At 46.9% G+C, this 68,907-nt stretch overlaps 7 protein-coding genes and 1 long non-coding RNA gene across 11 annotated transcripts; 2 read left to right on the plus strand and 6 right to left on the minus strand.

Annotated features, from left to right (window-relative positions):
• Positions 1-931: 931 nt before the first annotated feature.
• On the minus strand, positions 932-4,701 carry LOC120705951. The gene is made up of 4 exons (XR_005688134.1): positions 2,922-4,701; positions 1,812-2,836; positions 1,651-1,731; positions 932-1,569 (listed from the first exon to the last, which is right to left on the minus strand). It is a non-coding gene; the product is annotated as an uncharacterized LOC120705951 (long non-coding RNA).
• Positions 4,702-5,441: 740 nt separating this feature from the next.
• On the minus strand, positions 5,442-6,843 carry LOC120705863. Its single transcript, XM_039990434.1, has 2 exons — positions 6,131-6,843; positions 5,442-6,041 (listed from the first exon to the last, which is right to left on the minus strand). The coding sequence occupies exons 1-2, from the start codon at positions 6,638-6,640 to the stop codon at positions 5,703-5,705; spliced, it is 849 nt and encodes a 282-aa protein (XP_039846368.1). The 5' UTR covers positions 6,641-6,843; the 3' UTR covers positions 5,442-5,702.
• Positions 6,844-8,846: 2,003 nt separating this feature from the next.
• LOC120706004 (calcium-binding protein KIC-like) lies at positions 8,847-9,724 on the minus strand. Its single transcript, XM_039990598.1, has one exon. It carries the CDS (start codon positions 9,466-9,468, stop codon positions 9,013-9,015), a length of 456 nt encoding a protein of 151 aa, XP_039846532.1. The 5' UTR covers positions 9,469-9,724; the 3' UTR covers positions 8,847-9,012.
• A 1,030-nt stretch (positions 9,725-10,754) lies between these two features.
• Positions 10,755-12,537, plus strand: LOC120706092 (histone-lysine N-methyltransferase ATXR6-like). The gene is made up of 3 exons (XM_039990688.1): positions 10,755-11,137; positions 11,240-11,559; positions 11,669-12,537. Exons 1-3 carry the CDS (start codon positions 10,852-10,854, stop codon positions 12,140-12,142), a joined length of 1,080 nt encoding a protein of 359 aa, XP_039846622.1. The 5' UTR covers positions 10,755-10,851; the 3' UTR covers positions 12,143-12,537.
• An 839-nt stretch (positions 12,538-13,376) lies between these two features.
• Positions 13,377-17,470, minus strand: LOC120706261 (serine/arginine-rich splicing factor RS41-like). Of its 4 annotated transcripts, XM_039991107.1 has the most exons (7): positions 17,319-17,415; positions 15,979-16,112; positions 14,966-15,303; positions 14,680-14,792; positions 14,352-14,587; positions 13,787-14,227; positions 13,377-13,702 (listed from the first exon to the last, which is right to left on the minus strand). In XM_039991107.1, the coding sequence occupies exons 4-7, from the start codon at positions 14,773-14,775 to the stop codon at positions 13,672-13,674; spliced, it is 804 nt and encodes a 267-aa protein (XP_039847041.1). In that variant the 5' UTR covers positions 14,776-14,792; positions 14,966-15,303; positions 15,979-16,112; positions 17,319-17,415; the 3' UTR covers positions 13,377-13,671. The 4 variants fall into 4 exon arrangements, with proteins under 4 accessions (XP_039847041.1, XP_039846970.1, XP_039846832.1 ...); XM_039991036.1 differs by lacking the exon at positions 14,966-15,303 and having other exon boundaries at positions 13,377-13,699; positions 17,319-17,470; XM_039990898.1 differs by lacking the exon at positions 14,966-15,303 and having other exon boundaries at positions 17,319-17,470.
• A 1,721-nt stretch (positions 17,471-19,191) lies between these two features.
• Positions 19,192-23,496, minus strand: LOC120706171 (ribosomal RNA small subunit methyltransferase, chloroplastic). Its single transcript, XM_039990787.1, has 10 exons — positions 23,208-23,496; positions 22,974-23,123; positions 22,491-22,547; positions 22,093-22,185; positions 21,740-21,835; positions 21,384-21,468; positions 20,507-20,559; positions 20,314-20,397; positions 20,060-20,170; positions 19,192-19,984 (listed from the first exon to the last, which is right to left on the minus strand). The coding sequence occupies exons 1-10, from the start codon at positions 23,430-23,432 to the stop codon at positions 19,919-19,921; spliced, it is 1,020 nt and encodes a 339-aa protein (XP_039846721.1). The 5' UTR covers positions 23,433-23,496; the 3' UTR covers positions 19,192-19,918.
• Positions 23,497-23,700: 204 nt separating this feature from the next.
• On the plus strand, positions 23,701-26,222 carry LOC120647723 (E3 ubiquitin-protein ligase RNF126-like). Its single transcript, XM_039924582.1, has 3 exons — positions 23,701-23,729; positions 24,320-25,348; positions 25,695-26,222. Exons 1-2 carry the CDS (start codon positions 23,701-23,703, stop codon positions 25,083-25,085), a joined length of 795 nt encoding a protein of 264 aa, XP_039780516.1. The 3' UTR covers positions 25,086-25,348; positions 25,695-26,222.
• A 3,562-nt stretch (positions 26,223-29,784) lies between these two features.
• Positions 29,785-30,817, minus strand: LOC120650913. Its single transcript, XM_039928223.1, has one exon. It carries the CDS (start codon positions 30,774-30,776, stop codon positions 29,838-29,840), a length of 939 nt encoding a protein of 312 aa, XP_039784157.1. The 5' UTR covers positions 30,777-30,817; the 3' UTR covers positions 29,785-29,837.
• Between the last annotated feature and the right edge of the window lie 38,090 nt (positions 30,818-68,907).

A 68,907-nucleotide genomic window follows, 5' to 3' on the forward strand; every position in this document is an offset into this window, starting at 1 on the left:
TCTCGAATGTTCCACTGTCAATTTGAATATTTGGATGTCAACTTAATATAAAAATAATTGCATAAGTTGCAATTAGGACTCTGGACGAATTTATTAAGTAAATTAATGCATAATTAGCGAAAGGTTACTGTAGCAATTAGTGGCCAAATAATAAGCTAATGAGTGAAATGCACAGCCGGTCTCTAAACTTGTCACGGGGTGTCACTTAAGTCCACGAACTCGTAAATTGCACTTCTGGCCCCCTAAACTTGTTAAGTTGTGCGCCGCAGGTCCATACCCCTCTTTGCTGCCTTTTTTGGCCACCGTGGCACGGGCCACGTCGGATCCTTCCCCTGGAAGGGACATCTACATTTGCAAAAAGGCCCCCACCCTTTTGACAATCCACATTTCCCTTCTCTCTCTCTCTCTCTCTCTCTCTCTCTCTCTCTCTCTCTCTCTCTCTCTTCTCCGTTTTGCCCCCAAATCATTCCCGTCGCCCTCTCCCTGTTCTTCCCCATTGTGTACGCCATGGCTGGCGAATCTCATGCTTCGGCCTCAGATGCGAGGAGCTCAGGAGGTGTGCTGCTGATCATCTGCACGGATTGCGGGTGGAGGAGGGTAGTGCGCCGCCCATCGCAGCAGCCATGGAGCAAAGGGAAGGTTTTCTACTGTTGCCCCAATCACAAGGTAAGTTAGGGTTGGGATTGACTTGGGATTTGGTTGGATTCTTGGTGATTTTGTACCTGTCAAAAGCCGGATGTGATGTGGTCTTCTTTTGCAGCGAGATGGGAGTGGTTGCCCATTTTTTTATTGGGAAGCTACATACACCGATCTGCTGGCCAGTAAACACAAGAACTGGCATTGTGATGAATCAAGGATGTATGGAGTGAATCCAGGATGCATGGAGCGAATCAACGATGCTGGAGCAGCATGGGAGGAGGCAGATGGATTCAATGGCAATGTATGGGCGAAGGAACACCCTGGATGTGTAGGAATTGGGAAAGAGTTAGTCAGTTTGGTCAAGGCACTGTGCTTGATTTGTGTTTGTATCCTGTTTGTGTCTATGCTAGTATGCTAGTTCAGATTACCAAGTGAGAGTTCACAGTCTGTATCTATGTATGCAAACCCTTAGTTGTTATGTAATGAGAGATGGAAGTTTGAATGCAGATATAAATTCTGGCACATTGTTATGAATGCGGACATCCACAGTTGCATTGTTTTAGTGCGTAGCATGAAGCTGGCCAAAATACATTCTAATGTTCATCTATCTTCCATGAACTATCTCGTACTATCTAACAGCCATGCACAGAAATTCCATTTCTGTGTCTGCTATACAAAAGAGCAAAAGCATCACTAGTGTTTGTGTTGCTGCTATAGAAAAGCATAAGACCATCAAGTCTTAGTTTTCTTCTTAGGTGGAGCAGTGGCCTTCTTCTTAGGTGGAGAAGTGGCCTTCTCCTTAGTTGCCCTTGATCTTCCTTTCTTGGTTGCAGAGGTAGGTGGCACAGGCCTTGTCGATGGAATGTTTGACATGATGAATGCAGAATCTGGCAAGGGTTCAGACTACAGGTTCCTTGCGCTGGCCTAGGGCTATTGAAAACACCGTTCATTTTATAGCTATCTATTACTTAGCAGAACATAGTGCAAGTCAAAATATTTCATTCTTCTTACCTCTTCTTTCATTTGAGAAAGCATTGTGTTGGACATCTGTGATAGTAGTGGCTGACTTCCTTCCTCAAACTGCATTGACTCCTACAGCCATATACATACAGCTAGAACAATCAGACTTCAATTTCATCATGTTCCATTAAACAAAGCGAAGTGTTAAATACCTGGCTAACATTTGGATCCCCTGATGCATGTGTTTTTTCTATGGTTTCCTCCAGTTGAACATTAGGACCCCTCTGAACAAGCAGTTTGGGCCTAAGTCCTGCCTTCTTGAGGTTACATCCACCCTTGTTGTGACCTTTTCCACCACAATAGGAACAAGTGATTATAGTTCCATGCTTTGACATTTTAGGACCATTCTTCCCTTCAACCTCATGAGGCTGCTTCCTTCTATTCTTGGCAGGTCTGCCAACCTTCTTTTCATAAACAGGAGGGAGAACTTCAGTTTCAATGACTTTTGTCCACTGACTTTGATCATTGCAAGGTCAAATTTTAGGGCCATATATTATCGGATACCTAGCAGATGAATAGCATTCATGGACAACTGACTCTGGACTGATTCTCTCATGCCTCATGCATGAGATGGCGTGGGAGCACGGGATACCAGTCAGGTCCCATCTTCTACAGTCACACTGCTTCTGAACAATGTCAACAATGTACTGTGTGTCCAATGACTGCACCTGGAAAATTCCCTTACCAGCAGGCAGTGCATAACATGTGTTAGCCCACTCTGTATTTTTGGCTATCTTCTTCCTTATCTTGGGACAGATAGGGCCCTGCCACATTTCACCCACTTCCTTTTCCTTAGTATAGTGTCTTGTCATCAGTTGTCTCTTTATCTGCTCTAACATACTCAAAACAAGCATCTTCCTCTAGCTTCCAGTATGTACTTGTTGAAAACCTCATAACTGTTGTTCAATAGTATGTCACACTTACAGTAAGAACTGAAAAGGCTCTAACCCAAGTCTTAGGAGGCATCTTGTAGCCAATCATATGCTGCCTGGTTTAATTCCCTCATTTTCCCCATGTTCATGTTCCATTTAGTTTCTGTAGTAGACCTTGCACACATCCACAGTTGGTTTTTCAAGATCTCACCTTTGAAATGTTGCTGGAAATTGGAGCACAGATGCCTTACACAGAACCTATGCTCAGCCTCAGGAAAAACTTGACCCACAGCTGGAACTAAACCCTGCAAAATTGGATATATACATTAGACTAAACATATAAACAGTCAAGGCAATTGGATATATACAATCATGATGGTCCTTTTGTACCTTTTGTTTGTCTGTCATAAGTGTCCAGGGATAAGTGTTTTGAATGCCAAGATCTTCCTTCAAAGTCTGCAGGAACCACTTCCATGTAGCTAATGCCTCAACTTCCACAACAACAAATGCAATTGGATATATATACAATTATTTGGATCAATTCCAACAGCAGTCAGCATGATACCTCCATACTTAGTCTTCAAGTGGCATCCATCAAGACATATGAGAGGTCTACATCCAGCTAGAAAACCCCTTTTATAGGCATCAAGTGACACATACATGGAGCAAAAAATATTTCCATTCAGATTTAGGTAGAAAGTAATGTCTGGATTGCTCCTCCTCAATTCATGACCATAGTCCCATAGCCTCTTGTACTGATCTACCTCATCCCCAAGAACTTTCTTCATTGCAAGTCTACAAGCTCTAGCTAGTTTAGTTCTGGATGGTGTGAGATTCCACTCCTTTTGAACTGTCCTTGCAAAATTGGCAAGTGTCATCTTCTAGTCTGCCCTAAATGACTCAACATATTTCTCAGCTAGCCATGTTGATGTACATTTTTTGACAAACCATTTCTTCTGGCATGTGTGCTTACCATAATAAGTCTTCACCATCAATCTTCACTTCTGCTGTCACTTGAGGCATAAAGATTCCATGGACAACTTGCTTCACAGTGAGCTCTGAGCCTTTTCTTCTCATTCCTTGGCATCTTGATGTCCACTCTATGCTTAACATTATACTCTGTGATAGCCTTCCTAAGCAACTCAACAGATTCAAAGATCATGCCAACTTTGAAAACTGGATTTTCCATGTCTTCTGGTCTGAATGACTTGAACCTCAATTTGAACTCACCTTCTCCATCAGAATCTGGTAGCTGCAGGTCATCTTCATCAGTAGACAACTCAACGCCATTACTATCCTCAAAAGGCATTGTGTTCCTCTTCAACTTGCTCCCTGCAGCCTTCTTGCCCTTGCCTTTACCATATCCCAGGTCAGCCACATCCTCATCTACATTCTCAACAAATAAGTCGTCGTCATCATCTTCTATTTCATAGTCACTATCCACGAAATCTGAGTCACTGTCACTGTCACTTTCCTCCCCACCATTGCCTCTTCCAAGTTCAGCTATGCCTGCACCCACATCCTCTTCACTGTTATTCAAATTGGAGTAAAAATCAAGTAATTTCTCCCTTGTTTTGTTCTCAACCACAATCACCTTGGATGGGCTAAACACCTTTTGTTTTGTTCTCAACTCACTATATCATCCCAGTTTATTCCTGCAAAGTTATTATCATGATCAAAATACACCACAAGGTTTCTGTGCCGGTTAACCACTGATGCCATCACCATTGTATCTTTGTCTTCAGCAATAATTCTAAGACCATCTGAAAGGTCCTTCCCAGGTAGTAACCAATATATCTTAAAAGCTGCTGATTTTGGATAATGCAATTCCTCAAAAAAAAAATCCTCAAACCAAAGTGGAGACCAAGTATCAATATCACAGTGATCAAACCAGTTCACTCTCTCATCAACGTATGCCCTGTTCGAACCTTGCCCAACAGAAAATCCACCATGGTGCACCTCTACTGTGAACTCATCACTGTCAACACCTACCAAACATCAATTCAAGCTCATCACAACAGGGTATTGCCATAGCCCTAAACCCAAACATGAAAATCCATCTCAATACTAAACCCTAGCCGCAAAAGGAGCAACTTTTCTATCTCAAGCACCAGGGAAATCCACAATACTATAGCCTACAACCAGTACTACTATGCAATTTTGGGCACCAAATCACTCACCATAGTTGGGCGCTACTTGCCCTTCTCGGCGTAGCGTGGGCGGCATCGTGCAGGTTCGCCGCGATTGCCGCGGTAACCCGCAATCCGGGGGTCGGCCTCCCCCTTCTCCTCCGCTTCTTCCTCCTCGCCGCTGATTGCCTCCGCCAGCACGCTCCTCCGACAACCGTCGCCCTCTCCGCCGTCCCGCGGGAAGAAGCCGATGGGGCGTGAAGGGAAATGTGGATGGTCAAAAGGGCGGGGGCCTTTTTGCAAATGTAGATGTCCCTTTCAGGGAAAGATCCGACGTGACCAGTGCCACGGTAGCCAAAAAGGCAGCAAAGGGGGTATGGACCTGCGGCGCACAACTTAACAAGTTTAACGGGCCAGAAGTGCAATTTACGAGTTCGTGGACCTAAGTGACACCCCGTGACAAGTTTAGGGGCCGGCTGACCATTGCATAGCTTCGCCTCTGATTATGCACATACTACAAAATCGAGCATTGGCGCCAAAAAATAACGTGTCAATAGTTTTCGTGCGTTCATGATTTATTTGAAGGAACCTCAATAGAAGCTGGGGGTAGTGTTTGTCCAAATCAAAGATAATGTAAAGTTCTGTTTAAAACTGTCGTTCCGAGAAACAAAACACAACGTTTAATAAGTACTGTCATGATTTAGTTTCCTATATACACCTGCAACCATCTAGTGGACAGCAACATTGTTAGCTGTATTGACTAATGACTATGATCCGGACATCCGTGAAAGTTTAAATTTTGGCGATTCACGCGTCGACTGATTTAGCATAAAAAACGAGCTCTTACTGTGTATTACGAGGGGGGAAAGAAACTGGGATTCCACACATGTCAAGAAAACCACCCTGCACAAACGGAGAAAGAACTGCACTGAACGAGCTGAACACACGGCTACCATCAAGTCAACAACCTAACGGGATGGAAGAAGAGAAGAGACATGCAGATGCAGAGTAGCAGAGGATGCCCCGGGCGCCGCTCATGGAGTCATGGCCAGGTGGTGAACTCGAAGACCTTGCCGACGATCTCGAGGCCGGTGGGGATCTGCCAGATGAAGAGCAGGACGTTGAGCGCGTTGAGCGCGATGTGCAGGCTCCTGGCCGTCTCGTTCCCCTTCTGCATCGCCGGGACCAGCGCCGCCGCGCCCGCCCACAGCACCGTGATGGCCGCTCCGGCGAAGAGGTGGGGCCCCGGGAAGAGCTTGCCGGTGCGGAACCAGGTGTTGAGCGGGCCGCCGACGGACTCGAGCACGCCGAGGCCGAGCAGGATGGACCCCGCGTTGAAGTGCCGATCCCGGAACGACCCCTTGAGCAGCTTCTTCCGCTCCTGATCGAAATGGTGTGGCAGCTGATTGAAATCCCGTTCCTGCCACAGTGGTTTCAGTGCAGAAATTAAATGCGACCGGTGGGAGTTACCTCGGTGAGCTCGTCGATCTTGATCTCGGCCGGCGACTTGGGCGCGGGCGGCGGCGGCGCAGCGGAGTCCCCGGCCCCGACCGCGGCCGGCGTGGCGGCGGCGGCGGCGGGCTTGAGCTGCTTCTTGAGGTCGTTGATCTCGTCCTGGACGGTGCGCACCCGGCGCCACTGCCAGCCGAGGTACCCGGCCCAGAGCGTGTAGCCGAAGAGCCCGCCCATGACGAGCGGGTGCAGCAGCGCGAAGCTCCGGCCCTCGAGGATCCCGAACTCGCCCCCCGCCGCCAGCGCGTCCGGCGGCACCGCCGCCGCCAGCAGCAGCGGCACCGCCGCGGAGCTCAGCGGAGGAGCGGGCAGCTGCTGCTGCTGCCGCCGCCGCGCTAGCTGCTGCTTAGGGGGGCCGCCGTTGCTCTTGGACGAGGGGGCGGTGGACGCGGAGCAGGAGACCCGGAGGTGGCCGCCGGGGCGGACGGCCGCGAGCGGCGGCGCGGCCATGGGTGCGGCGCCCACCATCTCGCGCGCTCTGCTCTGCTCTACTTTCCGACGCGGGCGGGCGCGATCGAGGTGCGGGTGACCTGAGCTCCGACTGGTTGGTAGGGATGGTGGCGGAGCGCGGGAGAGGAGATAAGGCGGGGACGAGAGCCGAGTGGACGACGAGACAAGTGTGCTGGGCTGGGCCTCTCCCGAGGAGCGGAGAAGAGTGTGGCACTGGCAGGGAGAGGGGTACGTGGCGCTCACGCGCGCCCGGCACCTTTTGGCCTCCGCCGTACGCTTTCCTCCGGCGAAAGCCGACGCTGGGACGGGGGACGTGGGTCGTCGGAGGTGCACGGCCACGGCCTCTAGCCGACGTGGCCGATCTGTGGCACTGCCAACTGCCAACAGAGAGAGCGTAAGAACGACCCGACCCGGCCCAACTAGGTCCCGCCGGATCCTCTTTGTGGTGGCCCAACTATAACCTCGTAAAAGCTCTATGATGATTTCCCAATTTCTCTCCATCTTGTTACATGCCAATTTCTTATCCCTTTCGTTTTGATTGCTGTAGAAAAAATTGTCCTGCTCCAGCACTATTCCCTATTAGAGGAGGCCCAATAATATAAACTAACTAGGTGATTTTCCGCACATTACTGCAGAATTTTTGCGAATTTTTTGATAAATTATGACTAAAAGATATAAAAGATTAGATAAAACACAATGAGACCATGTAGTATTATATTGATCAAGATTTCTTGAAATAATAGATTTTTGAATAACAAAAACTTGTCACTAATTGACCTCTGGAATCCTCTCTCCAAAAGTTGGTGAAACGCGTTCTCTATTTTGTGTTGCATAAGCAAAAGAAAATATTTTAACTTACATGTTGTTAGTTGAGAGCATAATCATTTCTAGGATGAACTTAGATATGATGTTGGTATGGTAATCCACCTACAATTAGCATGATTTTTGTTTCTTCCAGAAATTTACGGTAGGGCAGAAAGATAAGAAAAAATCATTTTGTGGGAAAAGATAAGAAAATTTGTGCGACTAAGATTAGCAAAGTCAAAGCAAAGTAAATCTTGCACTGAGGAAAAAAAACAGACCACCAGCAACATGGACCTCATCTTCCAGCTTGCATAGGCCAGTGGCGTGATGGCCAAGATCCTCCGCCAGTTCCTGGCCAATGGCCACGTCGCGTTCGCTGCCTACAACGTGGCGTCCGACAGTGGAAGCTACACACGCACCACGGGATGGAGATGGAATCGACGCTGGAGCTCCGTGGCGCCCCGGCATAGGCAAATGTATATGTATACATGTGCAAGCTTAGGGAGTTGTACAGTCAGCCTCTGTAATCTTGATCGTATCGTGGAGACTCTAAGAGACTTAGTACTCATCGGTAGTTGCCAACAAAGTGCCTCTTAATGCTCAGCGGTAGCGGATAGCAAAGTGCCCCTTAAGGCTCAGAGGTAGTGCCCAACAAAGTGCCCCTAATGTATGACAGTAAATGTTTCATGTTCATCTATTAATTATGCATCTTTGTATGGACGGTACGGATTATGCTAGTTGCTGAGATCCAATGGACAATACTAATTGAGATGATGTAGCTTAATGTGGTTGCAGAAAAATTAAAGTAAATGAATCTTAGTGTGGACTAACTTTATAGATATGTATTATATACTTAAAATAGGATGCCTGCCAAGTCAATATATGATTCTCTAAATGTGTTCCAAAAAGCCCCTTGATCCTAAGATGATGCATTGGACTGGGTTGCCAGAAGTTTAGATATTCTCCCCAAATTTGATTGCTGAACTTGATTGGCTGCTAGCAGGGTTAGCACCATTCGCTCTTCTCCAACCCACGCAAAGGATCGGAAGGTCCGGCTACAGCCTCCCATTCTCACGTTCCTCATAGGATTGCGCCGCCTCCGCTTCATTCCCGTATACCCAAGCTCCACTCTCAAACCATCCGTGACCGCTTGGTCCCGTCCAGGAGGCGCTGCGCGGCTCAACGGCGCAGCAGCCATGACCGTGCGAGGATTTGGTGGCAGTCGGAACGGTCAGCGATGGCAGAGGAGAACGCACGGCGGCGGCCTGAGCAGTGAGCACAGAGTGATTTTTCTCTTTCTTACAGGATTTTTCTGCTGCAGCTCCGTCATCTTTTTACTGGCAAATATACTTCAGTCAAACATGACGAAATTGATACGTCAAATGCAATTGGTTTGGGTTTGCTTGAGCACCGACCAACATGTCAAACCAAAGTTGCACGAAATTATTATTACGTCGAAGAACAGTCACTCACAGAGTAGTAATCATCATCACGGTAGTTACAGCAGACACCTCACGAGTCACGATTAATCTCCGATCACGGCGGCGCAGGCAACGCAGAGTCCAGGTAGTCCGGCCAATTGTTTATCAAACCGAGCGGCGGCTCGCCGGGGCCGGGGCCGCCGTGCCACTGCCGCCGGCGTCGGCGGGGCGGGGCTGTTCTTCTCCTCGGGCGAGCTCCTCGGCGATGGCCTCCTCGAGCCAGGCCTCGGCGTCGGCCATGATGCCGGGGCTGAGGCGCACCATGAGGACGCAGAACTCGGCCTCGCTGAGCGCGCCGTCGCCGTCGGCGTCGCCCTCGCGCACCATGGCGTCGGCCTCCGCGGGCGTCATCCCGGCCACGCCCAGCGCCGCCGCGCCGCCGCGGCGCAGGCTCTCGGCCGTGATGGCGCCCCGCGCCGGGTCGGCCAGCAGGCGGAACCCCGCCCGGAGCTCCGCCAGCAGGCCCGCCGTGCCCAGCCGCTCCCCCATCACCGGCAGCAGGTCCTCGTACGCCTCCGCCGCCTCGGAGCCGCCGGCGCGGGGGCTCGCTGGCGCCGCCATGGTGGGCCGGGCTGGATCGGTGGCGCGCTCGCTGCTCCTGGCGGCCGACGGCTGCGGCGGGCGAGAAAAGGAAGCAGCTTTGTTGTTGTTTGGGTGGAGGGCGAATTCGATGGCGTGTGTTGAGTGTTGACAATGGACAGCAGGCAGACACGCTGCGTGTAAAAAACCCGAGCTTTGGACGACGGCACGAGGTCGATGCCGGCGCGGCTAGCTGGTGCGTGGCTGCGTTAGGCGGGCACACTGCCACGCGATCATCTCATCTCATCTCATCTCATATTTTGACTGCTATAGTCATCAATTTAAATTTTCAATTGCCGTTGAGTTCAAATTTCAAACCCGCCTCGTTCTAGAACGAGAGATTCATCCAACAAAAAACATTTGATGATAGCGGCAGGTTCGAAGTAAACACAGGGACTTGGAACAGCACGGGCGGCGGCGTCAGGACGGGGGCGATCCCAATTCCCGTCGGAGGCGAGCTTCCAGGAAGCTTCGCCGACGCAGATTTTTGTTTGGCACGAGACGAGGTCAGTGTCCTTTCTCCTTGTCAAGAAGTCCCCCATCTAGGCTAGGCATCTACTGACTCCACACTGTACATCCGGCCCGGGTCCAGCCACGTCATCACCATGGCGCACGGGCGCGGAGAAGGGATTTCCCTTTTCGGACCGGACCTTCTCGTGCTGCGACGGCACGGATTGCATGGAGGCGGCATGCATCCGGAGGGGAGGAGGTGGGTGACGACACGGCCGGTGCGCGTCGCCGTCGGAGGAAGCTTCCCAGAAGCAGAAGCGGGGGGGAGTCGCGTGCCGGGACAGGACGATGCGCCTGGGCAGTAGAGGGCAAAGCAGCACCGAGAGATCCCTTTTCTTCTTCCCGTGGAGAGCCAACGATCACCATTGTTGAATGCTGATTCATTTGAGCTCGCAGATTGCTTTGCGTGCTGTGTTGCGTCTCAACACATTCCATTTTTCTGATTTTTTTTCGGAACAATTTTCCCTTTTTTCTTAAAAAAAAAGAAAGATGCCTATCCCGCAGGAGTAACTGGGCTCGAATCGGAAGGAATGAGCTCATGGCCCGGCCCATTTTGCGCCAGCCCACTACACTTCAACAACCAAAGGCCCATCTACAGAAACTTGGCGCGCGCTGACCTCCGGCCTCCCCGCGGTTCCCGCGAACCCGAGCCCCCGTGCGCGCCAAAACCCCACCCCTCTCCCTCTCCCGCCGCCGCCCCGGCCTCCATTTCTAGTATTTACCCACCCACCACCTGTCCCTCCTCCTCCTCCGTACCCCACCTCACCCACCCAGCCCCGCGGCCGGCGCCCGCCTCGCCAGTCCCACACGAGCTAGCACCCCGCGCGCGCTCTCGATCCTCGCGCGCCTCAGCGGATGGGCGCCGCCGGCCAGCTCCGCCGCCGGACGCGCGCGCGGACGGCGCCGAGCCGGGCGGAGACCGGCGGCGGCGGCGACGACGACGTGAGCTGCGAGGCGTGCGGGTCCGGGGACGCCGCCGCGGAGCTGATGCTGTGCGACGGCTGCGACCGCGGGTTCCACATCTTCTGCCTCCGCCCCATCCTCCCGCGCGTGCCAGCCGGCGACTGGTTCTGCCCCTCCTGCCGCTCCCCGGCCCCCGCCAAGTCCAAGTCCGCCGCCGCCACCGCCAGGAAGCCCAAACGTGAGCACCCGCTTCCCTCCCGCTCATCGATTTCGCAATGCTAGCCGTTGGCGCTTGTTTCCTGAATTGGGGATTTCTTCTCTTCCCCACCCTGCCCTGCAGAGTTTCCCCTGGGCCAGACCAAGATCGTGGATTTCTTCAAGATCCAGCGGAGCCCGCTGGCCGCGGCGGCGGCGGGGTCGTCGGAGGCGAGGAAGCGGAAGCGGAAGCCCGCGGGGGCGCTGGTGGTGTCCAAGAAGAAGAAGCGGAAGCTGCTGCCCTTCAACCCCAGCGACGACCCCGCGCAGCGGCTCCACCAGATGGCCTCTCTCGCCACCGCGCTCACGGCCACCGGCGCCGTCTTCAGCAACCACCTCACCTACCAGCCCGGCATGGCGCCGCGCTCCGCCAACCGCGCCGCCCTCGAGGCCGGAGGGATGCAGGTGCCAATTCCCTTTCCTTTCTTTTTTGTCTTGTCGCCGCCGATCCCAGGCACCAACCACCATTGCCTTGTCGCTGAAGCTGAATCGATCTGGATCTCCTTGCCGCCAGGTGCTGCCGAAGGAGGACGTGGAGACGCTGAGCCAGTGCCAGCGGATGATGGAGCGTGGGGAGTGCCCGCCCCTGCTGGTGGTGTACGACCCCGTGGAGGGGTTCACGGTGGAGGCGGACCGGTTCATCAGGGACCTGACCATCATCACCGAGTACGTCGGCGACGTGGACTACCTGCGGAACCGGGAGCACGACGACGGCGACAGCATGATGACGCTGCTCTCGGCGTCGGCGCCGTCCCGGAGCCTCGTCATCTGCCCCGACCGGCGCAGCAACATCGCGCGCTTCATCAACGGCATCAACAACCACACGCCGGAGGGCAGGAAGAAGCAGAACCTCAAGTGCGTGCGCTTCGACGTCGCCGGCGAGTGCCGGGTGCTGCTGGTGGCCAACAGGGACATCTCCAAGGGGGAGAGGCTCTACTACGACTACAACGGCTCGGAGCACGAGTACCCGACACACCATTTCGTGTGACCACCGATCGAGCTCCCTCCTAAGCTAAGAAACTTGAGATGATGTTGTTGCTGGGTTTGGGGGATCAGATCAGAGTAGCAGCTTCTAACCTGCATATTCATGTAGCTGAAAAGGTAGCAATTTGAGCAGAGGTAGCAGTCTGATTGGTGACATTGGAGGTTCAAACCCAGGGAAGGGGATTGTATTGTATTGTATTGTCAGTGATTCCTGTTGTAAAACATGGCTGCTGGATCAACCATCAGTCTGGGAAGCAATGGCAATGGCCAGGAAGGGTATCTGTTCATCTCATACCTGATTGACTCCAACATCTTCAGAGTTCCTACGTATTGTCCAAGTAGAAACAAACAGTTGGCCTGAATCATAGTACTGTCTCACTGGTAGTGTTGTTCCAAGTACATTTTGTCAGAGTGAGCTTTGGTGCTTCAAAAGTTCAGGCTGGGGTGCTTTTGCTGACTTGCAATCTGGCATGTGCTGGCTACGGGAAAAGGAGCTGACAGCAGGTCACCACAAGCTTACCGCGTTTAACCATAGCAGCTTGAAGTTAGTTTTCGTTGCTATCACGAATCAGTCAATCCTAACTTCTTAACCGTTTGGCCCACTTTTAAAGGCTAATTTTTCCCTAACTACATTCAGATGGCTAATCTTTCTGTCACATAAGTGCAGCTAGATCGACATTGGCGCCTTAGTAGACAATAATGTACATCAAAATTGATTGTCAACCAAACCAGCCACTAATTTTGTCTTGCTATGGGCATAGACTTTGCTACTCCCTCTACTCAGGTTTGTCATGGACAAGAGATCTGTAAGGCTCACAAATTTGATCGCTAGTTCAATATAATTATGGGAGTATTTGGATTCAAGGGCTAATCTCCAAAAATGCTAAAGTTCAGCAGTAGTGGGGTGGGCTAAACTTTAGCTAACATTTAAAAAATTTAGCAATTGTATCAGTGCTAATAGATGCTAAAGTTTAGCACTCAACTTTAGCCCATCCAAACAAGTCCTATATAACACAGCAAAAGTATACTATTATGAAACTATTTTTTCAATATAAATCTGCTTGAGTCATTTTCAAATACCCAAAACAAACAAAGGAAGGAAAGATAATCTGCAATCTAGGTTTCAATAAATTGACTTCAAGCCATCGAAAACACCAATTAGAAGATAAATTAAAAGAAAACGCTGGAAATGTACAGCAAATAAAATGGCCACGTTGGGAAAAATAATACAGCAATAGTGGTAAAATAAACAAGATCAAGCAATAGAGACGTTCAGCAGCAACATCACGATAAAAACAGAAATACCGCCAACAAGATGGTTCAACTGAACACTGAAAGCTACCAGTCAATACATGAGTTACATTCTGGAGTTGCTTCATAGAGAAACGGGAAATATTAGCTAACATCGCCCGTTCAATACAAGCTAACACAGATGGTACAAAAGTTTCCTGGTGCTTAACATTACCAACTTCAACATAACATCAGTTCACACATTCAGCCAAAGCGGGTGGCTTGAACACAGGCATGGAGAACTTAATCTCTCTCATCCCTTCCAGGCGAGCTGCTACATAATGCAAACAAGTGATTCAGTGTGATGCCTCACATAATGCTCTAAGACACAGCAATATTATGATGACACCAAAAATACCTGGGGGGCCTGTCATAGCCATGACTGGATTCACGGCGTTCGCGACGAGGGCTGGCTTCACGGCGCTCGCGACGAGGGCTGGCTTCACGGCGCTCGCGACGAGGACTAGCTTCATGGCGCTCGCGACGAGGACTAGCTTCACGGCGCTCGTTGTCATAGTTGGGGCTGCCCCTGTCGCCACCTCTGCCACCACCATTTGAGCCATTATCAGGGCTACGCCTGTCACCTCCCCTGTCATAGTCCGGGCTCCCCCTCTCCCGTCCTCTTCCATAGTCAGGGCTACCCCTCTCCCGTCCTCTGCCGTAAGGACTTGGAGATCGCTTTCTGCCTGGGGATCTTTCACGACCTCTCCTGTCTGGGCTGTATCCGTTCCCTCTTTCACCTCTTTCATCATCATCACGAAGTGCATATTCAACTGAGATGACCCTGTCCATGAAATGGCTGCCACAAGAATGCCAGTCAGTCAAGGTCTACAGTGGCAATTTCCACTAAATGTGTAGTAAACTAGCAATAAAACATAGCTAAAATATTCTCAATAAGCAAACGACAAGCATGAGCATATTACCTTCCATTAGTACCCTCCAATGCTCTAGTAGCATCCTCCTGTACCTCGAACTGGACAAATGCAAAGTTCTTTTTGATTCTCACATTCGCAACCCTGCCATATTTATCAAAGTGCCTCTCCAGATCTCGAATTCTTGTGTTGATTGGGTCAAAGTTGATGACAAACAAGGTTTTGGTCGGCCTTGCACTGGTTGGAGATCTCCTCAAGCTGCCTTTTCGACCAGCACTGCGATCCTCCTGCACAAATAATAGATATGACAATTCAGTAAAACTAGACAATAGGTTATTAAGTTCTAACAGGTCAATACTCTTTTTTCACATCTGCTCACCTTTGTCCACTCAACTCTGATTCTCCTTCCTTTCCTGCCAAAATCAATTCCATCAAGTCTATTGATAGCATCTTCAGCATCACGTTCTTCTTCCATGTAGACAAATGCAAACCCTTCATGTTCAACATAAAAAAAGAAGTGATTGATTGTTCAAAGAAATCACAGTATGGTCCAAACTCTAGAGTAAACAAAAAGGACTACAAGATGAATCGCGATGCAATATCTACAAGGAAACTTTCACCTCGCAAATCTACAGACTGATACACTAGAATGAACAGGAACAGACCTTGTATATGTTGAACTAAACAATGTCAGAGTACAACAATCCAAACATTCGTGGCACATCAAAGAATTGGTGGTGCAACCTCCACTTCTCTCCAGCCGGCCATGAGATTGGCATGGTTGGATTGGCGAGGAAATGGTGATCAGGCGGGGGAGGAGGGTGCAGTGTTGATCGTAAATGTAAGACATCGGTCACGAGGTGGTCGTTGCCAAGTGAACAGATGCCATGGTGGATTGTGAACTCCTGGAGATGGACAAGACATGAGGTGGGGCTCAGGCAGATGCAGGAAAGGTAGAGCCCAGTCCATCAACCAGGAAGAGCACATATGCTCCATGATATTCCTGCGGCAAAGAAATAATTGAGTACTGGACCTAAATTTCAAGAAAAAGCTTCTTTTCTAAACTTATCCTGATTCAAACTTGTCCAATGACTTAACAATAAAACACAAAAACAATCTGATTTTTGCTGAAACTCCTCTGGCTTCACAACGGATGAAGTAACAACTTGGTTTATTTGCAGCTTCCTACACCAGACATGGTTGAAGGAAGATCAATAATATCTGCCACATCATGGTTACAGCAATTTCCACTTGAACTCACCGGATCATATTAGTCAAATGAACACACTCTTAAGAGGTCATATGTGAAGATCATGTATCTGTTCACAGCCATACATGATTTGAACCGAATAGTAAATCAAATTGCAAAACCAAGAAGGCACTGCCCCTTTTTTGGACAGCTAAAATTTATTGAAAATTTAAAACAATGCAAGTCAAGCAGCATTGTCTTATAAATATATTCGGTAATACTTCAGCATATAAAACAAAGAAACAATTGGGGGGTGGGACAAATCAGAGCCTCAATATCAGTAATGTTAGCTGACTCTAGAAGTAATTCACTTAATGAAATAAAACTCTTGTCCCTTGACCAAAAATTACAGATAGCTAAAGCAGAAAAATATTATCTTGCTAAATATCATCATAAATTCGAGAATAACATGGCAAGGAACAGACTAACCTGTCTTTAGATCCACTCGTTCCACTCTTCCATACTTGCCAAAAAGTCGCTCAATCTCGGAAATGCGGACATCATAGTCAAGGTTCCCACAAAAAACTGGCCTCATTTTACTGGTTGAGGTTCTATTCCTGAATCTGTATAATATTTTTTACAAAAAAAATATCATTAGCTCTTGAATACAAAACACAAATCCAAAATCAAGTCTAACAGTGTTTCATCAAAAGGCCCTTAACAAATAACAGCAGCTCTTCACAGTCCATCAAAACAGAAAAAAAAAAGAACACTGAAGAAAGTTGTTAGATCAAAACATCACTTCAAGCTTTCCCAAATATCAGCAGACTTGTGGTTAGTTTTTAGGATACAAGATACACTGTCTGTCTAAACACATATAAGGTGTTCTATAGAACATGTCATATGACCTGCAGACTGGTCAATAAAATTAGATATTATACGTTATTACACTTACAATTTGTTTTGAGTTCAAAAGCCAATTGCACCTCAAAAGTTTCACATTCCACCGGGCTATAGATTATTTCAAATAGGAGCAAACGAAACTGAACTACCATACAGTCAACGTAATTTTTAATGTACACACTAGCAAAAAAAAAGAGAGAGAGAGTAGAAACAAACATGATGAATATTGAAAGGGTCCCTGACCCTTCTAAGAAGATACAGCCAAATATTTCATGACCAATGTAAGCCAGTCTACAACCAAAACAGCAGATGGGAGGCCTGTTTAACAGAGTACCAGCATAGGGACTCACTGAACGATTTCAAAACCTTCAACCTTCTTACTGACTGCCAAAGCAAGCATCAAGCAAACAGAAGGGGCAAGGGGCTACATAAAATCAAATCCAACATGATACACGTATCTCTATCGATACATTTGGATCTCCCCTTTCTACAATCCCTAATTCCCAGCAAATCCAACCACTTCATTCTCAGCTATACATATTGCAAGCAACGATAGAAGCGAGAGGGTATAATTTTCTGGCAATTCCTCTTGCCTAAACCAGCCAGCCAGCTATTAAAAACCACAGGTGAAACCAGAACCCAATCATCAAATCAACCATTGACCTAACAGTAGGCATCACTTGGCAGAAACCCCGACCAACGCACTGAAATTCAAATTTCAGACAGCGTAGATTCCACAAAAGCAGGGGCCGGTGCCTGCATCATAGATCCAGCTATGTTTGCAAGCAAATCCGCAACGAGCTGGGCAGGTTGGGGTCATCGGCCCCAGAGAGGCAGATTCGGATTCGAGGGTTCACAGCAACGAGAAGAAATCATGCGGAACACAAGGGGTCCGACGGCTACGCTAGGGCGCTAGGGTTGCGTACCACGGAGGGGCTGCTTGGTTGGTGGCTCGCCTCCCCTCGCCGCCGCCGCAGACGCCGCCGCGGAAGGGGAACGGGGACGAAGGGGATTAGGGCTGGAGAGGCGACCTAGCAGGTGTATTTCAGATATTTATTTCGTGATTATTACAGGTGTGAACTTTGGACCACTGTTTGATTGTTTTTACCACTTTGCCACTGGGTTGTGTTGGGTTGGGTTGTGGTGGGCCTACGGCGCTAAATTCGATCCACTTCGCATCCCTTCGTTTGAAACTGCGTTAGCTGTTCGACGTTCAAAATTGATAACGGTTCTCTAAATATTTGCTCATTAAGACAATCCCCAACCCTCCTACTAGAATGTTGTTCATACCATTAGTCTCTTACTCTTTTTTTTTCTTAGACACCACCTATAGACACTATAGGTTGGGGATAGCCTAAGTAAACAAAACACATTCATTTCATTATATTTTAAGTACTGCGAACGCACAGATAACCTTAAAATAATCTCAATAGGTGGTTTCATTTTATTGTTCCTAAAAGTGTTATTTTATCAAAACACAAATGAAACTATGGATGAAACTCACCCCACAATGTATTTTTTATACTTACTATTTCATAGGCTCTCGTCCTATTTAATTCTAAAAGCAACTCCAATTCACCCCTCTTCCCACCTCCTATTTTGGTTTTAGGAGAGAGAAACAAAAAAATCCCCTCCAACCTATCTCTCGTCACGTTACTATAGGAGACATCTCATCCGACCTCCTACGTCTAGGAGCCCCGGTCCGGACTCTCATCCGAGTGGAGTAGCAACCGTCGTCCCTTCCCGCGCCGGCTGGGACGCCATTCCCGCCGTGGTGCTGTCGCTGTGCCGCCTGTCGCAGGGCCGGCCGCCGGGGGCCGCCGCGCAGGAGCTGCGTCGGACGCCTGTGTCCACCGCGCGGGTGCTGCGGCAGCCGTTTGTGGTCCCGTGCGGGTGCTGCGCCGGGCGAGCTGTGCGCCGGCCGCCTGTGTAACTCGTCGCATGGGAGGGAGAGCAACAGAGAAGGGACGCAGCGGTACAAGGAGGGAGCTAGCGCTGGAAGGGGAGGATGTCTCGGAGGAGAGGAACATGGCAATTGAACAGGAACAGCCCATTTTCTTGGGTAGCTTTAACGGAGCCATTGATTTCTAAAATGTTCTTGCAATTTTTATGTGATATGGTTGGATCCGATAATGCAGGGAGCAAGATGGAACCCTGAATGATCCGATAAAACAGGTCGTTCAAAATATTGTGGTTCCAAATATATCCGTTGGAAATAAATCATGCAAAAATAAAATGGTAATTCAAAATAATGCTGATGGTAGTTATTTCATATGAATAAAGAATGAGGGAGTTAGAGATATAGGAGCTAGTATGAGAGATCTGTTGGAGTTCATTGTGAAATAGGAGACAAAAACAAGATGATAGACTCATATTGGAATAGGGGGTCAAAAGTAGGAGGTGGGTTGGAGTTGCTCCAAGACTCATAAAATATTGATAACCGTCCATACATGATTTCATCTTGATAAAACTCATTTCATCTCTCTCCTCAGTAAACTAGTGCCACTTCATCTAAAATGGTGACACAACACTTTATTTAATGTGCATGAAACTCTCATGAAACACCCACTGAGAATGGCCTTATGAACACCCATGAGATGCGATTTGTCACAAACGTCTATGCGGTATTTTAGAAGATTTGTCGTGAACTTTTTAATTATTGCAAGCTATGAAATTCTTATGGATTCACTTCTAAAAAAATGATTATGGATTCTAACAGGATATATCTGAATTCAGAAGAATTTTGTTGGAATTCCAACATGAGTTGAGCTGGATCTGGATCTCATGGAAACCTTTCTTTTTTTTTTACCATCTAAACGTGATTACCATGAATCTTTTTTTCAGCTATCGGTCATGAATAGATATACAATGTCTGAAAGTGTATCATGACAAGTACGCAAGTACTGTCTGATTATTTCAGCACGCCCATACTGCAAGAGAGGATAAAGTGTCCTTCCAGGACAGTTTATGATTGACGTCTAAACCTGGCACCTCTATCTATCAACATACCATGCACCGGCGTGAGGCGTCTTTGCCTTACATTGCTCCGGCATGCATCTTTGGCCTTTAGATCCCCTCCTCTATTTCCGAAGAGATGAACCAGGGTAGAAGATCCAGTATGTACATGGTAGTTCGCCAAAAAAAAAAAGGTACATATAGCGCCATTCTTTTCTGCAGGACTGTACAATTTCCACGGCATGGAAAAATATTACTTTCAAGTTTGAACATCACCATCCATGGAGAACTGCTGACTGTGTGCCAGTAGATCAATTGCGGCAGTTGTAACCCATGAAGAAAACCCAGCTGGTTATCGGAGGTTAGCATACTCTCAATTGCTCAAATGTCAGGATTAGAAAAATCTGAACTCAAGGCAAGTTGCAAGATCCTATCCTTCTAGCCAATTTACTTCCCGTCTTAAGGATCAGGTTTTACCTGCAGAGCAACTCTCGGGCAGTTAGGCCCTGCTCACTTCATCATCATGCCAACAAGCAAGTCCCTAGGCATTTCGAAGGCACTGCATATATAATCAAACTTCCACCAGGTGACTGTGCAATCTCACGAAATCGTCCAATGTCAGATCAGAAGGTCTAGCCTGCCAGCAGTTGAGCAGTTAGCACATAATGCAGAGAGGGTGGAGAGGATACACAGGAAAGGAGCGAGAGCTTACTGTAACTGGAAGACCAATTTTGTGAAGAGCAGCCTCGATCTCAGAAGAAGAGCATAGGTGCTGAAGAGATTTCCTAAGCATCTTGCGCTTCCCATTAAAAGCAGAATTCACCTGAAAGTCAAGAATGAGAGCTAATCTTAATGGTAGCTAATCTTAATGGTAGTTCCAAGAATGTGGGAATTAATTTCAACCACAGAAAGCACTTCACATGTTGGGGCTCGTTTTTGCTCATCATGGCCCCATGACTCACTCACCATTGAAAAGAAGCTTTTGGGGGAACCAACTGGTGGATACTCCTCAGCGTTCCTTAGTTTAAAGCTGATAACAGCACCATGAACCTGCGAATGGCATTGGCTAAGAATAGTATAGACTTTTAATAAGGTTTATGAAAACCAAGCCTATTCCCCAAAGGCCCAAAGTAAGTCACACGTGTAAGAAAGAGATTACCTTTGGTCGAGGAAAAAAATTCTCTCTGTCCACTCTGAACTTGTATTCAGGTTCTGAAAAGAAGAAACAGATTACTTGCTTGTCAGTAAATGCAAGCTATGAGCTGTGATCCATGAATGGACTAGGCATTCTAACCAAACAGTCAAAACTTGTCCGATTTCAGGTGATTCCACGATATTGAAGAATATGGACGAATAGCTACACAAAAATTAAGGCACTCTTGCTCACATTTGAAAAGCATTTTGATTGAACTCTTTGAGCAGAATCCAAGATACAGGACACTCACTCCCAATTTAACTATGCAACATGAATGTGTATCTACAAGTGGAATCCCTAACGAACAATAACATGCTTAACTGTAGTAACGAGCCTGATGAAATGTATCAGACAGAATTAGAAAACTGATTAAAGTGCACTAGAACTATTCAAGGTAGAACAAAGTGATACTGTATATTTTTTCATAAGACCCTTGTCAGAGCTGCTGTCCAAATCAGAGTAATTGACAGAACTTTTATGATGAAGCTGTGAAATGCAGCGTGTGAACTAACAGTTGTGGAAGAGGTATCGCCATTGTTTATTTTTGGAAGTGACATCCATTGTTCTATGAGCAACATAGAAGAAAAAATACAACATAATTCAATTAGAAAACTTAAGCTCTAAGTTTGTAATTTCCCAGTTTTTAATTTTTTTTCCTTTTCACCAAGTGCTTTCTTTATTCTCTGTCGGGACTAAAAAGGGATATCCAGAAGCCGAACTATTTATAAAAAAATTGATAAGACAGAAAATATACTGTCAAGTAGATGAAGCCTACAAGCATCATTTACAGACAAATTGGCCAACAAGGAGTCCCTCAAAGTGTTTCATACGAAAAGCTTACCTGAGTAGAAATTGACAAACACATTTATAGGTCGGTACTCCGGAGTTTGTATCGAAGAATCTGCAAGACGCACTACCGTTTCATCCTGAAAACGAGAATATGAAATATGTGTCCCCAAAAATATTAAAAAAGTAAATCATTCAAACTGAGAGAGGAGGCAAAAAAAGATAGATTAAATTATTCCATTTCTAAGTAGATATACACACAAAAACGAGCTGTGTTTCTAAAATCAAGAACACATAGAAATATATGACTACCGGAAGTTCCACATCTTCTGAAGCCTGGACCATCGCTAGTTCATAATTAACTGTTGGCAATATTAGCCATTGAAAGTGAAAATAAGAGTTGGCTCAAACCTGAAGCATAAGCACCACGACAGAGAAAATATCCCCCATTGGGAGAAGTAGTTTGACAACTTCGGTGCTGACATTGAATGGTAAGTTTGACACAACCTGCAAAGTAGAAAGTGGAACATGTTAAAAAAACAAGCCTCATTGCATCCAATCACTCTGTTCGCTGTTTGGCTCCTCCAGCCAGCCAACAGTATTTTTCTCTCACATCACTCCAGCACCAGCCTCCAGCCACCAGTCAAAAAACAGTATTTTTCTCTCATACCACTCCAGCACCAGCCACCAGCACCAGCACAGCGAACAGAGTGAATGGATGTAGAGCTCCATATAAATTTTCTGTGTGCAGGCATTAAGTTCACCTTTGCACGCTTTGTGGTGTTATGATATTTCTCCTTCATGAAAGGAAGAAAATGGGAGCGAATGTGAAATTTTGTGATGTCTTCTTCGATGACCTGCACCAGATTTCAGATTTGTACTATCAACAGAGATCATGAGCAAGGCAAGCTTGATTGTAGCAACAACACTTTGTTGATACATTTTTAACTTCTGGATTCCTGATTTTGTCAGATGATGAAATTATTCATCTGTGGAAAATGATGACAGATAGAAATCATGAGCTGTTTACAGGACATCAACGTCCATGTTGATGTCCAGAGAGCAACAAGAGAATATTGCAAATCATTTTTGTTAAGGAAACGCAACAAATGAAGAACTATTTTTCTTTTTTGACATCAACAAATGAAGAACTAGATGCTACCTTCAGTCGCTCTGTAGATCCAAACCTATCTTTCACAAGGGTAGCCATATGCTTATCCTGTTGCCAAAAAAAGGGAAATATAAAGCATTTCTAGACTTCAACAGTTAAAACTCCAAAAAGGAAAAACAAAATCACAACTACTTTCTCCATTCCGACAAGGCAAAACATTCTGTAATTTCAAGCGAGCCATATCTATTTAATTATTTGGACCCACGCACAAGTTCAGATTCAAGTTGTATTGCCATCGTCAAATGTGAATCTACCAGAAATTTAAGGAACTAAAAGATACTTATGTCAAACAGGTAACTTCTTCCAATCTTTCACAAGTAACCCAAACATCACCCTATCGGCACACGGTCTCAGGTCAGTCTATATAAAAGTGAGACGCCGATCATAGAAGTGTAGCAGGAGCTCCGACTCCCAGCAGGCAGCGGTCAGCTGTCGGCACAGTTAAGCTACGGAAACATCAGCAATGTCACCGACCTTCTCGACGGCGAAGACGGTTGCGCCGGCCTCGAGCAGCGCGGCGGTGAGCGACCCGGTTCCCGGTCCGATCTCGAGCACGACGTCCCCCTCCTCCACCCCCGCCGCCGCCGCCAGCTCCTCGTTCACCTTGGAGTTCAGCATGTAGTTCTGCGGGGGGAAACGAGAAGCCTGGTAGGTACGCGACGCGAGGGAACTTGTCGCGCTAGGAAGCGAATCTCAATGCGACAGGACCTGGCCGAGCGACTTGCGGGGGACGTGGCGGCCGCGGGAGTTGAGGGAGCGGATGGTGGAGTGGTAGTCGTCGGCGCCGGGCGTGGCGTCCGCGACGGTGGCGGCGCGGAGGATCACGCCGCGGGGAGAGTAGGCACGGCCGCGAGGTGGCGGCCCGCGGCGAGGAGCTGCCGGAGTCGGAGACGAGCGCCGCAGCGCTGGGGATAAGCAGGTGAGCTCCACCATTTTGCAAACCTTTTCTTCCCCTTCTAATTTTTTAAAGAAAAACAAAACGATATAATAAACCGATCAATTGGGCTGTTTTGGTGGGCTGGGCTGAGCCGAGCCGGCATCATATAGTACTCAAATGCCGATAAGTTGATGGGCTTTGCATATTTATCCGTAGCTTTGACCAGGATACCTGTATATATCTTTCGGAAGAAAAAAAAATTAATCATCTTCCAATATTTGAGATTAGTGTGGTTGGTTAGAAGAGAGCTGGCGGTGTTTGAGGATGGGCTGCCAGACATGTGTCGCTTTGTGGTTGGTCCTAGTGGGTGGACGTGGCTTTTGCCTTCTAAACTTTTTGAATCCGTTTATCTGCGAATTAATCCGATAGAATGAGATCTAATATTAATATATTTTATTATTTTTTAAAATCAATAATCTAAATGAACTGATTTAACATTTTTATGTACTATATCTCAACATTTTCGGATATACCACCTCAGCATTTGGATATCAAATGTTGAATTAATTTACTCGAAATGTTGAACTTGATTTGATGAATTGTTAAATCTATATTTAAAATGTTGACTGTATTAACATTTTATATAACAGAATCACACAATCCCTGACAAAAGACAATGAATTAATCTACACTATAAAAAATCAAAATAATTGAAAACACTTCTCACCTAAAAAACATCCATGTACCCCTCACAAAAGTCCCACTTGTCAAATCTAGGATGGAAGAAAATTTTCTAAAATAAGAAAAAATTGTATACAGGAAAAATATTTCAGCAGTTTTGACGCTTCTTTTCTCACCCGACAATTTTTCTTACCCGCCCCCTAACCCTCGGAACCGGTTCCTCTGCAGTAAGACTCGGTGCCCTGACCTGCGGGCCCTGCAGTACTGCAGAGGACCCTGCTCCGATCCCGCCCGCCAGCACCGCGCCTCTCCTCACGAATCAGGCATCCCTTTCCTTCCGCGCCGCAGCGCCCCCCATCCCTTTTTCCCGCACAGCAATCTCTCCCTCAAATCAGTCCCCTCCCCGTCCCTGCGTTTGCCGCCGCCGCTCCCAACCGCCGGCGCCGCTATGGGAGGTGGGCGCGGGGTACCCGCTCGTGGACTGCGCCGTCTGCATCGCGGAGGTCGCCGCGGGGGAGGCCGCCCGCATGCTGCCCCGGTGCGGCCACGCGTTCCATGTCGAGTGCATCGACATGTGGCTGCGCTCCCACTCCACCTGCCCGCTCTCCCGCTGCGCGGCCGTCGACGAGGCGGCGGCGGCGGTGCCCCCGCGGGCTCCCGGGGCCGACCTGGAGTCGGCCAACTTCCCCATCGCAACGCTAGCGGAGCTTCCCCCGGCGGCGCGCCAGCCGCCGGCGGTGCCGGCGCAGGCGCCGCAGCTGATTCCAGGGTCCATCACCAGAGTCGCGACCGTCGTGGATGCGGCAAGGGTAGCCGCCCTACGCTGGCTGCTGGGCTGCAGCCTCGTGACACCGTCTCCACCGACGCCACCGCAGCAGCAGCAGCAAGACTTCTCCCCCAGTCGACGGACTTGGCGGACGGCGACTCCGCTGCGATGGAGACCTCATCTGCACGAGCGGGCGCCTATGGTGAGCTCCTTGATGACCTCTGCATCAAGCTCTTCCACGACGAGCGGATACCCCACCTGATCATTGCTGGCCGCCTAGCCCCTCTAGATCTAGCTCGCCAAGGTGCTCAATCATTTGGGGAAGCACAAGATGGCGGCGGCAATTGCGCATGAAGCCCTCTGCTGCATCCTGGCGAGATCGCGAGAAGCCTTGAGGTAACTAATCTCGCTTATTCTGCTTGTGCCTACATCCCATTAGAAGTTGCTCAATGGTTTGACTCTTGCCACAGGTGAATAAGATGTGGGCGGGGCTTTGCCACTGCTAAGATTAACTTCTGTCTCGAGGTGAGTTGTGCTTGACTCGACTGATGGGGATGAGATTGGGGCATGTCTATTGGATGTTGGCACTTGCCAAGCAGCCTTATCATCAGTGCGCAATTCCTGTTTGATATTTTGCCTGATAGAGCATGGTTGATTAATTTAGAGTTAGTTTCCTTCATGATTTGCTCTGTATTGCCACAAATGCTAAGATGTCAAAGATGTCAGCTCTTCTTTCTACCTGACAATTAGCCGGTTTTAGAGTAATTACATCTGTTATATGACTTCCCTCTCGTAATTAGCAGTTACTTTTTTGTGCTTCGTGTGTAAGACGAACCTCGCTCCACTCATCTGATCAACATCTTATAATCAGGAGAAGCACAAATATGTTCTGCTTCATGTGTGAATCTCGGAGAATGGAACATATGCCACGAAGAAGCTGCCCCGGCTTCGAGGAACCCTACTCCACGGGGAGTGACGCCGACGGTGGCGGCGAGGACGACGATGAGGCTGTCTCCTCCGAGGAGCAGGACCAGCTGCCACTCACATCCATGGCCAAGCGCTTCTCGCTCGTGCAATCCATGGAGATCCCCAACAGCAACGGTGGCTGCGCCCGCCAAGTTCGACCACGCCTCTGGCACTTCAAGACCAAGGGCACCTACGGCTATGGCAACGCGCTCTGGCCCAAGGACGGCCTCGCCGGCGGTAGCGTCGGAGGCATCCGGTCTTCCCCGGAGCGAATCTTCACCGCTGTAGCAACTGAATCAACCGTGATATAAATGTTTATTTTCACCACAACTTTGACCTGATTGCTTATTTTCATCATATATAGTTTTTTTAAAATACTTCTTGTAACTAAAATTTAGTGCAGTTATTTTTTTATAATATTATTCTTCAAACACGTGTTAGTCGCGTGCACCCTACTATTTAGAAAAAGGGAACATATCTGGTGCAAACCACAATTTCATGAAAACCCGTGCAAATTACAGTAAAAAAAGTCGTCTAAATTCACTAAAAAAATCACACATGTAGATGATATGATGCTATACAATCTTATAAAATATTTTGTCCAAACTCAACTTCGTTTGTGAGATATAAAAATAACAAATTTCTAACAAATCATTTGGACAGAAATTTGTTATTTTTATATCTCACAAACGAAGTTGAGTTTGGACAAAATATTTTACAAGATTGTGTATTATCATATCATCTATATGTGTGATTTTTTTGGTGAATTTAGACGACTTTTTTGTCGTAGTTTGCATGGGTTTTCACGAAAACTATGGTTTGCACAAGATAGTTCCCAACTTCCTTGCATGGCGAAGCCGATGATGCAAAATAGAGGGGCCAAGATAGGCCGTGCGATGGATGGTTTACGTTTATCCATCTTTTGGAATATAAATAGGAGCCCCCAGCTTCATCCGTCTCCAAAATTGAAAGTGTGGTCTTCGGTGAAGCTCGAGGCGTTTTTGTCTTGCTCGACCCAAAATGTCCGAGGCCAATCTCAAGGGAGGTTTACAAAACATTTAATGACATCAAATTTTATGTCTTGTCATCATTTTTGCTGACATGATGATGAGAAAGGAGTGCATTAATATTGTAATGTAGAACTGTACAATGAGATCTAACTAAGAATGTAAGTGGATATCTAATAATTTTTTAAGAATACTGCCCTGCTACTCAAGTTTCTCCATAAGTTTTATAATAAGATGGTGCTAAAAAAAAGTTTTATAATAAGATGGATCTTCCTTGGGTGCACCTGACTTGGAATTGCTTGTACTCCAATGGTACTCCCAGGGTTTAACTTCCCGTCGGGAAGTAATTTCCCGGTGAAGTCCGGGAACGGGAAACCGGGCGGTTTCCGGCGTTTCCCGATCGGTCTCTCGTTTTTGAGTCGGGACGAGAAACGGGAACCGCGGAAACCGCGACGGCTCCCGTCCGGGAAGTTGAACCATGGGTACTCCCCCTCATGAACGTCATGGTGTGGGGTCTGTCTGGTGGAGGGACATAATGTCACTGTCCCAACATTTCTTCATGATTGCTTCCTGTAAGGTGCAGAAGGGCGACACAGTCTCGATTTGGCATGACCTTTGGGATCTAGGCATTCTCAAATGGAAATATCCACAGCTCTACTCTTTTGCCAGAAAGAAGACTTCTTCAGTCTCTCAGTTTCTGATTTGGGACATTAGCAGATCACTTTGGCTGCCTCTTTCACACCAAGCACACTCTCAACTCATTGAGTTCTTGTCTGCAGTTCAGCAACTCACTCTTGATCACAATATTAATGATGCTTGGTCCTATATTTGGGGTAATAATGTCTTCTCCAGCAAAAAGGCTTATCGCAACCTGCTTGGCACTTGTCCTGCCTCCCCTTTGTTCAAATGGCTCTGGAAATCAAAAGCTCAACCCAAGCACAAGTTCTTTTTTTGGCTGTTGCTTAAAGATAGGCTCAATACCAGGCATTTGCTGCACAGGAAGAATATGCATCTGGACTCTTATCTCTGTGTTCTCTGTGTTGAACATGTGGAGGAAGATATTCTTCACCTCTTTTTTAGGTGCCCCTTTAGTCAAGCCTGCTGGTTATTTTTGGGAATCGACTGGGATCTCACTCTTGATCCCTATTTGATGTTTCTTCGAGCCAGAGAAGCCTTTAATTCAGTTATTTTCAGGGAGGTGGTAATCATTGCCACTTGGTGCATCTGGTGTCACCGTAATGACATCATTTTTTATGGAAGCTCACTGTCTTTCTCAAGCTGGCGTTGTGCTTTTTTGAAGGAGATGAATGCGGTTACTCTAAGAGTCAAGCCGCAGCTAAAAGAGAAAATTGTTACTTGGTTGAATAATCTTTTGTAATTTTCTCTTTTCTCCTTGGGCTTAGAGCCTTGTACTTTGTATATATGCTTTTTTATATATATTTATAAAAAAGAAAGAAAGGTAGGGGCCTCCCTGCTGTTTCACTCAAAAAAAATATTAATTAATGACATGCTACTCTAGTTCATTTTTATCCTAAATTATTTACACATAATGTCATTCTAGTTTTTTTATCAATTTTTTGGATCAATCGAAGGACCCAACATATATCTAATCTAATCTTACAATACGATTCCTACATTAAATCAGAGCTTCTCATTGAGCCACATCTACAGTAAAACCTCGGCCGTCAGATTGTAAATCGAACGGTCAACAGCGAGCCACACCATCTCCAACTATTCTCCGCCGGCGCTGCCCTGGCCGTGAGCACGACACGCACCACCACCTCCACCCAGGTCTCCGCTAGGGCCATTGACCCGACCCATGCCGATGCCGGGGTCTGTCTCATCATCCAGCAGCGTGCGGGCGGCTCGTCCTCGCCCCGTCCCCGCATTCCTCGTCGCTACTGCAAGTCACGGCTTGTGTCGCGTCGTGTCCCGCCTCCGTCATCCTTGAGAGCGTTGGATCCGGCCCCACGCCCCTCCTCGGGCCAAGCAGCAAGGCCATGACCATGAGCGGCGTTGTCCTCCTGCTCCTCCTTCGTTGTCGTCGCCGGTCACCTGCTCGACACCACTTCGACCTGGTCGCCGCCCATGCCCCTCCCGCCGGCGCCCTACGCCAAATCCGGCTGACAGAGTCGGGATCTTTTCATTCCTACTTTCATCCCTAACAAATATATAATAATATAGTGTAAATGAGAAAATAGAAAGTTGAGATGTAGGGTAGTATTGTGCATCTAGCCTAGCCTACGCTATATAGATTAATGCTATATTCATTCTTGTTTTTAGATTATTATAGGTTAATTTGTATGCATGATAGGCCATGTTTGGTTTCACGTCCGTGTCAAGATTGAGCAAAATAATCTGGAAAATCCACCAAACGGTTGGCGGCGAACGCTCATTCCGCAGTGTAAAAGGAACGTAGCTGGACAATTTCCAAATCGAGGCCTCAGAGCCGCATTGGCTCAAACACGGCCGAGCATTCACAGATCTGGGAAACAAAGAAGCCCCATGTACACTCTTAAGATATATCCAACAAAAATTCTAAAATGCTCCACCTCTGCGAGGAGAAAAAAAATATATCCTAGTTTAAAGCATCCCGATGATACTCATATAAATTTCCTGAATAATGCCAGTAGTCAAAGATGTATCTGAAAGATCAACGGTAATATACATTTACAATCGAGGGATAGAAAATCAGAGTTGGCATCAACAAAATGGATAGTTGCTAATTCAAATATAATTGCTCAAATAGAGGAAAAAGAAAAGAAAATCTTATTGCATCTTCGTTTCTGCTTCCTGTTATTCTAGCACCTGACGATATTTACTTTGTGATCTCGCTAATAATTTACACCTGAACTATCCCAACACAATGGCCATGCGCAGTAAGGCCGTGCAATTTCTAGCATATCCCGAAGGGACGTCAAGGCGACTGTTCACCATGTATATATACCCGATCGATCAATGAAGTCAATACAGTTCAATCATTCATTCTCTAGTCTTGTTCTCTTTACGTTCAAACAAATCCAAATCAAATTCACAATGCCTTACATGCCGAATATCCTACGGAGAACATTCCCTGGTCTTGGGAAGCCACAAATGGAATACATTACCCTAAACGGCAAAAATAATGGTAAAAAAACACAGAAACCTATTGCATAAATAAAGATAAATATTCCGTAGCATGTTTGCAGAATGAGTACTTTGAGGAAACTTGCAATGGATTTGATGAAATCCGTAACGGATTTGATGAAATCCGTGGAATCCACGAAATTCAGGAAATTCCAGATAGAACCATGCTTTCGCTCCTTGAAGTTTGTTTCCTTGTAGTAGACGCGATCGAACTCGGCCGTGGTCAGAAGCCAGACGACTGTTATCAACTCTCCGCCACTGCTGAGCTGCCTGGCATGGGACTCCCTGCTGCAGTGGTGCGCTGCGTAGCATAACATCTCCACCCACACTCCAAAAACCACCCGCAGTAACTCTAGATTGGGCTCTGCTGGCATCTTCAACGCCGTTTTTTTCAACTTCATTTTTCTGGTGTAGAGCATCTGCAGCTTCTTGATTAGTTCATGGTCGAGTTGTCTTCCAGGAGCAAGGACTCCAGCAGCACCCTTTGCCTGCAACTCTTGCCTGGCTTTGAGATGCAGTGTGGGTCGAACAGGGGATGGCAACATATAGGGACGTTCCACAAGGAGGAACATCATGTAGTTGGAGACTGTCTTGGTTGCTTCCACGAGGGCCCCCCTTGCATCTGTAGATTTTAACTGCCTCAGGAACTTGTCGGTGGCAAAATGCCAGGCAAGGATGCATTGATCAAACTCTGTGCTGGTGCTCCAGGTGAGATCCTTCAAGAATCCATCAAGTCGCCCCTCCAGCGCGCACTGACCACGGTAACTCCACATCATCTCCTCCTTGTCTTGACACTCTGTCACCATTCTCCGTATCTCTTCCAGCAACAACTCCTTTGCACCTGTGGCGATCATGCTACTGCTATTTGTACAGAAGGCAACAATTTTGGTGCTTAGACTTGTTATGTCACTTGCAGTGTCGTCGGAGTCCATCAAGTTAAGCTGACCGGTGGAACCCGCTGACCACCTTCTTGCTTGTGCTATCCTGACATAGCGGCGAAGAGATACATGTAGCTTGTGGATGAGTCTCCTCTGCAGTAACTGCAGAGAGACTCGACTACTGCCGTGTGGCCCGGGGGATCACCTGGCCCGCGTGACAGCGGCTCAGTCCTCCTGCAGTTACTGCACAGGATTTGTTTCTGTAGCTTGTGCAGCCAGTCCCACTTGCTCACTCTTAGCATGGCGCACGTCCATGTCGACCCCATTGCCCTCACCACCGATGCTGTCTCGAGAATTAGAGCCCCAGTCACCAACATGTAGGTGACAGCAGCATCAACTCTGTTGTAGCTGCCTTTGCCAGCAGCAGCACTGAATTGGAACAGAAAGAATGCCATGGCAGTTCCAAGCAATGAAATGGCACGGAAGCAACGTCCGTACCACGTGTGGATTACCGCTGTAACGACCCGGCCCGAGATAACGGCTAAGATCTACTCTATATTTTGAGTAAACCACACCTGCTAAATAACTCTCTTGCGCTTTCGTCCTCGCTTCGCGCAAAAGGCTGCAGCCGGAATTATTAGCTTCCCGCGATCCGGCTATTTAAGCTGGTCTTGCTCGCGTTCGGTTTCCCGTATGGGACTAAACTGGGAACACTGTGCCGAAGCTACAGTATTTTTCGCGCTACAGTAGCCGTGCTACAGCACCTCGAATTCAGCCTATGTGGTAGCACGGAAAGGTGCTCAAAACCGACGTCGTCCACTCGGTCCTTAATCGATCTAAGCGGACTATGCCCATGTGACTTCATTCTCGAGGCCCTAACATTCCGCTCGAATCTCGATACTACCAACTTATACTTGCCCCGGCTCAAGTGCGATCAAGGATAAACAGGTAAGTGTGATACTCCAATCCATTCCTTTCTAGGAACGCGGGGGATAAGTAGGTCGTGGTGGATGTAATGATGTCCTTGAGCAAGGCGTCATTACTTTAGTAAGTCTTTATCGTAATCGAGTTTCGGGAGAGTTTGTAAATGCAATAAACTTTATATTTCTGTTTAATATGACTTTCGTGAGCCCAAGGCTTGTAAGTGAAGTTTGAGACCCACCTATGTGAACTTATAATATTACGCTGTGAACTCTGATAGTATAAAACTGCTCTTTGTGGATTTTTGGCTATGGATTCGATTGTACACGGTATGTGCATATGCTGATTCTGGGCGTATGTTGGAGCACATGCCGGGACTACTGGATTTGGTATTATTTTGAATGAATGACGTGTCGGTTATTCGAGTCTCTAGATGTGGGATAACACGTGGCACGCTCTACGGCAAGCACGTGTTAACTCTCATCTGGGTGATAATGACCGGCGGTTCGTTTAAAATAGTATCAAATTGGGCGGTTCTCACAACGGGTATCCACACGCTAATCCACACCTTAGAGGCACTTAATCAACACAAATCACCTAGAACGAGAGTAAATTGGGCGGTTCTCACAACCGCTGCCTTGGTGTAAAAGATGTCATACATCAAGGAGAGCTGCATCTCAATCAATTCGAATGTCTTCTTGTTCCCATGAAAATACTCCATGGCGTTCCTCTGAAACTCGGACGGCCAGATCTTGTCATCAACAAACTGACCCATGCAGATGTTGAGCAGGTCATGAGCACCCTGCAGAACCGATTCATCGTCCAACTGTTTGCTTGCAAAAATGTATTTCGTGTCGGTCCTTTCTGTTGGTTTGTTGGACACTAGTAGAAAATAAGCTGCCAGCCCCAGGCAGACATCCGATTTTGCTTGCCTCTGTGTGCGGTCTGACGACGATGTCACCTGAGCCACATGGATTTCCCGGGGCTGCAAACAGTCAGCCCCAGGGTAATCCCCGTCTTTTTTCTCAATAGAAACACTGTCAAGGTACCTTCTTATCATCTCCAGCCTGGAGAAACTGAGTGCCCACACTCTCTCCGCATTCTTCAGCACGCCCACGAGATACATCACGACCGCAGGCGCGAGCAGTGGCCCGTGGCCGCCGATGTTCTTGTAGAGGACATAGCCTGCTCCGAGCGCCTGCACCGCAAAAGTGAGCAGGTGGCGTAGCCAGAGCTGGCTGTCCTCCATGGCGTAGGCGGTGATGGTGTCCTGCCCACCCAGATGCACGAGGAAGAACGGCCCCCAGAACGCCATGAGCTGCTGGTGCTCGCCTGTCTTGCAGCCGATGGACATGTGGCTGAAGCGCATTTAAGTCGATAGATGCTAATGATAAATTTCGGTGATCAATGACAACCGTATGTGACTAACGTGTGTTTTGAAGGAAAAATCAATGATTAGATTAGTCTCATATGAAATATGAAATGAAACCCCTCAATTCGAAACAATCATACGTGCCAAGGACTCAATTTCAAAGATTAAGAACCTTTCTAGTCTCAAGTGTCACAAGAAGATGAAAGACACTTGATTTAGCTAGGTTTATAGTTTCTAATTCTTGACCGTACTATTAAGAGGGGTTCGTGAGTTAGTAACTTGATCAAAATTGAGTTGACCTTAGAAATATTGCACACTCGCTCAAAAACAGCCCAAGATAGTCAAAAAAATCAACACAACACTTGGAAGAAGAAACAATCGAAGTTACATTCAACTCCAAGTCAATTCAGCTGAAAATCAAGAAAAACTGCAGCACCGGTTTAACCGATGCCATAGCATCGGTGCATCCGACGCTTGGCGGAAGTTCCGACGCCCCTGTCAGTCTATCTTCTCTGGATGCAAGCAGAAATCAAGTCAACAATCGCTATAGCACCGGTTGAACCGATGGTCAAAAAGATAAGCACCGGTGCAATGGACGTACTTTGTCCTAGAGAGCATGTTTGGGTGGTTGTGATTCTCCTTCAGCACCTGTTGATCTGACGCTTCAGAAACTACCATCGGTGCATTGGATGTACTATGTTCCAGAGAGCTTGTTTGAGTGGATCAGTGAACTTCTTCATTACCGGTTGAACCGATGCCACTTCGGAGCATGCACCGGTGCAATGACACAAGTCTGGATACTGTGTCAGAACCCCCAATGGCTACTATTTGGACACAGAGAGACCGGTTGAACCGACGCCTTCACTTTCTAACTCGTCGGTTCTTCCGATGGTCACGATTTTTCTATAGTGGAATTCCAACGGCTATGTGACCCTCTCCACTCTATATAAGGCCACCCGCTGGCTCATTTAAGCTGCCTTTGACGCATTGAATACCTAAAGCCACCCTTGAGAAGAAGAGAGACTGCATTGAGCAAAAGAGTGAAGATCTAGTGCATTGATTGTGCTTCAACCTTGAAGAATTCAACCTTTTCAAGTGTAGCAAGTGTGCTTGAGTTAGGGCCAGCTGAGTGTAGGTCAAGTGAATGCTTAGGAGTTTGTTACTCTTGGTGTTTGACGGCACCTAGATGGTCTTGGTGATCGGGAGGTTCTTGGTGAGCTCTTGGAATTTGTGGGAGCCCCAAGACAAGAAGTTTGTACACAGTGTGAAGCTCGCCATTCCGGAGATGGAGAAGGAGCATTCTTAGTGATCACTTGCTCCTTGGTGAATCAAGGGAGCGATACCCTTTGTGTGGGTGCTCCAACGTGAATTAGGGGGGAGCGTCAACTCCTCGATACTACGGGAAAAAAATCTGGTTGTCTCGTGTCTCTTGCATTTATATTCAAGCTATTAATCTCTTTCATTGTGATCCTTACTTTCTAGGACAATCGCATGTTAGTTTGATCTCTTGACTAGAACTTGTACGTGCTAGTGTGTTTCTCCCTTGGCAAGATGATCATGTTAGTGTGTTTTCCTACCTAAGGATCCTTTGTTAGTGTGCTCTAGTGAATAGGTTTCAAATTTGTAGATTGGGCAATACTAGTCTAGGTCAAGGACAAGTTAGAAATTTAAAAAAGTCCCAATTCAACCCCTCTTCTTTGGCCTCGATCCTTTCAATTGGTATTAGAGCTTAGGCTCTCTTTAATAGGCTTAAAATTCTAGAGATGGCCCCGGGGAGTAGTGGACCGCCCAAACTTGATGTGAGAAACTATAGCTATTGGAAAGCCCGCATGATGGGTGAAGCGTCCCCTCATAAGAGAAGACTTAAATGTGATACAAAGCACCAGTCACAGGAGGCTGATGCCACATTTATTACATCAGATGGTTCAAAACCGTACAAACCTTGGAGGACACTCGATACAGATAATAATAATAATTAACCAAGCTACGACATAACACCAGACCGCAAACCACATGGGATCTAACACGGGCTCAGAGTACTGCGACAGCGGAGGCATCTCATCAGGGCCGATTCCACAAGCAAGGTTGGGTGTAGAACGATAACCCTACTCAGCGTCGTCGGGTACGAAGTCTGAGTCTTCTTCTGTAAAAAGTAAGAGTGGGGTGAGTACAAACGTACTCAGCAAGTCCAACCACACCCACGGAGGGGGTTATAACAGAATAATATGCAAAGGTAAATCAAGGATAAGGTTACGGTTTAATTTGCAGAAAAACGACATTTTATGCAGGGGTTCATTTTACAGAAAACCTTGTAGAAATCAGTTTTTGCAGTAATACGGAGTTCAGGTTTTAAAACTGCTACCGGACTCCCCGTCCGTCATAGCACACGGCACAACTGCCGGAACTAATTCCAAAACGACTCACACCAGCCCATCCCAAAGAAACACTAGTTATGTGACCACACCGTAACTCGCCCTATACCGTGGGCACGGACTATTCGAATAGATTCTTAACTCTGCAGAGGTGTGCAACTTTACCCACAAGTAGGATACCACAACTCGAACACCGTCGTGTCGGTGTAGATCCCAACATAGTCATTACCCATCATAGCTAAGCCTGACTAGCCATCATGGGATGCACCAAGGGGTCATTGACCTATCTCTGAGGTATAACCGGGGTATAAGTCGCACTGAGCATATCCCTTCTCCTTGGTCACCCGTTGCTCTCAGCCCTCCTGATGGCTATCACACCAACTAGTGGGATTTATGCTACGCCGTTGCCCATTCAACGGTCGAGTGGTTTGCACGATAATGGAGTTAGGTGAGATGACACATTAACTCGGTCCTTAGACACGACAAGATGGATATCTCCCTCCTTTGCCCTGCCACACAGGCATAAGCACACCAATCGGTAATTCACACAGAAATGCCGTCCATCCCGTCCATACTCATCTTTCGAAAATCCACATTTTATCCCTTCCCATACACACACATTTTCTTTATCAAATAAATCATAATACGAGTAAAGTCCTAAGCGTTCTAGTGTCGATTAACGTCTAAGCAAAATCAGACATTAATCTAGGTGGTCAAGGAATGGTTATCACAACTCAAGGGGTGGCTATCCAACCGTGTTTTCATGCGAGCAAAACATATGCAATTTTATAAAATAGGCCATTGGGTTGTGTTTATAAAACTAGGACAGAAACATGCATCAAAGGATGGGATTGAACTTGCCGTCTTCAAAGCCTTCTGGGATGTCCTGTCCTTCGGGCTCGGGGTTGCGGAACTAATCCTCATTCTCCTGCTCACAGTACGGCTCGTTGACGGGCTCTTCTTCGTTCACTCCGTGGTCTACAACACATACAAACAAACACTCAATCAAAACAAAGAAATAACGATTTATCGTTGAGCTCGAATCGGGAACACATAAAATATGGGGCATGGAGTGATATTTTTGGGTGTGCTTCTAATGGCATGGTCAAAACTATGCTAAGAGAGACGTGGTAAAGTTTTGGGTAGATCCGAGGTTGTTAGGCGCATGAAATGATAGGTCAGAAGGGTGTTTAGGGCCTAAACAGGGGTCCAGGGACCTAATTGTAATTAAGTTTAAGAAGGCAGGGACTTGGTTTGCATTTTAGAAAATTTTTGGGTTAATCTAAAAGAGTCAGGGTTTTATTTGTAATTAAGTTTATATGGTGGGGGTTTGTTTTGGGAATATAACAAAAGGGGGGGTTTAATTGTAAAAGGGCTTAAAAGGATGGGTTTCTTTACTGATTAGAGGAAAGGGGAGGGGGCTCAAGGCAAAATTGCCTGCCCTCTTCCTCCCCCCCCCGACGCAGAACAGGGAAGGGGTGGAGGCGCGTCGGCGGCGGCCCGATTCGGGCTTCCCGGGTCACGCCGGCGGCCGGGGTTGAGGGGGAAAGGAGGAGGAGGGTGAAGGGGCTTGATTCCCCACCTCGGCTCGAGCAGGGGTCGAGCGAGGGGACGGCTCCGCGGGGATCGACGGCGGCGGCGGGGGTGAGTGTGCGGCGGCGGTGCTGCAGGACTGGGGAGGGAGTTGGGAGTGGCGGTGGAGGTCGCCTGGGTGGCTGGGGTTCTCGGAGAGTGCTTCGCGGCCTCTTTTATAGGCGGCCAAGGCGGTGGCGATAGGAGCGGGGGTGACGGCCGGTGGGGGCAAGCTTGTAGGCGGCGTTTAATGGCGTGGGGCGGCGCTGTCGGAGCAGTCACGTCGTCGTGGCGGTGCAACGTTGACATGGCTCGTGTGTGGTAGCACGGCGTCAACCCGAACAGCGGCGAGCCTGCTGCTGAGGCGACGGCGGCGTTGAACGGCAGTAGCAGGGCAGGCTCGGCCAGTGGGAGGGCTGCGGCGAGGTGGGAGTTTGGCGAGGGCGGCACGGCGGCGTGCTGGGCGGTTGCGTGTGGCAGGCAGCAGCGGTGTGCGGCCGTCAACGGCGGTGTGCGCGGGCGGGCAGGGCGAGCGGGACCGGCGATGTGGCGTGCGCGGGCACGCGGGTCACGGCGTGGCCGCGTGGGCGTGCAGGGGCGGTCTGGGCGGGCGAGCTCACGCCGGCGGTGCGGGGCCGAGGTGGGCTTGGCGCGCGGTCGAGTGGGCGAAGGCCGAGTGTGCGCGCGTGAAGGCGCCCGGGCGACGTCGCGGCGCGGCGCACCGAGTGCCGTGTGCGAGCACACAGCCGGTCAGGGGCGGCGTGCGCGCACGCGGTCGAGCGGGCCGAGCAGAAGGCGCGGAGCGGAGCGGCCGAGCAGGGAGGGGCGACGCGGTGGGGTCGCGTGGCAGAGGGGAGCGGCCGAGCGGGCGGCGTTCGGGAGCGGGCAGAGCAGAGACGGAGGGAGCCGAGCGCGCGGGTAGGAGAGAGAGGGAGAGGGAAGGAGAGGAAAAAGAAAAGAGAAAAAGAAAATGGGGAAAAAGAAAAGAAAGAGAGAAAAAGAAAAAGGAGGGGAGAGGGAATTGGAGAGAGAGGAAGGGCGGGTTTCGCGCCGACGTGATGCGGCCCCGGCCGGCCACGCGCGACGGTCTCTGTAACACCCCGAGTGTCTGCACAGTAATTAAATAGGTGTCTGCACAGTAATTGTGTATGTTTACTATGCATCATGTGCTTGAATTGCTCAAAAAGGATCTTTTTGTAATTATGAAAGGTTATATGTGTAATAATGATTTTATGCAAGGTCCTTTCTATAGTTATTTATGATTATAGCTTTTGTGGAGGGTGTTTTTGTAAAATTTCAGTGCATTTAATGCATGGCAACCAATTTTGCTTGTAAGTCTATGTTTGAAGTGAATTTACGTTGAAAAAGACAAATTTCCTAGAATTCAAATTCCTTTCTCTGTTTTTAATTTTAACTCTTGAATCTTTAGTCAAATAAATTTTTGCACAACATCAAAGTTATAGCTCTTGAAAAGTTGAACAACTTTCATGTTGGGCACTTTTCCATTTGAGTTTTGGTCTAAAAGTTATCGCTAGTTTACAGTTTAGTCCCTAGAACTTTTGGAAATTGCAAAATCGCCCTTATCCCCTTCTTCCCCCTCCCTGCTCTGCTTCTCGCCACCGACAGCGCCGCTGCCGACGCCTTCCCGGCTTTCCCGACCATTACTTCGCCGTGCGCTGGCACCCACGCGTCGCGGACGACCTCCTCCCCTCCTGTTGCCTCGCGCTGGAGCTCCCCGGCCGTGCCACGCGCGCCGCCGAGTCCAGAAGCGCCCGCGCCGCTGCCACCTCGCCGTCGCGGTGGAGAGCCTGCTGCAGTGGCCGCCGTCCCCTTCTAGCGAGCGGCCGAGCCCTACAAATACCCCAGAAACCGATTCCTACCGCCCTTTTGCTCTCTCCTCGCTCCCACACCGCAGGACACCGCCGCCGCCCCGCTGGAACGCCGGCGAGCTCACCCCGCCGCGGAGCCGCCACCCCAGAACCGCTCCACCCCAATAGCCCCCACCATTAGCGCCGCCTCGTCCTAGCGCAGCTCCCAGACCACTTCCCCTCGCCCAAACCTCACCGGAGCTACCCCGCCGCCGTGCTCCGAGCCCGCAAGCCGCCGCTCGCCGTCGACACCCCATCTCCGACCACCCTAGCCTCGATTCCAAGCACCCAGAGGTGCGCCTTGAACCCGTGAAGCTCCCACACCCCTCCATCCTCGCCGCCGGTGAGCCCCTCGCCGGGAAACCGCCGGTCAAACCCGCGCTCCCCCTCTGACCCGACCCGAGGACCTCGGTTTTGAATTTGAAAAACCCCAGGGGGTTATCTGCGTAGTCAGTGACTCATAGGAATAGTGCCCGCAGGGACTTGTTTGTAATAGTTTGCTGTGATCTTTGAAATTCAATATCAATTCATAGAAAATTCGTAAATTAGCAAATCTTGATGTTTTGGAATCCTCTTGAAGAGCTCTATGCAGTAGAACCATAATATGTTAGACTTTAGTTGCAAGTTTTTGTTGTAGATTTTGATTTGTGTTACGAGGTATATAAATACTTGTTCTTTAATCTTTTTCTTATCTGATGCTTGAAAGCTTGTTTTATTCTGAAATTTTTGTGGTAGTTGAATCATGTTACACTAGTTTTGCTATAAAAATTTCATGATCAGTTCTTTGTTGTAGCTATTTATTTGATTTAATCCTTGTTTAGTAGACTTTATTTATGATAAATAGTTTCTGTTCTTGTTAAATCCTGAAAATATTCCTGAGTGTTCATATGGGGTATATTAGCTTGATCAGGAAGTTTGAGCCTTAGTTCTTGACTAGAACAGGAGTTAAAATTGAATCTTTCTAAACTGATGTCTGTTTTGTTTATTTTCTCAGAATTAATTATTTCTAGATAAAATCATGAAAAATTCACAGTAGATAAATAATCCCTGTGTATAACTCCTGTCAAATTTTGAGCTTCTGATCTGCTTTAGTTTGACCTGTGTAATTCATGCTTGTTCTAGATGTTATCTGAGTGAATGAATTATTCTGACTAAATGGTTAGATGTTTTTGCATGATTTTAACAGGGTAGATTACTTTGTTCATGTTCTGTTTAGTGTAATTTTGGTAGAATTTATTGCTATTTGTACTCTGAGTTGTTGATTTATTTGCAAACCATGACTTAATTGTATAGGAAATCACCCCCACTTGTTTAGGAAGTTAATCAACTTCTTTTGTGCTGTTGATCATGATGCCTTGTGTAGTTAAATTTGGTATTTAACTACTCTATAAACGATTGCCCATGTGTGTATTTATAATGTTGTTCTTGCATTACATATAGACACGACTGCCTTATCGGACGGGACGTACGAGCTGATCCCGGAATCTGACGGAGGTGATCTCGAAGCTCAAGTAAACACTGCTGAACTAACTGAAGCCCCGGACCAAAGTTCGGAAGAGCCTAGAGCTGAAATAGTTAGCAACTACCGAGAAGGCAAGCCCCAGACATAACCTATTTTTCAAACTATTATTATTTACTGTTTTATTATATTTGTGCATTTACAGTTCTTAGGATTTGAATTGAAACCCTAGATGCATGATCTTAGGAACCTATGTATTGAACATTAGACTTGAGTTCGAATAATTGCTAAGCTTATAGGACCGGTAAAAGTCGAGTGATTGCCTATCACTCGCGAGCTTTATAGGAATTGCCTGTTTACTTTCTGTTATCAATATAAGGACGACGGACGGGGTTTTGTTCGATATCATGTCCTATGTGAAACCCCGTCTGTGTTGATGAACTTGCTAAGGTCGCGGTGTGTGGTAGTGCTGGTTAAGTTTTTGAAAGTACTAGTCACATGCCGTAAATATGGTACGCGGCAAGCCTAGTAGCCGATTGGACCGGGGAGTGGATATACCTCCCACTCTCTCAGTAGGGATAGGTTTTATTTTATGTTGCGCAACACTACGACTTCTAGGGACAAGGTTCGGCCTTGGAGCCCTGTAGTCGAGGAGAGTGGCACTATCCACAAGCCGGAAAGAAAGGTTAACGGTTGTTTGGGAATGACCCGACGGTGTTCCAGACGTGTGTGCTAGGTTTGTCCTTGCAAGGTTGAATTTCGATTCAGAATCGTCCGCCTCTCACGATGAAATGAGACTGCTTGATCTCTTTGCCACACAGAGTAAGAAGAGCAACAATAATATGATCAATCTTGATGTTGCTTAGAAGTTCCACCATGATTGGATAGTAGTTGCTTACATAGAATGGTTAATCTACTAGAATCTTGAAAGCTAAAACTTGAAAGTAAGGACCTACTCTTTATTGCTTTTCAGCAAAGGAAAACCAGAGCCTTACAAAGCCTTGCATAGTCTAGCTAAGGTGGGCTACTTATACCCGTTGACGGTTAAGTCTTGCTGAGTATTAGAATACTTAGCCTTGCTGTTGAAACCCTTTTTCAGGTATGAGTTTTGAGGATCAGATCGCTAGCTTGACCTATCCTTGCTCGTTGCCTCCTGGCTGGTCCGTAGAGTGGGATACGTCTTCGACCGGCAATGGCTATGACGAGTGATACCATGCTTGGGCTAGCTTGGTGTACTTTTGCGACGTGTTGTAGCCGTCGTGTTTTATCTTCCGCTGTTTAAACCCTGAAGCTTTACACTTATGATTTGTATAACTGTTTTACTTAAGTTGGCTTTGTAATAATGTTTTTAACTGGTTTGTAATCATTACTATGCCTGTGTTGTAAAATTGTGGTTTTAATATCTCTGGACTCGCCTTCATGCGGGGTATGCTTGTTCGATCCAAGAACCGGTGGTTGTATCGGGATGTTACCCGACAGACCCAGAATTATTCCGTTTGAAGTGCGTTTGATCTAATGTTGCCTTTATGGTGATGGTCTGCGCACTTGAGTCGGGATAATTTAGGCGGTTCTTCCACAGCTGGTATCAGAGTTGCAAGCATACACCAGAGGTATTGGAACCTTAAAAACTGGTTTTCTTATAAAATTGAAAGAACAAGGTATTTCGGAAAACTACGTTGGATTCGTTAAGAGTTGTGTTTAGAACGTAAAGTCCTAGGGAATTTATGGGAATTACTAGGTGGTTATTTCTGTATGGTTTATGTTATCTGACTCCCAGCACTTTATATTTTGTCAAACCATACTCACAAGCAACTCTTAATTCTTGTAACGACGCACCTACGTGAGGTAAGATGGTAAGGATCCTCAGTCAGCTGAGGGAGTCTGACCTTCCCGTCGGTGATGCGAGCCGAACGCTGCCCTCAAGCAGTGGCTTACTTGAGGTGCTTCCAATATACCAACTATTAGTTGACTATATTGGAAGTAAAGTGTGCTCAGTCAGCTGAGGGAGTCTGACCTTCCCGTCGGCGATGCGAACCGAACGCTGCGCTCAAGCAGTGGCCTACTTGAGCTGCTGCCAATATATCGATCTCGGTCGACTATATTGGGAGTAAAGGAACTTGTGAATATGCCTCTGAGTAGCGTATGTTAACATTGGCCATACGGCGGAAATTGTATGGCTGCCGCTTCTATAGTGAGCGGTAATGTTTGGGAACGCTTTCATGAGTGCTGGCATGAAAGGTTCATTGGATATATATATGTTCTGTCAATTTTATGCAGGTACACTAACCACGATTCGATAAGATAAGAACAGTTAGAATGTATCGACTAGCTATATAGGGAGAGCCGTATTTATGTATACCACCGTGCTAACTACGTAAGCCCAACGATAGTTGGCATTTGTTTATCTTGTGAGGACGATCAGGACGTGCATACATATTTGGTTGATGTTTGATTGGTTCATAATATTTGAAGTTGCTACATGAGCTTGTTAAGGAATTTCTAGTATGAATCCTTATAAGATAAGTGTTAATGTGCTTAAAACATTAGTGAGTGAAATTTTGATTTTAGTAGCATGCTTGTTAAAATGCTTAGGTTTCCTTGGATGAAAAATATGGTTTCGAGTCATGCCTTCCTCCTAAGCCTCATCTTGTTGTTGTAAGGATCTTTTCATTCCTTAGAATCTCAAATGATGAACCAGTACCGATTGTGGTTTATTATTCTTTGAGTTTGGAACCATATCATCTTTTGACTTAGAATCGTATTGGTTTTTCCGCAGTCTTCTTAAAGCTTTATTTGAGAAGTTTTGAGATAATCACATTACTCACATTTGAATCCTTTTTGATTCAGATGGCGACTTGTTCCCAGGTCTTTTGGGATGAGGAGGGAAGTGCTCATACTGACTGTCTGTACTGGGAGGGTTTTCCGAGGATTCTTTGGGATTCACTTCGTATCTTCCACTACCCAGATCCACCCCAGTACACAGGACGCCAGTTTTCGGAGGATGGAATTAAGAAGAACAGAGTTAAAATGACCATTCCTCAGCACCCCACCTTGGAGTGGCCACCGATTGAAATTGAGGTGATTGGGTACCGTCTTGTGGATGCTTTTGAGAAAGCAGCTCTCAACGCTATCACCACTTTTTGTGAGCACCATCCCGAAGAGGTAGCTGCATACCCTATTGGTTTGTTTCCAGCAGTCAGTGCTGGAAATGCAGAGTGGCTGTTCAGGGTCACACACTTTGGGCACTTGATTGGAGATGTAGCGGATGAGACTATTGAGGCAGTAGTCAGATATATGAATGCTCAGTCTCACTACCAGATACTCCAGCAGCGACACATGGACCAGGTGATAGACTTGGCCCAGAGTTTTCAGCGAGGCCTTCGTTTGAAGGATATTCAGATTGAGGGACTTCAGGATGCCGTTGCTGGGAGGGATACTGCTATTGCACAGTTTGAGCATCAGGCTATGGAGCATGGTGCTGAGATAGAGCAGCGCAACATAGTTATTGGTTTTCTTCAAGGGCAGGTGAATGAGCTTCAAGCAGATTGGGCTGATGCTTTAGCACATGTTGGTATGCTCCAGGAGCAACTAGATGCCCCAGCTGAGCCTGCAGCAGCAGATGAGGACCCCGAGGAGATTGAGGGAGTTTCTGATCTAGATTCAGAGCACGCACTTGCTGAGCCTAACCCTCAGCCGGACGACTCTTCTTCCGGCAGTGCCTCTTCTGTGGGCAACCTCGACGACTTCTAGACACCTAGACTTGTCCTAGAAAGTTCGTGTTTTCTCTTGTTATAGCTTGTACATAGGAAAAAGATGTTGTAAGATAGCCCTAGGGAGGAGTACCACTTGTTGTATTATATGTGGTAAGGGTGTGTGATGTTAGGATGTAAGAAAAATGCTACTTTGAATGCAATATAAGTAGCGACTACCAGTTTGGAAATCAGGATCTTCCTACTTACCAAATCGCTTCATTTGCGCATTTTCACGCCGTTTGATGAATACTAAAGATGTTGCAAATTTTGTGGCATGTGTGTTCATCAGATGTTAGCCTGTTGAATCTGTGAGACTAAATTTTAGTCCAATCACTTCTATGATCTCTGTTGTTTAGCAGCATAACACATAGCGATAAGGATGTGAATTGCTAGATTATTTTCTTTACCCTTTGCTCTCCACATTGAGTATCAATACGATGGAGCATGAAGCTATCTAATAGCTGACCAGTTCTGAGTTTTGTGGGTTGCACGGTTATGTATTGTGCATATTGTGCTACACCGCATCTAGTTAAATTCTGCTGATTTTGTTTTATCCAATGAATGATCATTGCATGTACCATTAATTTTGGAAGCGAGAAATATGTATCTAATGGATGTCTTCCATAATTACAGATGGTTGGTCATACTCGCGGAACGCCTGATGGCTTCGGTTGTGAAACTGGCAGTGGATCTCAGCAACCACCGCCAGCCCCGTCGAATCTGGCCGAGTTAATGGCCATGCAAACAGAGTTGCTTCGCCAGCTAGTCCAAGGGCAACAAAATCAGCCACGCCAACAGTATGGAGGACGGGAGGCACAACCAGCGGGTTACCAGGAATTCTTTGGTACCCAACCTCCGCTTTTCAGCAAAGCTGATGACCCATTGGATGCCGATGCTTGGCTCCGTACAATCAATTCCAAGTTTGCTTTGTTAGCAGTACCGTGTGTTGATGCAAACAAGGCCCCCTTTGCCGCCCAACAGCTGCGTGGTCCTGCACGTATATGGTGGGATAATTATTGTGCAATGCAGCCTGCTGAACATATCATATCTTGGGAGGAATTCAGAACAGCCTTCAGATCACATCATATTCCGGATGGACTAATTGAAAGAAAGTTGAATGAATTCTTGGCTCTAGATCAGGGAACCCGCACTATTCTACAATATGCACAGACCTTCAATCATCTGTGCCAGTATGTGGGCCATCATGCTGATACTGAAGCCAAGAAACGTGATCGTTTCCGTCGTGGCCTCAATACTAAGCTCAAGGAACGTTTAAACTTGGTTCAGCCCAATACCTATAATGAGCTGGTTAATATGGCAATTACACAGGAAGATTGTATTGATGCACATCGTGCTGAGAAAAAGCGGAAGGCACCAACGGGACCCTCGAGTGCCCAGCCACCGAGGTATCGCCTGGTGCAAAATACTCCACCTAGGCCTCCACAAAGAAATGCCCCAGTGGGTAGGTTTGTCTTTAGGCCGCCTCAGCAACAAGGAGGATTCAGACCTCCAGTGCCTCAGCAACAGCAACAGCAGCAGCAACAGCAGCAATTTAGCCCGAGGCCGAATGCCCCACAGTTCAATAGTGGGAATAGTAATAATCGATGTTTCAACTGTGGCAGTGCTTCTCATTTTGCCAAGAATTGTCCACAACCCAGAAGGAATAATCCAGGGCAAAACTCCATCCAGAACAACAACAAGAACAAGGGCAAGAGACAAATGGTGCAAGTCCGGCAAGGGCGAGTTAATTTCACCACTCTTGCAGACCTTCCAGCAGGAGCACCAGTAATGACGGGTATTTTCTCTATCCACAATAAACCCGCAGTCATATTATTTGATTCTGGTGCAATGCATAGTTTTATAAGTGCCAAATTTGGAGCAAGAATAGGATTGGATTTTTGTCATACTAAGGGATCTTTTATGATAACAACTCCTGGTGGGAAGATAGCTTCCAATCAAATCACTAGATGTGTGCCAATTAAGCTGGGTAGCAAATTGATAAAGACAGATTTGATCTTGTTGAATTTAGAAGGCATTGATGTTATTCTGGGCATAAATTGGATGACTACACATAAAGTACTGTTAGATATCTCTTCACTAGCTGTTGAGATAGATTCACCACACCAAGGAGCCACCATACTTTATCTACCACAACGAGAGTGCATTAACTCTTGTGCTTATGCCGCAAAAGAAATTAAACTTAAAGATATCCCTATTGTGTGGGAGTATGCGGATGTATTTCCAGAGGATTTACCTGGAATGCCTCCTGATAGAGACATTGAGTTTGTTATCAAACTTCAACCCGGTACCGCCCCTATTTCTAAGAGGTCGTACCGAATGCCTCCAAATGAATTAGCAGAATTGAAAGTCCAACTCCAAGACCTTCTTGACAAAGGTTTTATACGTCCAAGTTCTTCACCCTGGGGATGTCCAGCCTTGTTTGTGAAGAAGAAGGACAACAGCTTGAGGCTATGTGTTGATTATCGACCACTCAATGCGGTCACTATTAAAAATAAGTATCCTCTTCCCCGCATTGATATTCTGTTTGACCAGTTAGCTGGAGCTAAGGTTTTCTCTAAGATTGATCTTCGTTCTGGCTACCATCAAATAAAGATCAGGCCTTGTGATATTCCAAAGACTGCTTTCTCTACCAGATATGGACTATATGAATATCTGGTTATGTCTTTTGGTCTTACCAACGCCCCAGCATATTTTATGTACTTGATGAATTCAGTCTTCATGCCGGAGCTGGATAAATTCGTCGTGGTATTCATTGACGATATTTTGATCTACTCCAAGAATGAAGAAGATCATGCCGAACATTTGCGTATCATTCTTCAACGATTACGAGATCATCATCTTTATGCCAAATTCTCCAAGTGCGAATTTTGGTTGGACAGTGTGAAATTCTTAGGCCACACTATCTCCAGTGATGGTATATCTGTTGATCCAACTAAAGTACAAGAAGTGATGGATTGGGAATCTCCTATTTCAGTTCATCAAATTCGCAGTTTTCTTGGTTTAGCTGGATATTATCGTCGGTTCATTACTGATTTCTCCAGAATAGCCAAGCCTATGACGGAGTTATTGAAGAAGGGAGTGAAGTTTGTTTGGAATGATAAGTGTGAAGAAGCTTTCCAAACTCTTAAAGCACGATTAACTACTGCTCCAGTATTGGCTACACCGGACAGTACTAAACCTTTTGATGTCTATTGTGATGCTTCGGGTACGGGACTTGGTTGTGTGCTTATGCAGGACAACCGGGTTATTTCTTATGCATCAAGAGCTCTCCGGAATCATGAGAAGAATTATCCAACACATGATCTGGAGTTAGCAGCTGTCATTCACGCTCTTAAGATTTGGAGACATCATCTTATGGGAACCCACTGTAATATTTACACTGACCATAAGAGCCTCAAATATATCTTCACTCAAGCTGATCTCAACATGAGACAGAGACGCTGGCTAGAGTTGATAAAGGATTATGATCTAGAAGTGCACTATCATCCAGGAAAGGCTAATGTGGTTGCGGATGCACTCAGCCGCAAGTCACAATACCATTGTCTATCTGTAGAACCATTCAATGAAACTCTATGCCAGGAAATGATGAAGTTGAACCTAGAAATGGTACCTCAAGGAAGTTTGAACCATATATCGATTGAGCCTACACTTCATGATAGCATCATCATGGGACAATTACATGATGAGGGTATCAAAGTCATTAAGGAAAAGTTATCACAAGGAGAAGCAAAGTACAAATGTTTCCGAGTGGATCATAGAGGAGTTCTATGGTTTGAATCTCGACTGGTGGTACCTAAGGATCATCAGCTTAGAAAGCAAATCCTTGATGAAACACATCTATCGAAGTTTTCGATTCATCCCGGTGGTACCAAGATGTACCACGATCTCAAACAAAACTTCTGGTGGACTCGAATGAAAAGAGACATCGCCAGATATGTTTCTGAATGTGATGTTTGTCAACGAGTTAAGGCTAGTCACTTGAAAGTAGCTGGTACTCTCCAACCTTTACCCATTCCATCCTGGAAATGGGAGGACATCAGTATGGATTTTATCGTTGGTTTACCCACTACTCCTCGTAAACATGATTCTGTTTGGGTAATCGTTGATAGACTCACCAAGACCGCTCATTTTATTCCAGTCCACACCACTTATTCTGCCAAGAAGTACGCAGAGATTTATCTCGATCAGATTGTTCGTTTACATGGCATTCCAAAGACGATTATTTCTGATCGTGGGCCTCAGTTTATAGCACGTTTCTGGGAGCAAATGCAGGAATCCCTTGGAACAAAACTGATTCGTAGTTCAGCTTATCATCCACAAACAGATGGGCAAACTGAACGAATCAATCAAATCCTTGAAGACATGTTGAGGGCATGTACTATTCAATATGGCAAGAACTGGGTTAAGTGCCTAGCACTGGCAGAGTTTTCATACAATAACAGTTATCAATCCAACTTGCAAATGGCACCATTTGAAGCATTATATGGTCGAAGGTGTCGAACTCCTTTGAATTGGTCACAAGCTGGGGAACGCAAAATTTTTGGGCCAGATTTAGTCTCTGAGGCAGAGGAGCAAGTCAGAGTTATCCAGGTTAATCTTAAAGCCGCCCAATCAAGACAGAAGAGTTATGCAGACAAAAGAAGAGATCCTTTACAATTCGAGGTAGGAGACTTTGTATATTTGCGAGTATCTCCTACTAAAGGTGTTCAACGCTTTGGCTTAAAAGGGAAATTAGCACCCCGATACATCGGACCATTTGAAATTATCGAAACTTGTGGACCCGTTGCCTACCGACTTCGTCTTCCATCTCAGTTGGCTGCCATTCATGATGTCTTCCATGTATCACAACTCCGGAAGTGTACCAGGGTACCTACTGAAATCCTTGAACCACAGGATATCGAGATTGAATCCGATCTATCTTATACGGAGTATCCAATCAAGATTCTTGACACCAAAGAAAGAAGTACTAGAAGGGAGAAAGTTAAAATGTACAAAATCCAGTGGAATCAGCATACTGTAGAAGAAGCTACTTGGGAAACTGAAAATTTTCTCCAAAGAAACTTTCCCGACTTTCTCAGAACCAATCAAGGTACCAAGTCTTTGCACCCTTTTCTTCCTGTAATCTCGGGACGAGATTCCTTTTAGGGGGAAAGGCTATAACACCCCGAGTGTCTGCACAGTAATTAAATAGGTGTCTGCACAGTAATTGTGTATGTTTGCTATGCATCATGTGCTTGAATTGCTTAAAATGATCTTTTTGTAATTATGAAAGGTTATATGTGTAATTATGATTTTATGCAAGGTCCTTTCTATAGTTATTTATGATTATAGCTTTTGTGGAGGGTGTTTTTGTAAAATTTCAGTGCATTTAATGCATGGCAACCAATTTTGCTTGTAAGTCTATGTTTGAAGTGAATTTACGTTGAAAAAGACAAATTTCCTAGAATTCAAATTCCTTTCTCTGTTTTAATTTTAACTCTTGAATCTTTAGTCAAATAAATTTTTGCACAACATCAAAGTTATAGCTCTTGAAAAGTTGAACAACTTTCATGTTGGGCACTTTTCCATTTGAGTTTTGGTTTAAAAGTTATCGCTGGTTTACAGTTTAGTCCCTAGAACTTTTGGAAATTGCAAAATCGCCCTTATCCCCTTCTTCCCCCTCCCTGCTCTGCTTCTCGCCGCCGACGCCACCGATAGCGCCGCCGCCGACGCCTTCCCGTCTTTCCCGGCCATTACTTCGCCGTGCGCTGGCACCCTCGCGTCGCGGACGACCTCCTCCCCTCCTGTTGCCTCGCGCTGGAGCTCCCCGGCCGTGCCACGTGCGCCGCCGAGTCCAGAAGCGCCCGCGCCACTGCCACCTCGCCGTCGCGGTGGATAGCCCGCTGCAGTGGCCGCCGTCCCCTTCTAGCGAGCGCCCGGGCCCTACAAATACCCCAGAAACCGATTCCTACCGCCCTTTTGCTCTCTCCTCGCTCCCACACCGCAGGACACCGCCGCCACCCCGCTGGAACGCCGGCGAGCTCACCCCGCCGCGGAGCCGCCACCCCAGAACCGCTCCACCCCAATAGCCCCCACCATTAGCGCCGCCTCGTCCTAGCGCAGCTCCCAGACCACTTCCCCTCGCCCAAACCTCACCGGAGCTACCCCACCGCCATGCTCCGAGCCCGCAAGCCACCGCTCGCCGTCGACACCCCATCTCCGACCACCCTAGCCTCGATTCCAAGCACCCAGAGGTGCGCCTTGAACCCGTGAAGCTCCCACACCCCTCCATCCTCGCCGCCGGTGAGCCCCTCGCCGGGAAACCGCCGGTCAAACCCGCGCTCCCCCTCTAACCCGACCCGAGGACCTCGGTTTTGAATTTGAAAAACCCCAGGGGGTTATCTGCGTAGTCAGTGACTCATAGGAATAGTGCCCGCAGGGACTTGTTTGTAATAGTTTGCTGTGATCTTTGAAATTCAATATCAATTCATAGAAAATTCGTAAATTAGCAAATCTTGATGTTTTGGAATCCTCTTGAAGAGATCTATGGAGTAGAACCATAATATGTTAGGCTTTAGTTGCAAGTTTTTTCTGTAGATTTTGATTTGTGTTACTAGGTATATAAATACTTGTTCTTTAATCTTTTTCTTATCTGATGCTTGATATCTTGTTTTGCTCTGAAATTTTTGTGGTAGTTGAATCATGTTACACTAGTTTTGATATAAAAATTTCATGATCATTTCTTTGTTGTAGCTATTTATTTGATTTAATCCTTGTTTAGTAGAATTTATTTATGATAAATAGTTTCTGTTCTTGTTAAATCCTGAAAATATTCCTGAGTGTTCATCTAGGGTATATTAGCTTGATCAGGAAGTTTGAGCCTTAGTTCATGACTATAAAGGAGCTAAAATTGAATCTTGCTAAACTGATGTCTGTTTTGTTTATTTTCTCAGAATTAATTCTGTGTAGCTAAAATCATGAAAAATTCACAGTAGATAAATCATGCCTGTGTAGAACCCCTGTTAAATTTTGAGCTTCTAATCTTCTTTAGTTTGACCTGTGTAATTCATGTTTTTTCTAGATGTTATCTGAGTGAATGAATTATTCTGACTAAATGGTTATATGTTTTTGCATGATTTTAACAGGGTAGATTACTTTGTTCATGTTCTGTTTAGTGTAATTTTGGTAGAATTTATTGCTATTTGTACTCTGAGTTGTTGATTTATTTGCAAACCATGACTTAATTGTATAGGAAATCACCCCCACTTGTTTAGGAAGTTAATCAACTTCTTTTGTGCTGTTGATCATGATGCCTTGTGTAGTTAAATTTGGTATTTAACTACTCTATAAACGATTGCCCATGTGTGTATTTATAATGTTGTTCTTGCATTACATATAGACACGACTGCCTTATCGGACGGGACGTACGAGCTGATCCCGGAATCTGACGGAGGTGATCTCGAAGCTCAAGTAAACACTGCTGAACTAACTGAAGCCCCGGACCAAAGTTCGGAAGAGCCTAGAGCTGAAATAGTTAGCAACTACCGAGAAGGCAAGCTCCGGACATTACCTATTTTTCAAACTATTATTATTTACTGTTTTATTATATTTGTGCATTTACAGTTCTTAGGATTTGAATTGAAACCCTAGATGCATGATCTTAGGAACCTATGTATTGAACACTAGACTTGAGTTCGAATAATTGCTAAGCTTATAGGACCGGTAAAAGTCGAGTGATTGCCTGTCACTCGCGAGCTTTATAGGAATTGCCTGTTTACTTTCTGTTATCAATATAAGGACGACGGACGGGGTTTTGTTCGATATCATGTCCTATGTGAAACCCCGTCTGTGTTGATGAACTTGCTAAGGTCGTGGTGTGTGGTAGTGCTGGTTAAGTTTTTGAAAGTACTAGTCACATGCCGTAAATATGGTACGCGGCATGCCTAGTAGCCGATTGGACCGGGGAGTGGATATACCTCCCACTCTCTCAGTAGGGATATGTTTTATTTTATGTTGCGCAACACTACGACTTCTAGGGACAAGGTTCGGCCTTGGAGCCCTGTAGTCGGGGAGAGTGGCACTATCCACAAGCCGGAAAGAAAGGTTAACGATTGTTTGGGAATGACCCGACGGTGTTCCAGACGTGTGTGCTAGGTTTGTCCTTGCAAGGTTGAATTTCGATTCAGAATCGTCCGCCTCTCACGATGAAATGAGACTGCTTGATCTCTTTGCCACACAGAGTAAGAAGAGCAACAATAATATGATCAATCTTGATGTTGCTTAGAAGTTCCACCATGATTGGATAGTAGTTGCTTACATAGAATGGTTAATCTACTAGAATCTTGAAAGCTAAAACTTGAAAGTAAGGACCTACTCTTTATTGCTTTTCAGCAAAGGAAAACCAGAGCCTTACAAAGCCTTGCATAGTCTAGCTAAGGTGGGCTACTTATACCCGTTGACGGTTAAGTCTTGCTGAGTATTAGAATACTCAGCCTTGCTGTTGAAACCCTTTTTCAGGTATGAGTTTTGAGGATCAGATCGCTAGCTTGACCTATCCTTGCTCGTTGCCTCCTGGCTGGTCCGTAGAGTGGGATACGTCTTCGACCGGCAATGGCTATGACGAGTGATACCATACTTGGGCTAGCTTGGTGTACTTTTGCAACGTGTTGTAGCCGTCGTGTTTTATCTTCCGCTGTTTAAACCCTGAAGCTTTACACTTATGATTTGTATAACTGTTTTACTTAAGTTGGCTTTGTAATAATATTTTTAACTGGTTTGTAATTATTACTATGCCTGTGTTGTAAAATTGTGGTTTTAATATCTCTGGACTCGCCTTCGTGCGGGGTATGCTTGTTCGGTCCAAGAACCGGTGGTTGTATCGGAACGTTACCCGACAGACCCAGAATTGTTCCGTTTGAAGTGCGTTTGATCTAATGTTGCCTTTATGGTGATGGTCTGCGTACTTGAGCCGGGATAATTTAGGCGGTTCTGCCACAGTCGCGTGCGTCGAAGGCAGGCGGGATTCGCGGCGTGGTCTACGGCTGGTCGGCCACGCACGCGTCGCGCGGAGAGGAGGATGGGACAGAGAAATGATCTCGGGGTTTGAGGTTTAGGGTTCAGGGTTTTAAAGGGAAGTCGAGCTCAATGACGAAACACCAATTTAGCGCATGATTTATTTTAGTAAATTTTCGGGATGTTACAAACCTACCCCACTTAAAATGAATCTCGTCCTCGAGATTCGGCTGGTTCTTAAATTGGTGGGGAAAATCCTTCTTTAGAGCGTCTTCGCGTTCCCATGTCGCTTCTTCCACACCGTGTCTGCTCCATTGGACTCTGCAGATTCGCACTTCGGAGTTTCTGGTTCTTCTGGTGACAGTATCTAGATTCTTGATCGGTATTTCCTGGTATCGCAAGTCTGACTGTAGATCTATCGTTTCTACTGGCACATGCTCTGTCTCGGGTACCCTCAAACACCTTCTCAATTGCGAGACATGGAATACTGGGTGTATATCCGATATTTCTTCTGGTAGCTCCAAACGGTACGCTACTGCTCCAACTTTCTTCAGAACTCGGTATGGTCCAATGTACCGAGGGGCCAATTTCCCTTGTACCTGAAATCTTCGGGTTCCTCGAATGGGTGATACCTTGAGATACGCGAAATCTCCTGGGTTGAAACTTATTTCCCGTCTTTCTTGTCCGCATAGCTCTTTTGTCGGGACTGGGCCGCTTTTAGCTTTTCTCTAATCTCGGCGACTCTTTCCTCTGCTTCCTTTATGAGTGCGGGGCCGACTAGGGCACGTTCTCCAACTTCCGACCACATCAGAGGAGTTCTGCATTTCCTTCCGTAGAGAGCTTCAAACGGTGACATGCCCAAGCTTGCTTGGTATCCGTTGTTGTATGAGAACTCGACATAAGGTAAGCTTTGTTCCCAGTCTTTGCCATAAGTGAGGACACACGCTCTTAGTATATCTTCCATAATCTGATTCACCCTTTCCGTCTGACCATCTGTCTGTGGGTGATAAGCGGAGCTAAAGTCTAACTTGGTGCCCATGGCCTTATGCAAACTCTTCCAAAATCTAGAGGTGAACTGAGTTCCTCTGTCTGAAACAATTCGACTGGGCACACCATGCAATTTCACTATGTTTTCTATATAGAGCTTGGCTAACTTCTCCCCGCCATAGTTGGTCCGTACGGGTATGAAGTGAGCTGATTTAGTAAGTCGATCCACTATTACCCATATGGAGTCATGTCCTTTCTAGGTTCTGGGCAACCCCACCACAAAGTCCATTCCTATCTCATCCCATTTTCACACCGGGATAGGTAGGGGTTGCAACAATCCTGCTAGCTTTTGGTGTTCAGCTTTGATTCTTTGGCAAGTATCGCACCGGGCGACAAAACGTGCAATATCCGCCTTCATCCCATTCCACCAATATTTCCGTCTTAAGTCCATATACATCTTGGTGGAGCCTGGGTGAATGGAGTAGGCCGAATTGTGGGCTTCATCCATGATTACTTGCCTAAATTCTCCTTTCTGGGGTACACAAATTCTATCTTTATACCATAACGTTCCCCTATTATCCACTCTGAAATCTGGTGCCTTATTTTCTCCGGTCTGCCTCCGGATTTCCATTAGTCCCTTGTCCGATCTTTGGGCTTTCCTGATTCTTTCTTCTAGAGTGGATTAAACGTTCAGCACTTGGCTGGAGCCTCGAGGGACAATGTGCACATTTAATCGTGCCATTTCCTCTCGTAAAGGATCGTTCTTGGGCCCATAAGGTTTTCGGCTTAGGGCATCGGCTACTACGTTTGCTTTTCCGGGATGGTAATGGATTTCCAGATTATAATCTTTAACCAATTCCAACCATCTCCTTTGCCTTAAGTTTAAATCCGGCTGGGTGAAGATGTACTTTAGGCTTTTGTGGTCGGTATAGATTTCGCACTTATTTCCAATCAAATAATGCCTCCAAATTTTAAGAGCGTGCACTACGGCTGCAAGTTCCAAATCATGGGTCGGATAGTTCTGCTCATGAGACCTGAGCTGGCGGGAAGCATATGCGACGACTTTCCCGTCTTGCATCAGTACACAACCCAATCCTTGTCGAGATGCATCACAATAGATGACAAAATCCCGATGAATGTCTGGCAGGGTTAGCACTGGGGCTGTCGTCAATCTTTGCTTCAACTCCCGGAAGCTCCTTTCACACGACTCCGTCCAGGTGAACTTCTTTTCTTTCTTGAGCAGCTCCGTCATGGGCCGGGCTATCTTAGAGAATCCTTCAGTGAATCTCCGATAATACCCAGCTAATCCAAGAAAACTTCTGATCTCACTGACGTTGGTCGGTGGTTGCCAGTTGGAGACTGCTTCGACCTTCTCGGGATCCACTGCTACTCCTTCCGCGGTCAGAATATGACCAAGGAAAGCTACTTTCTCTAGCCAGAACTCACACTTGCTGAATTTGGCGTATAGCCTATGCACTCTCAGCTTTTCCAAAACTACCCTCAGGTGCTGCTCGTGTTCCTGAATACTCTTCGAGTAAATAAGTATGTCATCGATGAAGACTACGACAAACTTATCTAACTCGTCCATAAAAACTTTGTTCATGAGGTTCATGAAATAAGCAGGTGCATTTGTCAGTCCAAAAGACATCACTGTGAACTCAAATTGTCCGTATCAGGGGACAAAGGCTGTCTTCGGAATGTTGCTTTCCCTAATCTTGAGCTGAAAATATCCGGACCTCAGGTCAATCTTGGAAAAGTACTTGGCTCCTTTTAACTGATCAAAAAGGTCATCGATCCTAGGAAGGGGGTACTTGTTCTTGATGGTGACTTCGTTTAGTGCCCGGTAATCTATGCACAACCTCATACTTCCGTCCTTCTTCTTGACAAATAGAACCGGGGCTCCCCAAGGTGATGAACTTGGCCTGATGAAGCCAATCCGTTGTAGCTCCTCTAGCTGTTTCTTTAACTCTGCCAGCTCGGAGGCTGCCATCCTATAGGGTCTCTTGGCTATGGGGGCGGTTCCAGGAACAAGATCAATGACAAATTCTACGTCCCTGTCTGGTGGCATACTGGGAAGTTCTTCGGGAAAGACATCGGGGTATTCATTTACTACTGGGACTTCATCCAAGTTCTTAGCTAATATACTGAATACCATCGGGTTTGCTCCGCTTTCCCGGGTGTGACAGGTCACTCGGACTCCCTCTGGGTTTGTTAGATGTACTACCTTGTCCGTACAACCTATGAGGCCATTGTGTTTGCTTAGCCAGTCCATTCCGAGGATCACATCTATCCCTTCTGACTTAAGTACCACTAGGTCTGCTAGAAATTCTACCCCACTTAAATTGATCCTTACCCGTAGACAACCCAGTTGACACCTGATGTCTCCTCCGGGCGTCCGGGTTAATAGGGGTGTTTTTAGTAGTACTGTAGGTATTTTATGTTTCTCCACAAAACTTGAGGATATGAATGAGTGTGATGCTCCAGAATCGAACAGTACTATTGCAAGAGTTGAGCTGACTAGGTACTCACCGAGTACTACGCCCTGGGCTCCTTGAGCTTCCTCTGCGTCGATGTGGTTGACGCGGGCTCGTCCAAAGGACTGCTGGGGTTGCCTCTGCTGGTTGTTGTTGTTATTGCTGTTACCGCGGAGGGGTACTCGGTTGGCTCCGGTCAGAACTGGCTTAGGTCCGTTCACTGTGTTGGAGAAAGCTGATGTAGCCGGCTTGTTCTTGGCATAAGGACAGTCGACGATGAAATGACCCGTCTCCCGACAGTTGAAGCAGGCCCTCACATTGCTGTTGTTGTTGGTGACCTGGCTTGCATTACTCTGAGGGCCCCTCATGGTGTTCTAGCTTCTGAGCTGGGTGCTAGGGGCCCGTGGTCCTGTCACTTGAGACTGAGTTCTGTACTGCATTGGGGCTTGGGACCTTGGTGCGTTGTAGCTGAAGCTCCTGGGCTTCTGGAAACGATCCTGCTGGCGTGCCTTGCTCTCCAAAAACTTGCGCTTGTTATCCTTTCTCTCATCGATCTTGGCCCTCTCTGTGAGGATTGCCTTGTTCATCAGGGTGTTGAAATCAGGGTAGATCTGAGGGGTGAGCAGGGTTCTGAGTTCTGGGTTCAGTCCCTTTTTGAACATATCCTGCTTCTTTTCGTCTTCGTTCACTTCTCCTGGTGCATAGCGAGCTAGCTCCATAAACTGGTGTGTATACTCTTCCACCGTCATATTCCCCTGCTGAAGTGCGCGAAATTCATCCGCCTTGCGCTTCATGGTGGCCGAGGGGATGTGATAACGGCGGAATTCCCTCACGAATTCATTCCAGGTGATGGTGGAGGCATCTCGGGCAGCAGCGCAGTAATTCTCCCACCAGGCTAAGGCGGTCCCGGTGAGTTGATGCGCAGCCAGAAGTACTTTATCTCGATCCTGGCACCCAAATGGCTCGAGCTTCCTCTGGATCACGCGGAGCCAGTCATCTGCATCCAAAGGGTTGCTGGATCCGGCAAAAGTGGGTGGCTTGGCCCTCAGAAAAACTGTCAGCTTGTCATTAAAGGTCTGCTCTCGTGGCTGCCTGTTCACTAGAGCATTGGCCAGTGTCTCCAGTATGAGAGTCTGGTTATGGATTATTTGTGCCAGATCCGTGAAGGGTGGTGGTGGTGGTGGCAGCTGTGCACCAAGGTTTTCTCCTCTGCCCTGACTCACTTCTTGATCTTCCTGAGGATGGTTTTGCCCGTCAGGATGTACTCCTGCATCAGCGGCTGCAGGGTCCCTGACGCGGGAGGCCCTTGTGATGCTCCGGGAAAACATCTGCAGATCGAGTGGATTGGAACTAAGATTAGGTGATGTTTAAGTTGTTTAATTCGCATTTTTTTTTGAAAAGGCAGTATCTTCCTACTGCCGAAAAGCACACAAGCACACAACAAACCAAACAACAAGCACAACAACTTTATTACTGCGGGGGGGGGGGGTACAACACGGGACAAGGCCAAACGCGTACTACACGTCCGGGTACACAACTTCAAAAGAAAAGGGGCACATAACTTCTTCGGACCACACGGCTTCATTCCTTGTCGGTTGCTCGCGCTTCAGGCAGACTCATTGGCTTGAGTGGGCTCCTCCCTCGGAAAGGAACTCACGTCCTCCGGGGAAATGAGTGGTCCTGGCTCGCCGTCCTCAAGATCTCCGTTTTCCCGAGGTTGTGTCGTGGCTTCTCTCGCGGCGGCGGCCGTAGACCTTCCAGGGTTCTCGGGTGGGGCTCGTGGGTTTCCAACGAGTGGTCCCCAACCTATGACGGGCGTTCCGAGCAGAACATGGTCTTCTCCTATTGCCGGGACTGGGGTTCCACTGCTAGCCCATTCTTGCATACGCTGGTCCCGGGCTTGCCTAAGGCTCTCCTGAGCAACTGCCTCACTGCTGACCGCTGCTGCGGCTCTTGCCTCAGCTTGGACTGCTCGGATCTGTTGCAGTCTTAGCGCGAGCTCTGCTTGCTCGGCTCGATGGGTCTGTTCCCTCAACAAGTTGGCTTGCTCGTCAAAGAGCTGATCCAAGGAGGCTAGGTAGGTAGCTACTTGGTACAGGAGGACTTCTTCATGGCGGCGCCGTTCCAGGCTTCTCATTTGAGCTTCCCAGACTGGAGTTCTGATGGCTGGTGGAAAGAACCTCATTGGTGTGGGGTGAGGTGTCTTTCGAAAATCCGGCACAGGTAACGAAGTGCTTTTCTGATGGCTAGGGGATAGGTGTCCTGGTACCTAAACCCTGTAGCGGTCACTCGCCATGACTGGATGTCGGGGTAGCGGTCACTTCCGGCGATGACTAGGATCACCCTGCAGCGGAGAGTGCCATGATGCTCGTACTCTCTGCTGTAGTACCTTGGGCGTTCCGTGACTCCAAGGCTTTCCAGGGCGTTGATCAAGAGGCTGGGGAAACCAGGTGCAGCTTGGCAATCGCCCTGGGTCCATCCTTCCTCAGCCATCTGAAAACAAAGATAGGGTGAAAAACTTGCACAAATATTTGAGGTACTCAAAAGGGGTAGATGACATTTATTATAACATGGTGGGGTACAACTTCATGGGTACGGTCCTCGACCGTTGTTCATCCAGCTCCTGGGTTGCCTTTTCTGCTCTATGGATTTGCTGCTTCAGTTGTGCTGCTTGCTCTCGGTAGAGCTCATCCAGGCCGGTGAGATAAATGGATAGGTGGGATACTGTGTCTTCCAGGTCTTCTTCTTCTCTTCCAAGTCCTCTCATCCTGGCAATCCATGTGCGTCCTCTTCCTTCAGTCGGCGGGAAAAATCCCATAGGAGTCCGCTGGAGGTGATGTCTGTAGATCACACGTAGACGTCGTAGGGCTTTGCGGGCGGCTTTTCGATAAGAGTCCGGGAAACGGAATCCAGTGGTGGAGATGAACCAAGGGTCCACATCTGGGTAGCGGGTGCTTCTTGCCACGAAGATCATCAGGTCACACCGAAGAGTGCCCTTGGAGTCGTACTCCCGGTAAAGAAACTCTGGCGGATCCACAACTCCAATGCGTTCCAGGCTGAGTATCAACAACTTAGGAAGGCCGGGCTCTGCGAAACAGATTCCGCCGATCCATCCATTGTCAGCCATCTGAAATAGGGCAAGAACCAAAGGTAAGTGTTTGTGTGAGGAAAGGATTAAGGATAGAAAAGTCCTAAGGTGAAAGGTCCTGAAAATGGGTTTCGCTCCTAGGGTCACGTCCTACAGCCAACCTATAGCTCTGATACCACCTGAAGCGTCCCCTCATAAGAGAAGACTTAAATGTGATACAAAGCACCAGTCCCAGGAGGCTGATGCCACATTTATTACATCAGATGGTTCAAAACCGTACAAACCTTGGAGGACACTCGATACAGATAATAATAATAATTAACCAAGCTACGACATAACACCAGACCGCAAACCACATGGGATCTAACACGGGCTCAGAGTACTGCGACAGCGGAGGCATCTCATCAGGGCCGATTCCACAAGCAAGGTTGGGTGTAGAACGATAACCCTACTCAGCGTCGTCGGGTACGAAGTCTGGGTCTTCTTCTGTAAAAAGTAAGAGTGGGGTGAGTACAAACGTACTCAGCAAGTCCAACCACACCCACGGAGGGGGTTATAACAGAATAATATGCAAAGGTAAATCAAGGATAAGGTTACGGTTTAATTTGCAGAAAAACGACATTTTATGCAGGGGTTCATTTTACAGAAAACCTTGTAGAAATCAGTTTTTGCAGTAATACGGAGTTCAGGTTTTAAAACTGCTACCGGACTCCCCGTCCGTCATAGCACATGGCACAACTGCCGGAACTAATTCCAAAACGACTCACACCAGCCCATCCCAAAGAAACACTAGTTATGTGACCACACCGTAACTCGCCCTATACCGTGGGCACGGACTATTCGAATAGATTCTTAACTCTGCAGAGGTGTGCAACTTTACCCACAAGTAGGATACCACAACTCGAACACCGTCGTGTCGGTGTAGATCCCAACATAGCCATTACCCACCATAGCTAAGCCTGACTAGCCATCACGGGATGCACCAAGGGGTCATTGACCTATCTCTGAGGTATAACCGGGGTATAAATCGCACTGAGCATATCCCTTCTCCTTGGTCACCCGTTGCTCTCAGCCCTCCTGATGGCTATCACACCAACTAGTGGGATTTATGCTATGCCGTTGCCCATTCAACGGTCGAGTGGTTTGCACGATAATGGAGTTAGGTGGGATGACACATTAACTCGGTCCTTAGACACGACAAGATGGATATCTCCCTCCTTTGCCCTGCCACACAGGCATAAGCACACCAATTGGCAATTCACACAGAAATGCCGTCCATCCCGTCCACACTCATCTTTCGAAAATCCACATTTTATCCCTTCCCATACACACACATTTTCTTTATCAAATAAATCATAATACGAGTAAAGTCCTAAGCGTTCTAGTGTCGATTAATGTCTAAGCAAAATCAGACATTAATCTAGGTGGTCAAGGAATGGTTATCACAACTCAAGGGGTGGCTATCCAACCGTGTTTTCATGCGAGCAAAACATATGCAATTTTATAAAATAGGCCATTGGGTTGTGTTTATAAAACTAGGACAGAAACATGCATCAAAGGATGGGATTGAACTTGCCGTCTTCAAAGCCTTCTGGGATGTCCTGTCCTTTGGGCTCGGGGTTGCGGAACTGATCCTCATTCTCCTGCTCACAGTACGGCTCGTTGACGGGCTCTTCTTCGTTCACTCCGTGGTCTACAACGCATACAAACAAACACTCAATCAAAACAAAGAAATAACGATTTATCGTTGAGCTCGAATCGGGAACACATAAAATATGGGGCATGGAGTGATATTTTTGGGTGTGCTTCTAATGGCATGGTCAAAACTATGCTAAGAGAGACGTGGTAAAGTTTTGGGTAGATCCGAGGTTGTTAGGCGCATGAAATGATAGGTCAGAAGGGTGTTTAGGGCCTAAACAGGGGTCCAGGGACCTAATTGTAATTAAGTTTAAGAAGGCAGGGACTTGGTTTGCATTTTAGAAATTTTTTGGGTTAATCTAAAAGAGTCAGGGTTGTATTTGTAATTAAGTTTATATGGTGGGGGTTTGTTTTGGGAATATAACAAAAGGGGGGGTTTAATTGTAAAAGGGCTTAAAAGGATGGGTTTCTTTACTGATTAGAGGAAAGGGGAGGGGGCTCAAGGCAAAATTGTCTGCCCTCTTCCTCCCCCCCCGATGCAGAACAGGGGAGGGGTGGAGGCGCATCGGCGGCGGCCCGATTCGGGCTTCCCGGGTCACTCCGGCGGCCGGGGTTGAGGGGGAAAGGAGGAGGAGGGTGAAGGGGCTTGATTCCCCACCTCGGCTCGAGCTGGGGTGGAGCGAGGGGGCGGCTCCGCAGGGATCGACGGCGGCGGCGGGGGTGAGTGTGCGGCGGCGGTGCTGCAGGACTGGGGAGGGAGTTGGGAGTGGCGGTGGAGGTCGCCTGGGTGGCTGGGGTGCTCGGAGAGTTCTTCGCGGCCTCTTTTATAGGCGGCCAAGGCGGTGGCGATGGGAGCGGGGTGACGGCCGGCGGGGGCAAGCTTGTAGGCGGCGTTTAATGGCGTGGGGCGGCGCTGTCGGAGCAGTCACGTCGTCGTGGTGGTGCAACGTTGACGAGGCTCGCGTGTGGCAGCACGGCGTCAACCCGAACAGCGGCGAGCCTGCTGCTGAGGCGACGGCAGCGTTGAACGGCAGTAGCAGGGCAGGCTCGGCCGGTGGGAGGGCTGCGGTGAGGTGGGAGTTTGGCGAGGGCGGCACGATGGCGTGCTGGGCGGTTGCGTGTGGCAGGCGGCAGTGGTGTGCGGCCGTCAACGGCGGTGTGCGCGGGCGGGCAGGGCGAGCGGGACCGGCGATGTGGCATGCGCGGGCGCGCGGGTCACGGCGTGGCCGCGTGGGCATGCAGGGGCGGTCTGGGCGGGCGAGCTCACGCCGGCGATACGGGGCCGAGGTGGGCTTGGCGCGCGGTCGAGTGGGCGAAGGCCGAGTGTGCGCGCGTGAAGGCAGCCGGGCGACGTCGCGGCGCGGTGCGCCGAGCGCCGTGTGCGAGCGCACGGCCGGTCAGGGGCGGCGTGCGCGCACGCGGTCGAGCGGGCCGAGCAGAAGGCGCGGAGCGGAGCGGCCGAGCAGGGAGGGGCGACGCGGTGGGGTCGCGTGGCAGAGGGGAGCGGCCGAGCGGGCGGCGTTCGGGAGCGGGCAGAGCAGAGACGGAGGGAGCCGAGCGCGCAGGTAGGAGAGAGAGGGAGAGGGAAGGAGAGGAAAAAGAAAAGAGAAAAAGAAAATGGGGAAAAAGAAAAGAAAGAGAGAAAAAGAAAAAGGAGGGGAGAGGGAATTGGAGAGAGAGGAAGGGCGGGTTTCGCGCCGACGTGATCCGGCCCCGGCCGGCCACGCGCGACGGTCGCGTGCGTCGAAGGCAGGCGGGATTCGCGGCGTGGTCTACGGCTGGTCGGCCACGCACGTGTCACGCGGAGAGGAGGATGGGACAGAGAAATGATCTCGGGGTTTGAGGTTTAGGGTTCAGGGTTTTAAAGGGAAGTCGAGCTCAACGACGAAACACCAATTTAGCGCATGATTTATTTTAGTAAATTTTCGGGATGTTACAATGGGTTACCTTGAGGCTCTCCATGTCATATGTTGGGAGGTCACCGAAAAACCTATTGTTGGTGATTGGAGTGAAGACCAAATTAAGTACTATGCTAGAGCCAAGAATGCTTTATTTGATGCTCTTAGTGAGGACATCTTTGGGCGTGTCCATAGCAAGAAAATGGCTCACGAAGTTTGGAAAGAGTTTGAGACCATTCATGTTGGGTCTACAAAGCTTCATGAGGAGAAGTACCAAGTGCTTAAGGAAAAACTCAATGATTTCAAAATGTTCCCCAATGAGTTAGTTGAACAAATATATGCTAGATTTAATGTACTTGTTGAGGACATTAATGCTCTTGAAATTTCTCCTTTGACTACTAGTGACATCATCCGAAAGGTCCTACATTCTCTACACAAGCCCAAGTACAACATTGTCACCGCATTGCTTTATGAGAAGGATTTTGCAACACTTGAAGTTGGTGAGGTCATTAGAAAAATTCGGTCTCATGAGATGTTTCTCATGCGTGCTGTTGATCCCCCAAATGCCAAGAAGGATCTTGCACTTAAAGCTAAGAGTGATCACATGTCCAAAAAGAAAAACAAGTGCAAGACTCCCTCACCGAGCTCAAGTGATGATGAAGCTAGTGAAAATTTAAGTGATGAGGATGGTGATGTTGATGTTGAGCTTGCACTTCTCATGAGGAAGACTTCCAAGATGATGTCAAGGCTAAACAAGAAAAAGTACAATTATGATCCCAAGAAGAACAAATTCTGTACCCGGAAAAGTAATGACAATGCCAAGAAGATGTGCTACAATTGTGGCAAATATGGGCATCTCTCCTATAATTGTCCCGAACCCTCATAGCTCAACAAGAAGCAAGATGATGATGATAATAATAACAAGCACTCAAAGAAAAGCCATGACAAGAAGGACTTCAAGAAGAAAAGGTCTTTCAAGAGAAAAGAAGATATCAAGGCTTTTCTTAGAGAATGAATCACCGATGGGGAATCCTCAAGTGATGATTCAAGTGATGATGAATCCAAAAAGAGGATAGTGGGGATTGCCATGCATGATGATGGTGATGATGAGCCACCTCTACCTCCACCATCCATGTGTCTCATGGCAAGAGATAACTCTAAGGTGAGCGATGATGACAACTCCTCTAGTGATGAAAGTGAACATGGTTTATCTTCTAATGAAGTGCAAACCATCCTAGATGAGTACCAACAAGTGATCAAGAAGTACAAATCTAAATGCGAAGTTCTTGAAAATGAATATGCTAATCTTAAGGCCTCAAATAATGAGTTGCTTATTAGACACAATGAGGTAGTAGAAACTCATGATACATGTATTGTTTCTAGCAAGCAACTTAGAGAGGAGCATGACAAGTTACTTGCTAAGCACAGTGAATTGAATGTTAAATATGAGGAAGTAATTGTGCTTAATAAATCACTTACTTCATGCAACCAGAAACTTAAGTTTGATTATGCCAACTTAAGTATGAAGTATCAAGAACTTGACCTTACCTTTGATGCCTTGGATGAAGAACTAAAACAAACTCAAAAGAAAATCATCAAAGTCAATATATCTACTTCTTGTGATGATTTTGTGGAGTTCCCTCACCCTACTACTTGTCATCATACTTCTCCTTCTTGTTCAAAGACTAACCACGATAGGGAGAAACAACTTGAGGAGGAACTTGAAAGCATGACCAAGTGCATGTTCAATGTGACAAGAGGAGAATACTTGCATAAGGAGATTCTCTTACACAATACAAGGCACTTTGAGACAAATGGACTTGGATCATTTCCTAAGCCTCCGGAAAATTGTCCCAAGTCACCGGAGCTCAAGACATGCTCCAGCAAGGAAGTTGGCTCATTTTGCCAACATTGTCGCATCACCGGGCATCATACAAGGGAGTGTCCAATTTCTACTCGCCCACCTCCTACCTTGCCTCCTAATTACAAGTCTCAATTCAATGAATATCATTTCTTGTTAAGCAAGCTTAAAAGTGGCAAGGTTGAGACAAAGTTTATTGGCACTCAAATGAAGGGAAAGGTACCACACCAACTATGGGTTCCTAAATCTTTAGTAACTCATGTCAAAGGATCCAAACTTGTTTGGGTTCCCAAACCTCAAAAGTGATTCATTTGTGTGTAGGTGAACTAGAAAGCCGGTGGAAAGCATTGGGTGCTTGATAGCGGATGTACACAACATATGACCGGCTATGTAAAGATGTTCACCTCACTAGATGAAGATGTGGGCGATCATGGACTTGTCACCTTTGGTGATAACTCAAAAAGAAAAGTAGTAGATTTGGGTAAGGTAGCAATCACCAAGGATCTCTCTATATCCAATGTGTTGCTTGTTGAATCCGTTAGTTTTAATTTGTTATCTATTGCTCAACTTTGTGATTTAGATTAATATGCACCTTTAGTGATAATGAGGTTGTTATGACAAGCAATGAGGACAAGAGTTTAATATTCAAAGGATTTCGACATGGTAACATTTATCTTGTTGATTTCTCATCTAATGATGCAAGCTTGGCGACATGTCTCTTTTCCAAAAACTCCATGGGTTGACTTTGGCATCGCCGCATTGCTCATATTGGAATGAGCCAACTCAAGAAGGCCTTCAAATGAGGTATGGTGGTTGATGTCAAAGATGTTACATTTGACAAAAATAAATTATAGTGCTTGTCAAGCCGGGAAGCAATTTGTATCATCACATCCCCTGAATGCTTATTTGTCAACATCAAGAAACTTGGAGCTACTACACATGGATCTCTTTGGGCCAACCACCTACAAAAGTCTTGGCGGTAATCTCTTTTTTTCTTGTAATTGTTGATGATTACTCTAGATATACTTGGACTTTCTTTTTAGAGGACAAGAGCAAAACTATGGGGATCTTCAAGACTTTTGTCAAGCAAGCTTAAAATGAATTTGAGTCAAGTGTTGTGAAGGTCCGGAGTGACAATGACACGGAGTTTAGGAATACTCAAGTTGAAGAGTTTTGCATTGACATTGCCATCAAGCATGAATTCTCATCATCTTACACACCCCAACAAAATAGAGTGGTGGAGAGAAAGAATAGGACCTTGATCACTCTTGCAAGAGCAATGTTGGATGATTATGGCATCTCACAAAGATTTTGGGCGGAAGCCATTAACACCGCATGTCATGCATCCAACCGGATCTATCTTCACCGCTTCTTGAAGAAGACGCCCTATGAATTTCTCGTTGGGAGGAAGCCCAACATCTCATACTTTCGAGTCTTCGGTTGCAAGTTTTACATCTACAAGAAAAGGAAGCACCTAGGCAAGTTTGAAAGTAAATGTGATGTTGATTTTCTTGTTGATTATTCATCAAACTCCAAAGCATATCGAGTATTCAATAATGCCACACGCATGATTGAAGAAACTTGTGATGTGGAGTTTGATGAGACTAATGGCTCCCAAGGGGAACAATTTTCTTGTGATGATGTAAGTGATAAACCACTAAGGGAAGTCATGAAGAACATAGTCATTGGGCAAGTCAAGCCAAAGGAGGAAGTTGAGGAGCTACCAAGTTCATCCACTCAAGTTGAAGCCACTTCCAAGGATGACTCCAATGTTGAAGAGAAGAGTATACCATCACGTCACCATTATGAGTCATCCGATGAAGAAGATGGCGCCTCACATCCTCCTCATGACACCCAAGATGAACGAGTGGTTTAAGAACAACTTACATTTGATGACACACACATCACAAGTGAACAAGCCCAAGCTCAAGCCCAAGATGTCGAACCACTAGAAGATTCATCATCTCAATCACAAGAGAGGCTCACAAAAACTTCAAGGAATCACCCCATTGACTTGGTCATGGGTGACCCCTCCGGAGGAGTAAGATCTTGTTGACGTCAATATGCCTCTTTTTGTGAACATTACTCGTTTATTTCTTACTTAGAACCCACAAATATATATGAAGCTCTTGAGGACCCGGATTGGGTGATGGCCATGCAAGAAGAGCTCAACAACTTCACCCGCAATGAAGTTTGAGTTCTTGAAAAGCGTCCACAAGACAAGAATGTTATTGGTACTAAGTGGGTCTTCCGCAACAAACAAGATGAGCATGGTGTAGTGGTTCACAACAAGACAAGACTTGTGGCAAAGGGCTTTGCACAAGTTGAAGGGTTGGATTTTGGTGAAACATTTGCCCCCGTTGCAAGACTTGAAGCCATCCGTATCCTTTTAGCGTACGCTTCACATCACAACATGAAACTCTTTCAAATGGATGTGAAGAGTGTGCTCTTAAATAGCTTTATTAATGAGTTGGTGTTTGTTGAACAATCTCTCGGGTTTGAGGACCCTAGATATCATAATCATGCTTATAGGTTGCACAATGCGCTCTACGGGCTCAAGCAAGCGCCAAGGGCTTGGTATGAACGCCTTCGTGGCTTCCTTCTCAACAAGGGCTTCAAGATCGGGAGGGTGGATATAACTCTATTCACAAGAATCATCAATGAAGAGCTATTTGTATGTCAAATCTATGTTGATGATATCATTTTTGGTTCAACTAACCCCACTCTTTGCAAAGAATTTGGAAAAATGATGGCTAGGAAATTCGAGATGTCCATGATCGGTGAGCTCAATTTCTTCTTTGGGTTTCAAATCAAGCAATTGAAGGAAGACACTTTCATCCATCAAAAAAAGTATACAAAGAATATTCTCAAGAAATTCAAGATGGATGATTGCAAGCCGATCAAGACTCCAATGCCAACTAATGGATATCTTGACTTGGATGAGGGAGGTAAATCGGTTGACCAAACTCTCTATCATTCCATGATTGGGTCACTTCTTTACCTAACCGCATCTAGGCCTGATATCATGTTTAGCGTATGCATGTGTGCCCATTTTCAAGCTAATCCTAAGAAATCACACCTTAGTGCCGTTAAGCGGATCCTTAGATATCTCAAGCATACGTCTAGCATAGGCTTGTGGTACCCCAAAAGCGCTAGTTTTACACTTTTGGGATACTCGGATTCGGACTTTGCCGGATGTCGTGTGGATCGCAAGAGTACATCGGGTGGGTGCCACTTGCTAGGGCGTTCCTTAGTCTCTTGGTCGTCAAAGAAACAAAATTCCGTGGCCTTGTCAACCGCGGAGGCGGAATATATTGCCGCCGGGGCTTGTTGTGCTCAAATCCTCTACATGAAGCAAAACCTCTTGGACTATGGTGTAGTATTAGATAGGATCCCGCTCCTTTGTGATAACGAGAGTGCCGTTAAAATTGCTAATAATCCGGTTCAACACTCTCTCACCAAGCACATATATATTCGCCATCACTTTCTAAGAGATCATGTGGCAAGGAATGATATACTACTTTGTGGTGTTCGTTCCGAAGATTAATTAGCGGATATCTTCACAAAATCTCTAGATGAGAGCACATTTTGTAGGTTGCGAAGTGATCTTAACGTTCTAGATGCTTCTAACGTCATGTAATTGTCTTGCCATATAGATGCATTTTATATGTACAAATGCTAGAGGCTTGTCTAACCTTGTCAAGATAGTGATGAACATGGGTCTTGCATGAGCCGGTGGTCTTTGGTTTCGCTCATGGCATGAAGAATGGTTTATCATGAAGAAGCTTGCCAAGGGTTCAAACTTGACAAGATAGATTTAATTTCTTGCAATG

The sequence above is a fragment of the Panicum virgatum genome, chromosome 1K (assembly GCF_016808335.1).
Source record: "Panicum virgatum strain AP13 chromosome 1K, P.virgatum_v5, whole genome shotgun sequence".
NCBI classification, from domain to species: domain Eukaryota; kingdom Viridiplantae; phylum Streptophyta; class Magnoliopsida; order Poales; family Poaceae; genus Panicum; species Panicum virgatum.

Excerpts from the sequence above, each read along its gene's own strand:
- LOC120705863 (XM_039990434.1), bottom strand. The coding sequence starts at position 6,640 with ATGGTGGGCGCCGCACCCATGGCCGCGCCGCCGCTCGCGGCCGTCCGC. Across the intron at positions 6,042-6,130 it reads AGATCGACGAGCTCACCGAG|GAGCGGAAGAAGCTGCTCAA; the intron begins GTAACTCCCACC and ends CATTTCGATCAG.
- LOC120706004 (XM_039990598.1), bottom strand. The coding sequence starts at position 9,468 with ATGGCGGCGCCAGCGAGCCCCCGCGCCGGCGGCTCCGAGGCGGCGGAG.
- LOC120706092 (XM_039990688.1), top strand. The coding sequence starts at position 10,852 with ATGGGCGCCGCCGGCCAGCTCCGCCGCCGGACGCGCGCGCGGACGGCG. Across the intron at positions 11,138-11,239 it reads CACCGCCAGGAAGCCCAAAC|AGTTTCCCCTGGGCCAGACC; the intron begins GTGAGCACCCGC and ends CCTGCCCTGCAG. Across the intron at positions 11,560-11,668 it reads TCGAGGCCGGAGGGATGCAG|GTGCTGCCGAAGGAGGACGT; the intron begins GTGCCAATTCCC and ends CCTTGCCGCCAG.
- LOC120706261 (XM_039990898.1), bottom strand. The coding sequence starts at position 16,084 with ATGAGGCCAGTTTTTTGTGGGAACCTTGACTATGATGTCCGCATTTCC. Across the intron at positions 14,228-14,351 it reads TTGGAGGGTACTAATGGAAG|CCATTTCATGGACAGGGTCA; the intron begins GTAATATGCTCA and ends TTCTTGTGGCAG. Across the intron at positions 13,703-13,786 it reads GGCTATGACAGGCCCCCCAG|CAGCTCGCCTGGAAGGGATG; the intron begins GTATTTTTGGTG and ends TGCATTATGTAG.
- LOC120706171 (XM_039990787.1), bottom strand. The coding sequence starts at position 23,432 with ATGGTGGAGCTCACCTGCTTATCCCCAGCGCTGCGGCGCTCGTCTCCG. Across the intron at positions 20,560-21,383 it reads GTTTGTCAATTTCTACTCAG|AACCTGAATACAAGTTCAGA; the intron begins GTAAGCTTTTCG and ends TCTTCTTTTCAG. Across the intron at positions 20,171-20,313 it reads CCAAAAGCTTCTTTTCAATG|GTGAATTCTGCTTTTAATGG; the intron begins GTGAGTGAGTCA and ends CTTGACTTTCAG.
- LOC120647723 (XM_039924582.1), top strand. The coding sequence starts at position 23,701 with ATGGGCTGCCAGACATGTGTCGCTTTGTG. Across the intron at positions 23,730-24,319 it reads CAGACATGTGTCGCTTTGTG|TACTGCAGAGGACCCTGCTC; the intron begins GTTGGTCCTAGT and ends CGGGCCCTGCAG.
- LOC120650913 (XM_039928223.1), bottom strand. The coding sequence starts at position 30,776 with ATGATCGCCACAGGTGCAAAGGAGTTGTTGCTGGAAGAGATACGGAGA.